General features: G+C 42.2%; 1 protein-coding gene across 1 annotated transcript; it reads right to left on the bottom strand.

Moving 5' to 3' along the window:
- Positions 1-17,323: 17,323 nt before the first annotated feature.
- Positions 17,324-41,057, bottom strand: LOC306932586 (uncharacterized protein). Its single transcript, XM_079514439.1, has 6 exons — positions 41,040-41,057; positions 22,396-22,547; positions 21,950-22,036; positions 20,612-20,758; positions 19,884-20,081; positions 17,324-17,714 (listed from the first exon to the last, which is right to left on the bottom strand). The coding sequence occupies exons 2-6, from the start codon at positions 22,396-22,398 to the stop codon at positions 17,604-17,606; spliced, it is 546 nt and encodes a 181-aa protein (XP_079370565.1). The 5' UTR covers positions 22,399-22,547; positions 41,040-41,057; the 3' UTR covers positions 17,324-17,603.
- Positions 41,058-72,089: the final 31,032 nt, after the last annotated feature.

The following is a 72,089-nucleotide window of genomic DNA, read 5'->3' as shown; positions in this document are numbered from 1 at the left end:
GGTCACAAAAATGTTGCTCTTTACTCCGTCCTGATGAAGGTCTAACGACCGAAACCCGGCCTTGAGTCGGTCTTACCCACAGTTGACCAGAACCGCCACAAAGACTCCACATTTGGGCAGAAAAGGGACGCAGACATAATGAGTGGGGCATCCATTTCCAACTTGCATCGTTCCAAGTAGGCCAGTGACCAACGGGCAGCGCCAGGCGAAGGGAACATTCGCCTACCAAGGGGGGGAAGGGGGAAAAAATGGAAGGGGAGAAGGGGGAAGAAGAAAAAAAGAGGAGAAAGAGAGAAAGAAGAAAAAAACGAATGTGGAAAGGATGAAAAACGCAAAAGGCCTTTGTTGTTGAGCATCTCCCCAGTGATTCATCCAAGTTCTTTATAGTATTTTTTGTTTTTATTATGTATTTACCCAGGGAAGTAGCTGAGCACAGGTGCTCATTTTCAGCAACGCCCTGCACATAGAAACACACAGACAGACACACACACACACACACACACACACACACACACACACACACACACACACACACGCACACACATTAAAACCTGGGAGCTGACCAGTACAACCACAGTCTTATACTGTTGGCCACTAAGCAGCTCTAGGGGGAGCAGTTGGGGGTTCAGTGCCTTGCTCAAGGGCACTTCAGCGGTGTTGGGTGAGTGATGACAATCACTTCCCCACCCAGATTTTTCCTGCCCGTCCGGGGAATTGTGTGTGTGTGTGTGCCTGCCTGCCTGCCTGCCTGCCTGCCTGCCTCCCTCTCTCTCTCTCTCTCTCTCTCTCTCTCTTTTGGGGGGGCTGGGTACCAAAATATTACACCAAATTGCGCACCGCGCGGCCGAGGGGGGCCCTGAAATACAAAGGAACGTGATTAAAATCTCATTTAGGCCTACACCACGCAGGCAGGCAGGCAGGCAGGCAGGCAGGCACGCACACACGCACCTTCCTAATTTTGTATAGCCTACATAATGTGCTGTCATTTTATCATATATCATGCAACACAACAAGCAGAGTTGCCAAAATATTAATATTACATTTTACAGTTTCAAATTGATTGATATTTGATATTTTCGCCTGGCCAACTTGTATAGTTCCTGCATACGCTACTGGCGTGTCACTACAATGTTTTAATAGCATGTTAGTAACAGCACGTCCCTAGCAGGACTTTTACATTCTTGTTGTGTTCATATAGTTTTAACCCATTTTGGGCGGGAACCCATTTTGGTGTTTTAAGCATTATGTTGTACTTTAGCTATTGAAAAATAGAGCTTGTAGGTCTGCTATTTTAGAAAATTCATGAAAATGTGGCCCAAATGTTTGAATATATTCTTTCAGAGTGAACGTTTTTAACTCAAATCTTTGCTTCTGGGGGTCCCTGGAACAACATATTTTCAGATGGGGGTCGGCGGCCAATTACATATATTTTTGGGGGTCCTTGACATTAAAAGCAAAGCTTTTGCACACCTACAGGCGACAGGTGCGTAGGAGAGGATACGGTGCCCGACACTGAAGGAAGGAACAAACACGCGCGCACTGTCTTAAAATGCAGTGAACCAATGTTTCGGCCTATGCGGCCTTCATCAGGCTATCTTTGAGGTATCAGTGAGAACCACTGATATAACATGGGTTTTTCAGAAAACTGTTAGGATTTAGAAGGCATTTGTAGAATCGATCTCAGGTCTAAATGGGTTAAGCAGACTTATGACATGTTTCAAGATGCTCCACTGTTTGTGTTCATACTGTCTCTATAGTAAAGTGTCACTACCTGCACTAACCGTGCAGCCAAACATCCAGATGAACATGAAGAGACCACATGCTGCTCGAGCTGTGAAGATCAGAACACAAGATAAGTCTTCCATTAGACTGGTAGAGCACGCACACGCACACGCACGCACACACACACACACACACACACGCACACGCACACGGACGGAGTGCAAAACATACTCTCTCCCCATGCCTTCGGCCTGGTGGAGACAATTATGCAGATCGATTCCCCGGATCCAATGGGAAACACCAAATAATGCATGCAGGGCAAAATTAGGACGATACCCACTCATAATCGAAATAAAAAAGAGAGCATTTAAAATGTTATAAGTACCTAAAAGAATGTGACCCAGATGCACATAACAAGGCAAGTCATTTTCCCCATCCGCACCATGCACCTAACGTCATTCTGACAGGAAGTCAAGGATCCAGCTAAAGGCTTTGGTTCAGAACGACTCTTATGGAGACAAAAAGAAAATGTGCTTTGTAATTTGTACTTTTGAATACCACTTTTGAAGGACCACTATATTAGTTGGGTCATATCTGATACATGACCACGGAGAACGAAGGTCCGTTTCTCAGTGGAAATTACCTCATCACATTTGGGCAAGTGGTTATAGCCATTTTTAGCCCAAGAGTGTTTTTTTTGGGTTCATTCAATATGAAAGGTTGCAGATGTTAAATGGACATGTAGTGGGAGGTCCTCGATGCACGTCCCACTGGAAGGAGACCCTGGGGCAGACCAAGGACCAGATGGAAGGATTACATCGCTGGGGGCTGGATAGGAGGTCAGCTGGGGGCTGACCTCCTATCCTACCCCCCCTCTACCAGGACCCTCAGGTCAGCAGACAGGGGTCTCTTAGGGGTTCCGCACACCAAAAAGAGGCTCAGGGGCGACCGCGCCTTTGCTTTCGCAGCCCCCACACTGTGGAACAACATTCCCCTCGCCGTTAGGTCTGCGCCCTCCGTTGAGTCTTTTAAATCACAACTTAAAACATTTTTATATTCACAAGCCTTTGCACCACCGACATGATCTTGCACCTTTCCTTTTTTACTTTGTCCTATTTGCCTGTTGTTTTACTATATTGACGTCTTCTGCACTGAATTGTACTGTATTGTATTGCATTTCTTTTTTGTATTGTATTGTATTCCACTATATTCTGCCTTGTGAAGCACTTTGGTACAATGAGAGTTGTTTTTAAATGTGCTATATAAATAAATTTGATTTGATTTGATTTGATTTGACATTGGCCTTGGAACGCCTCGGGATCCCTCAGGAGGAAGTCTGGAACTCTCTGGTGGTGCCCCCGCGACCCGACTACGGATAAGCGGTTGAAGATGGATGGATGGATGTACTTTCAGGGGTTGAGTATTTTGTCCAACAATGAATGTACAGTACAGAGCCCTCCTGTTTGAACTTAAACCACACCCACCCAATATAATGTGGGGCCCCGACACCCACTGAACTATTGCATCCAGACATTCCAAAGAGAGTGCAGCATAGCCTACTGTACATCCATAAACTACGTCCACTATGGCAGAAGAAAGCCAACAGACCCGTAACATGCAAACCTATCTGGGATGGTCCATCTTCAACACTCTGTGCTGCTGTCTGCCACTTGGGATCGCAGCGATAGTCTGCTCCACCATGGTAGGTTATTATTCTATGTATTTACAACATAATATAGGCTATAGAACTAGACTCTTCTACTTCTTATTAATCTGTGGCATTGGAATAATCCTAATTTAAATGATAGTATCTTTTCTGAAGATAATATGATTAACTTTTCCCCACATATATTTAACACACAAACAGAAGTCTTGGTGATTACATAAATTTCTCATGTAAAAAAAAAAAGTCTGAAAACGTAGTCTCCGGATAATTGCCAATCCCACATAACATCACACATTACAGCATTACTTATGTAGTGTCGATCCTTTGGAAAGATCTATTCATGTTGACAAGCCATGACTGATTATGCAGTGGGAAAGTTCACTTTCTACATTAGTTCAGTTCACAGTTTATCATTAATTTTTTTCCCAATACGTTGCTGCGACCTATAACCACAGACTTTATTCCTATTGGGAATAGAGCATCGAAGTCTGACGTCACATATCGGTAGAGGGCGCAAATCCACGGGTTCATGTACTTTTTATTTTAATTTTAATCCCCATAGGGGGATATTAGATCACCTCATATAATAAGTGTTTGAAAAATAAACAAATCATCCAGGCCGCTTCACTCATATGGATATGAAGAATCAACTGACTGAGAGAAAACGCTATTGTTACTGCTACTGAATTGAAATGAAATGAAAGATGAAATTAGTTACATTTTCGCTAGAAACAGACTGTATCATACATAGACACCTCCCTGACAATAACGCTGAGACAGCTTGTTTATTTTTGGACCACAACTTATATGAAACGGTTTTAAGATGAGCCCATGTTATTCTCCATAGAGAAATTACTTCCGTGAACCAGGGGAATCGAGGGGACGAGCGAGTGACGTCAGTACTTCAGCGCTAAACCTTAAAAAGTCACTTTGGGATTAATAAAGTGACATTTTCCATTTTGGAAAAAAGAGCCCCCAAAAATGTAAATGCCACTGAATCAGTAATCCTTTTCCACTTTGCTTCTCTCTGTCTTTATGCCATGTGAAAATTAACTTGAAATGTTATGCTTTTATTATGAAGGCAAAAGTTTCTGAACGTCTCAGCCTGCATTATTTCCGCCTGCTGAAAATAGCTGATCTACAAGGTCACAACGTGTCGCGTCCGCAACGTGTTGTAAGCTTGTAGATCGGCTATTTTCAGAGCGCAACACGTCGAACGACGAAGAATAAATCAGGTTTCACTGTAGGAGTGTTTTGTTGGCCGAGGCGATCATGTGCACACACCAACGGCGTCAACTATGGGAGTGCTTGAGGGCTTGGGCACCCCCTGAAAAATTAATAAGCCAAATAGCACCCACTGAGATATCCCCTCATTTTGTCACGTAATCAAGGGCTGAAGATCCCCTTCCCTGGTTTTTGGAGGTGGGTTGGCTTATTTCTCTCACACAATGTGGCAACACTGAAGTCAAAACAAAAACAAGACACGTAGGCACATTCCACACACCTTTAGGTGCTTGGGCCACTGTCTGGGCGAACAGGTATTCATTCATTCAAATGCTAATAAGGTGCCGACAAGATCACGATGCCCGCCGCCGCGGCCACCCCGGCCGACAAGATCACGATGCCCGCCGCCGACAACGTAGCTGCCGAGGCGGACAGCACTGTCAGCGCCAACACAACGGCTCTTTTAAGAGCTAATAATTCTAAAAAAGAAAGGTGTCGTCCGCAGCAGCCAGCAGTCCGGGGGCGCAAATATCAACCCATCTGGAAAGAGACATTTACCTGGATCACGTACAACTCTACGAAAGACTGTGTGTTGCTGTTTTGATGTCGTATTATATTGTATTATATTGTCGTATTATATTATTGCTGCTGCATTGTCTGAAGGAAGCCAAACAAAAATAAGTTTTACTCTTATGTACGTGTACCTGTACACAAGATGTAACAATAAAGCACAACCTTGAACCTTGAACCTTGAAACAATTTAATGTGTTTGTTGTGAACTGAAAGCGCACTGTGTTCAATAGCAAACTACCCCCCCCCCCCCCCCCCCCCCCCCGGGGAGGCGGGGCTGGGAGGCGGGGCTGGGGAGCACCCCCTGACGTTTTAAGAACCTTACGCCCCTGGCACACACAGTCACACAGCGCCCCTCGATGCAAAATAACAAGCTATTGCTATTGGAAGCTATTTTTCGGTGGCAACAACATGTTTACCTCAGTGTTTTGGGTCAGTACTGTGGCTGTCTGCGTGGATCAGGATCAGCGTGTCTGGTCTGCGAGCGCACAAGCCGCACATCATCATTATCGCGTTGCTACAACGATCGCAATGCGCACACGCCCCAGAGAACGTGCACCACGCAATTGGTGTCAGATTTGGCCTTATTATATTTTGCTTTAGCAGGAGCAGGACAGATTGGTAGTTTGTATTATTTCAAAGACCCCCATAACTCTCAGTTGTCGGGTTATGGACAATAACTGAATCAAATGAATTGCAACATAATTCTTTGAAATTGAAAGTATGTTAATGAGCACATGATATGAAGACATCAGACTGAATGCATGCTTTGTTTTGTTTTTTCCAAGGCACAAACGGCAATTAACAACGGTGATACAGCTGCTGCTAAGGAGGCATCAAACAAGGCCAAGACAATCAACATTGTTGCTCTTGTTTGTGGAATTATTATTCTTATCATCGTCATCGCCATCAAAGCCACCCAGGGATAACTGCTTCTGTTCAACTCAAGAGAGTTTCGGCTCACCAACATTTATAGGAATATCAAGTATTTTGTTACCAATGCGTTCTTGGAACCAGAACAAAATATGTGCTGTGTTTGATGCACACACACACACACACACACACACACACACACACACATCCATGCACGCGTGCACACATGCACAGGCACGCATACAAAGTCAACGTGTAAACACACTCCCGGCACTGGACAGTGTGTTATGATAGAACACACATGTAAACCATGGTCATCTCCAACTTCAGGAGGAATCGACTGGATATATGATTCTTTTCCCAATTTTGTTAAAAAATAAATTAGCGTTGTAGTTGTCAACACTAATATAAATAAATAAATACTATATTCATAAGTACTTCCGCAATAGATATGTCTTTTTTATTTTGTCTTCTCCTTTTTTGAGTGGTGCAACCACTCCAAGGAACAGCTTTGTCCCTATGTCCCAACCCCCCCCCCCCCCCCCACACACACACACACACACACACACAAATTGTTTTCTGTTATATCTGATGATTCAATGCAGTTTAAAATGACATTGACACCGTACTCATTGATCCTTTCTGTTATTTGTCTTAATTGTTGCCTTGTTGGTCCCGGCAATATTGCATGTCAATCTCTCTCTCTCTCTCTCTGTCTCTCTCTTGCACACAGCCTCGACTCATCCAAAAGAGAAGTTCCATTTCGGGTTTCCACCCGAAAGGTGGCCCTATTTCGTCAGTGCCACCTTATCCCTTTTTTATTTTTTTACTATTTTGAAAAACATTTGAAAATGATTCAACTAGCCGATCTACAATGACGTGAGCTTGTAGATCGGCTATTTGAACTATTCAGAATTCTTTTTCAAAATAGTAGCACATTCACCCACTAAATATTGTGTATCACCCAGCAGGGTTTGTGCAGTTAAATATGAAAGTATTTTGACTGAAGATAAAATAATTAGCTTATTTTTGCATTATATCTGTCCTTTTGGTGTCAGTTGATGAACATAAATTATTTTCTTCTGTCATGAACTAAGCCCGTAACACAACCTTTTAGCTTGTGACCCAATGTCTCCCCAGGACCCAAACAATTGAAAATAGCCTATCTACAAGCTCACCACGCATTAAGATACAAAAAGTTGTGAGCTTGTAGATCGGCTATTTTCAAAGGAAATATGTCATATTGAACTGAAATGCTCTCAAAGTAGAATGTCCTGTTATCAATAATGCAAATGCATTAATTAATAAGGTAATGAACCGGGGCCCATATGTGTCTCACAGACAGACACTATAATGTCTGCTACCCCCAAGCTGTGAAAGGAACTCATGTTTGCAAAGGAACATTTGAAACGGCTGTACAATACTAATTAGTTCATGGAGGCTTTTTTTCCCACGTACAAATGTAAGTCATCGACTTCCATAGAAGTCGATGGTCATAGGTCCATAGATTGTGTGTAGAACGTTTCACGCAAATCACTCAAAGTAAGGATTTAAGTGTTTTTCAAACTGTTCAAAATGGTTTTCTACACAGATATGTGTTCCTCATGAATCAATTAAGGGTTAAGGCACATGTGTATCTAAGTTTCATAGCTGTAGGCTAAATGAGGCATGACTTATACCTGTTCAAAGTTCACACTTTCAAACGATTAATTTTCATAAAAATGTGACTACCCATGTATGTAGTTAAGGGGCAATGCAATTGATTGAAAATGAACAATAAGGATGTTACCTTGTGGTTGGTTGGCCCTATTACAGACCCCCCCCCCCCCCCCCCCCCCCGTTTGAACACACCCACCCAGTACAATGTTGTAGAACCCCAGCACGCATTGCATCTAGACATGTCATTACCCTGATCTTATATTAGTGCTTTTCCTGGTTTTATTCTCGTAGCAGTTTTTGTATTTACCTGTACTTTCGTTGAAATGTACCCATTCTAACACACTGAATACAATTTTCAATCAATTCAATCAAAAGCACAATTCTGTCCATCTGAACTTGAGAGACAAAGAGCCACTATGGAAGGAGGCCACCAAAAAAATCACCCCCGTGTGAATTGAGGGGCGCTCTTATCATCGTACATCATCATACATCAACTCATTCCGGCCAATCAGAATTTGCGTCCTCACCTTCGTCTTCAATGTTGTTACGCAATGTTTGTGTTTACACAAACACTCAATTGTCCATTCATTGTCAATGGCATTTAATGTTTGTGTTACGACAAAGTTTGTGTTTACACACACACACACACACACACACACACTAAAAGCTGGACATAGGAGGGACATAGGAGCCCTCAAAAAGAAAAACACAAGGTTATAATAAAGAGATTCTTGTATACTTGGATGGCCTCCAGTGCTCTACTAGGTCCACTCCTTTTCTAAATTCACAGAGAATACATTCATTAATGAGATTGTTTTGCACTTACAACTGGAATAAGAGATGGATATACCAAACTAACTATTCAGAAGTACTTGAAGAAACGTGTCGGATTCATACGCCGCATCAAAGCTTTTATTGGGTAGGCCAATGATGATGCCCTTGATCATGGGGAATTATGGGTACTTCTGATTCCGGTTCGTGGTTTCCTGCCTGATGACTACAAACCACCACAACATGACGTAAGTCCCGACCGGATCATAAACCCGAAAATAGTATGCCCCCCAGGCTATTAACACTTATTTTGCCCAAAACGTCCCCAGATGTCTTTATAATTACACCCATATAGGAGGCCCAGGATGTCTGGAGATGTCTATTTTATGAGGGGCGCCAGCCCCTCCTATATATACAGGTTTAATGTTTGTCCTTAGTTCAATGTTTGTTTTTTAAACGCCATTGATAATGAAGAGAAAATGTACGTCATAATGTGCCTCATTACATCATCTCTTTATTGTTAATGGCGTTTATTGTTTGTGTTTGCACCGTTTGTTTTACCTCACCATTACATCACCTAATCAACATGAGTTAGACTTTAATATATTAGCGCCCCTCACTTCACACGGGTGTGATTTTTAATGGTATAAAAACATTTTTGACAGCTCCCGTTGCTAAGCAATGCCTTGCTTTGAGCTCCCTGACATGTTTTGTGCATGCGTGCTGTAAACGGGGATCTAGTCAGAGACCAGTTATGGAGCCGAGAGTTCGTCCTCTGTAGAAGTGAGGGGTGAAATACAAACTCTTGAAGAAGGAAGTTGATCGTATACGTTATCTTCTAGTTGTCTTCTTCTTTATAGTCTTGAGATGTCGCCTCTGACGTCACTGTGGTGACGTCGGAGTGACATCTCATATCCTTCGTAACACGTGCAGCCATTCACTTTCTTGTTTACGGGCCGACAAATCTTGCTATTATCTCTGAATCGTCGCTCTCCATGGTTATGCTATTATCTCTGAAATGCTTGAAATAAAACCACACCCACCCATGCAGTCAGAATGTTCTAGAACCCCAGCACCCGTTGAAGACATAACATTACAGAGAAACTGCAGGACATACATCATCCATCTGAACTGTGACACTAGGTTTCACTGATTATAATGAATTATGCATGTTAATGTGGTGTGGATGAAAAGTATATTTTAATCAAATGAGTTACAAACGGTTGCAGTGACGTCATGTATGTGTCATGTATGTGTGACGAATTTGTAACTCCTCTTGTGGGAGGGGGGGACGGACGACAATTATAAGAACTCTTCGTCTCTGATTTGTTGCAGCAATAGTGGAGCAAAGAGTGGAGCCTACCCCTTTTGGGGGCAATGTTTGGGGTTTCCCCCTCAGTGCCTCTCTCATACAAAGTCGTCCCCCTCCCCTGTTTGAACTTAAACCACACCCACCCAGTCAGAATGTTCTACAACTCCAGCACCCGTTGAAGACATACCATTACAGAGAAACTGCAGGACATCATACATCATCCATCTGAACTTGAGACAACGAGCCACTATGGAAGGAGGCCGCCAGCCCTGCACATTGGTGCAGACTTATCTGGGATGGTCCATCTTCAGCACGCTCTGCTGCTGTCTGCCACTTGGAGTAGCAGCTGTCATCTTCTCTCGCAGGGTAGGTGATTGTAATAATAATATTAACAATAATAACAATACAGTAAGATACTGTAACACATTTCCCCCTGTACAGTACATATAAGATACTGTAACACTTTTCCCCCTGTACAGTAAGATATTACTGTACAGGGGATACTAGGATACTAAGATTTCCTTTTTCCCCTACTCCAAATCCCTTCACTGAAAACAGCTGATCTACAAGCTCAGAGATTGTAGTTCTGCTATTTTTGCCGAATGATTGCACCAGGATAGTGACACTAGCTTTCATGTGGTTAAATATTAGTTTGAAAGGTAAAAACAATTAACTTTTTTTTTCTTTTCCTGGTGACGACAAAGAAATGAAGTTATAGGCACATTTTCCATGTACAAAAACCTTTACTCCGTAAGGCTTGACATTTTTGAATCCAGTTCATTGCCAATTCCTCATAGACATGAAATCACACATTCGAGCATACTGTAAATTGTTTCGTTGTTGATCATAACCCTGAAATATCAATGCATGCTGTCAAGCCATGACATGATTATAATGAATTATGCATGTTAATGTGGGATGGATGAATAGTTCATCTGAATAAAATTCATTACAATTGGTTGCAATTTGCACAAATATTAGTTGGTTTAAAAACAGGTGGCGAGCGCACATCCAGTCCCTTGCTGGTGCTGGACAAAAGGTTGATGGATACAGAGCAGAAAGAAGTCCACACACAGCCTCAGCTCCACAGTGTTTACTGTGGAGCTGAGGCTGTGCTTTCTTCTCTGTACGAATGTTAATTAGCACAATATTTTAACTCAATGCACTCAATTGTTGTTGTTGTTTTGTTTTTTTAAGGTGCAAAATGCAAATACGATGGGTGAAACAACTAAGGCTCAGGAGGCGTCAAGAAAAGCCAGGATCATCAACATCTCTGCACTTGTTGTCGGAATTATTATTATCATCATCCTTCTGATCAGCACTGTCGCTGGTGTTCTTGGCTTTTGATAGATTTTGTTGTAAAAAATAAATGCTACACAATCACAAGGGTGGTCATATATTTCTATTATTATTATTATTATTATTATTATTAAATACATCAAAAGAAGTAATTCTATTTTGTCTTGGAGATTCCCCATCCATCCTTCCTCTTCGATGTCTCCCTTTTGACTGATAACTGTCCATTCAAACTCTAGACGGGCCCGCTCCAAAGTTATTAGTGTAGCCGCGCCCGGCAGCCGGCGAAAACTAGAGTTCTCAACAGTCCTGGAAATGAAGGCCCGGCCCTACCTGGGCCCTCATCAAACCCTGTACACTCAAGACACTGCCCCCATTGCCACCCTTAGATCTCCATATGGAGCTGACTTGTTCTGACATTCCATATGTTGATCTGACCTCATCAAACCCTGTACACTCAAGACACTGCCCCCGCTGCCACCCTTAGATCTCCATATCTATATATGGCCAGTAGAGAATTAATTCCATCTGACCCCCCATGCCAAAGCGCCAGCGCTCGCCCAGCAGTCTGCCGTCACCCAGAGCCATCTAATAGAAGAGAAACCGAGCACTCGAGCGCTGTTCATGCATCCTGAACTGAGCCAAGCTGGACTTGGAAATACATTGTTTTCAACGAGGGCGGCGCAAACGAGAGCTATTTTAAGCATGTGTGCAACATGACAACTGTTTTAAAGTATTGTACAGTAACAACTAAAGTCTCTTTAATGTTTATGTTGTACTATTACTACAAAACAATTTAGAACAAAGGGATTTAAGATCATTAAAGCCTACTTCCGGTCCAGGACTTGTCCCAGTTGGTTGTCCGCACGCTCAATGCGTAGTCTATGTAGGAGAGCCGCCATTGGACTGGCCCCATGAAGTGAACACAGTTTGCGTAACTCTATATCTAAGGCTCTGCCGTCACCCAGGCGGATACGTGCACGCTTCTCGCCCTCAGGGTGTCTTACTGGTGATCATTAGACTCAATAGTCGCGATTACCGCATTAGGAGCAATAATAACCGCACATATCTCCCAGACTCCCTCCCATAGTCATGACTTCAGGGTTTGAATGAATGTAGAATTATGTGCAGGATGGGACTTAATTGAATTGACTACATGTAGGTCCACTGGCTTCTGGACCTCTCTATGACAAATGCACTGGGCTCAGGCTTAGCACTCCTTGTGGACACATTTCTGTGTAATTTCTGTTCATGTTTTATGCAAGGTTGTGTAAATAATAAGATGACAGACATTCTACAACAGCGGTCCCCAAACCTTTTTGGCCGTGCACCCCTGTTACCTCCTGACCTAGCTGACGCATAATCACGGAATGTCACTGCACTGAGAGACACACAGCTGCTGTATACTCCCGCAGCTGCTCATCTCCTTACAACGGTGTTTACCAGATTTGACCATTTGTGTTAAATAACACCATAAAAGCGCCATTACCCTTTTCAGAGAGCGTTTGCTAGAGGGCGTTTGCTCACCACAAGGGGTGCACCACAGTTTGGGAACCCCTGTTCTACACCATAGTCCTATTCTATGCTCTACTATGCTCTACTATATGCCAGTCTATGACGATTTTTTTTTTTTTTTCACACGAAATAAAAATGACTAAATAAAAACTAAGCTAAAGCTATGACTAAAACAGTAAAGCTAAGACTAAATGTATTGACAATTTCGTCAACAACTAAAAACTAGACTAAAATAAATCAAAATTTGCTGTCAAAATCAACTCTGTGTACTATGCTATATGAAGGCTATTACTGACAGTAACTGATGTCTGCAATGATTTTGCAGCATTTCTCTAGTGTGTTTGTGCGGTTTAATCTGATATTCAGTTTTATAAGTGATTGTCTGTGATTTCAAAGAAAGGGGGAAAAAAACATATTCGAAATAACCATGATATGACTAAAAACTAAATGGCCTCTGTATAGTGCACCGCATTTCGGACTGCAATAAAATTCCCTTGACATCTAGGACTACAATTCCCTTGATGTTGAGTATGGCCTCTGTAGTAGGCCTACTACATTTGGGACTACAATTCCCTTGATGTCTATGTTGTCACTGAGACGTTGGACACAGCTGTCTTGCATTGGCTATCAAGTGATGACACTGCTAGCCTGTTGTCCTTGTATGCCTGCCCTGAAGAATGTCACACGACTCAAAGCTTGCATTTATTTCAAATATCTTTACAGTGTTCTGAGTGTGCGGCTGCTGTTCATTATTCTGTTTCACACGACCAAATTAATGTATTTCCTGAAAATATATTAAAAAACAAACTAATCAGTTAATTTAAAGTGTCACTATGTAACCTTTTTAATGAATACAATTCAATTGTTGTCCAATCTGTATGGTAGAGTACCGGTACTGTATATACATTTTGTCTCCCTGCTTTTCTATTGAGACATTTAGATTGTGTCAAAGGTCATGTTGCACCTAGACACACGATCACAAATTTTGACCTGATGGTTAAGATTTAATTTATCCCCTGAGCAAGCAGGCATGCTCCATTAGCCCAAAGGTAAATATTTCTGGAATCCGGGTTCCAAACTGGGGTAGAAGAGGAAAGTTAAGGAGAATTCCATACTAGAAGGCTTTCTTACCTTAATTTGTAGTTGTTACGTCCCCACCAAAGAGGTCCAGGTGTTATTTTGTGCAAAAGTGCATTATTGGCTATTTCCCCTAGCATAAGCCCTCAATGGGGGTTGTTTTTTTTTGCTAATTTGCTTATTTCCATTGAAATAAGTAGTAAAGTGTGCCGCTTGGGATACTATTTCGATTTTTGAGCGATGGAAATAAGCGAATTAGCACAACACCCCATAGCCCCATTCAATTCAATTGACGGCTTATGGTAGGGGAAATATCCAATAATAACACCTGGACCTCTTTGGTGGGGACGTAACAACTACAAATAAAGGTAAGAAAGCCTTCTAGCATGGAATTCTCCTTTAAGAACTGAACTAAATAGACCTGGGTCTATTTTCTAACATGAACACTGAGGATGTTACTTGATCGGTTGTCCATCGAAAGTTCCACCTTATAGAGCAGGGGTTCTCAATTTGTTTTTTTCAATTGAATGGCTGTAAAATGGAAATTAAGAGTTTACATATTACACACAGTACATGCATAAACTTTCCTTAACCCATTTTGGGCGGGAACCCCTTTTGGTGTTAGCATCATGTCATGCTTTAGCTATCGTGAGACATGGCCAAAACATTTCCGGGGGTCTCCAGCCAAAAAACGTTGAGAACCCAGCTGTTATAGAGGACTCCCTGTTTGAACTTAAACCACACCCACCCAGCAAATAAAACGTTGTAGGACCCCAGCACCCAGCACCTATTGCCTCTGGACATTGCACAATTCCGGCCATCTGAACTTGAGCGACAAAGAGCCACTATGGAAGGAGGCCACCAGCCCCGTACGTTGGTTCAGACCTATATGGGATGGTCCATCTGCAACACTCTCTGCTGCTGTCTGCCACTTGGAATCGCAGCTATAATCTTCTCTCGCAGGGTAGGTGATTATCTTTTTTTTTATCATTTATTTTGAGGGTTTTCTGACATATAGGCACAAGGACAATACTAGACAGACTTACATACAAGACAGTGTACATTGATAATTTGATAACATAATATCAACAGATATGACAATGAAAACAACAAAACAATGATAATAAGGAAAAGAAAAGGGTATTTTCCAAGTGGTAAGAGCTTGTGAGATCTGTGTGTGCAAGTTAGGGTGGGCTGCCCTTAGATGTTAACAGGGTGACAGGGTAAAGATCATGAAGCGGTCAGAATCAACTGCTCTCTTCGATATAGTCCAAAAAAGGGGTCCTCTAAAGAATACATCTGCCTTATTCTGTGTTTCATATTTAAGCCTCTCCAGGGGTAACAGTGACATTATTTGGGCCGCCCACATATGTTCTGTTGGTATGTCATCTGTCTTCCATAAAATTAAAATACATTTCTTTGCCAAAAATCGAAATACCGGTAGATAAAATAATTTCCTGTGAGCAGATTATCAACTATTTATATGTAACATTTTGTTAGTGTAGATCACTTTTTGTGAATCTGTTGCCTGGCATTTTCATATCTCATACACAAAATAAACTTAGTAAAGACATAACATTTGTGTTAAACTGTAGGTTTTATGTGTCTAAAAGCTTTGAAAGGTTAAGTGCTCCAGTTCAATGCTAATCCCTCATAATAACACATGAATCAAAATTAATAGAGCATTGATTATTTAGTGTTGATCCCTTGGAAAGATCTATTCATGTCAACGAGCCATAATTATAATGAATAGTGTGGATATTATAACTGTTTAACTGAATCAAACTCATTACAATGTAATTGTTGCAAACTGAATATGTTTCGACAAGCACATTGTTGGAAGGCATCAAACTCAATACACTTGACTAAATGAAGACTTTTGTTTTTCTGTTTTGTTTTTTAGGTGCAAACTGCAAATTCGATGGGTGACAGAGCTAAGGCCGAGGGGGCGTCAAGAATGGCCAAGATCATCAACATCTCTGCATGTGTTGTTGGAATTACCTTTTTTATCCTTTTCCTCGCCCTCGTGGTGTGGGCTATCGTTGACGACGATTACGATGATTATTGATCGATGGCGATCGATTCCATTTCGTTGCAACGAATAAATGCTGCACAATCAACAATGATAGTGTTTTATTTCAATCCACAATGAGATGAAAGGCATAATGATAATAATAACAATAATAATTGTAATCATTGTTATACTGATCATTTATTTAGTGTGTTTTACTTCCTAGATCCTTTTGTTTGCTTTTACTTGCGCACTTTTCTCAATGTGTCCCGTTTCCATTAACAGCAGGACAACGGTTTCTGTGTCCATTGAAAATGAATTTATAGATGAGATTGTTTTGCACTTCACCAAAACACTTTGAGAAAGTAATGTTTGCAACATGCAATCCCATGCATCTGTTTAGCTAAATATACATTAGTATTGTACTGTACATGCCAAATGGCTGACTGAGTTGTCTCTGATGATGGTGTGCAACCTGCAAACCCTTGTAGGCCTACCAGATGTTCACTCTCAAAGGACTGTATCATGGAACCTTCTCTGTACGTTGCAGTCCCAGTGACACTATGTACATTTTGCTGACAACTTACTGTCTGTAAGAAGTTAAGAACCCCAAAAAAATAAATAAATACAAATATTGCTTAACCATTTAAACCCTATATGGTTGAGAGGCTAGTGTATTATTATTTTTTTGTTATTGTGGGGAAAGCTTTATCAGCTCAAAATATCCGATTGACGTGTCGCGCTGAGCTTGCCAATCTGCTATTTTCTGCTATATAAAGCTTTTTCCCCACAATACAATACGGAAAGCCTTTAAAAAAAGCATAAAAATGCCCCTTTTTAAATTTTTATATACAGTAAGTATTACATTTGTGGGCCCTGATCATCTTGACACATACCCAGGTGGGCCATGAGTTACTTTGAGAACTACTACTGACTAACACCACCCTCAAGGTTCTTCGGTCCACACCATGAGAATATACATGTGTAACCTCATACAGTGTATGTCCAAAACTCTTACGCCAGGGCTCCACCGGACGCGTTGCGTCTCCGTCGCGTCAAAAAACGTACCGGTTCAATTTTAATGCACGCGTCGCGTCTCCGTCAACGCGGGCTGTGTAGCCACCCTTCATTGATTAAAAAGGGAACATTCCCTGACGGTGACGGAGACGCGACGCTGACGCGCCCGGTGGAGCCCGGCCGTTACTCTTCAGGATTCAAATTCAAAAGCATCAAAAGTAGCAGATCAACAAGCTCGAAACTAATAATCCTAATAATCCAACAAGCCCAGGACTCAAGAGTGACTTCTCGCCCCATAGCAACCATGTACTGTACCTACAGTACTATGTGGTGAGAAGTCACTCTTGAGTCCTGGGCTTGTTGGATTATCTGGTCGGATTGCTGTCATCGGATAGCCCCTTCTGTGTTCTGCGCCAGATTATCTGAGGCGATGTTACGTCGTGCTATGACATCACGCTGATCAGATCAGTGGCCTTGTGTTTGAGTGTCCGCCCTGGGACTGGGAGGCTGGGGTTCAATCCCCAGTTGGGTCATACCAAAGACTGCTTGGCACTCAGCATCAAGGGTTGGATTGGGGGTAAATCCCTGCGACATACTAGCGTCATGTCCAGGGGGTGTACTTGTACATCAAGCTGCCTCGCGCTACAGAAACAGGAGATAGGCTCCTGCCCTATGGGCCACATGGCTCGGCAAGGCTACTACTTACTATGACATCACGCTGTCGTCAGTTGCTGTGGCAACAGTGCCGTTTCGTGTCACGTTTAAAGCTTGTGGATCTGGTACTTTAGATGCTTTTGTGTGACACTACAGTACGATAAAGTAGGCCGTTAATTTACAAAAAACAAAACACAAAAGGTCTAAATCTGGAGATAAGAGAGTTCTTCAATGGTTCACTCTGTGAGCTTTGTGTGTGTGACTCCAGAACTCTTCTCCCTCAGAAGTCCCTCCACACTGGAGAACAAGTACGTCTCACTGTGCTTCTTCTGGACGCCCTCCACATCCTGGACGGACACACACACACACACACACACACACACACACACACACACACACACACAGACACACACACACACACACACACACACACACACACACACACACACACACACACACACACACACACACACACACACACACACACACACACACACACACACACACACACACACACACACACACAGAATGCTCAGAACAGCTGTACGGCGATTGAGAAACGGCAAACGTTTCACACGCTCTGGAGTATTATGTAAAAGCCGGCACAGAGGAAGCACTCCCACTCAGCTGGGAGCGGTCCTTCAACTGAACGAACACCTGGCTCCTTCAACTCAGCACTTTCTCCTCTATCAGATCAAGATATCGACCTAAAATGCAAAGGAACATAACATCCAAGGTGTTCTATATAATCTAAACTTTTGCTCCGGTATATTTTCATTTACATGCGTGCGTGTATATATGCATGCATGCATGTGTGTTTGTGTGTTGAACCAACATATTCTCACTCTCAGGTCATTCTATGGAACAGTAGGCAACTAGGCATACAGTACTTGAATGACATGAAGTGACAATTTAAGGACTTTTAAGACTTTTTAAAACATTTAGACCTGTTGTAACCTAAATATGTTGTTATACCTTTCAATCCAGGAGCTACCTGTGTCTCATGTGTTGCTATACATTATTTTTATTTTCTTTACAATAATTTGACGTTTTTCAAAAAACGTTATTAGGTTTTAGAAGGCATTATCAGAATGTCAGTAAAAAAAACCGTTGAAAGAAAAGAAAAAGACCATTAGGCCTACTGCATCAAAAGTAATCAACAAACTACTATAAAAACGGATCAAACATTGGCCAAATTGTCAAATAATATAACAAAGAGGCACATTTGGGGAAACTAGCTAGCAAATCTACAAGCTCACAACACTAATATTTATCTGTGGAACTGAGTGAAACAAAATTGAATGCCTCAACTCCTACATTTCAAGTGCTTATAAGGGGCCCCTGCAGTTGAAAATTGTTTTGAGGGTTGACAAGGTTGAACCACTGTACTGCTATAGAGTAGAGTTTAGGGGAAAAAGCACCTGTTAAGATGTGACGGCACAAGCTTTTTTTTAGTACTGCCTACTGGAAGTGCTATTCTCACTTTAACACGTAGTAGGTTGACGCGACCGGGGAGGAAATAAAATATTAATTTAAAAAAGGTATGCTGTCAATGCTGTCAAAAGTGAACTTTAGCCCGCCGTGCCGTGGCTGAGGGACTACTAACACAACCAGAGGGCAATTGATTAATGGAGAGAGACGGCATACACAGTGTGCACTGTGTCTGTGTGTGAAATCTCAGACAAAGGTTATGTCAAAGTGCGCCGCAGGTTGGAAAAGCAGGGATCCATTTTTTAAAAGCACCCTTCCAGCACTGTATTCAGTGGAATCAGAACTCGCTTTAAAACACTGCTGTCCTTACAGAGCTTTTGTTTGTACTTTTTTGTGTCGGCACGTTGGAAAAAAAGCTTGACTTCGTTTGGAGTATCCTGCCAGAGTAGTTCATTGATAAACCTCCCAATCTTCCCAAGTCATAAATGAATTGCAATGTAAAGTAAATCATCACTTGTGAGTCGTAGCTAATCGCTTAATTAACTAATTAACATAACCGAGGTTATGTTTAACTAACAGCTGAGTTCCTTGTAATGGCCACTATACTAAGTTTTGAAAGTAAAAGCCCAGCTGGCCAATATACAGGCCCAAAACTGGATGACAACATTATTCTCAGTTTCTATTAACAGGACACCAACTTTTGGGTCCATCAATGTCTCTGGGTTAGGAAACCATGGGCAATAAGGTGACTTTCTTTTTAAATCACCTGCCAACAAGGCAGGGCAGTGAGGCCTTCAGGCCTGTGAAGTGCATTGTGAGCAAATACCTGAGCAACACGTGGCCTTGTCTGCGTGTGCTTTATTCTTTACAAAAATACAACACAAGCCGTGATGAGCGGAGCAGGATATGGCTCCCTTCTCACGGTTTTGATGAGCGGAGCAGGTTATCGCTCCCTCCTCACGGTTCTGAGGACAACTGGCTCGGGAGTTGGGAATCACTTACATGCGATTCAGAGCAGCAGAGAGAAGGACATGCCAAAAGAAAATGTGTTATCGTGTCTCCCCCCTTAATGTTAAAGCCCTTACTTCATGGGAAAGGAGAGCCTTGTTGGGTCTGAGAAGTCTGTCTAGCAGAGATGTATCGAGTGAGCCTGATTGTGTGCCGTCTGAGTCCAGTGAAGGTCCACTATGTCCTGGAAGCAGAACGCTGAGTTTGGCCTCCTGCCTAGGGGAGAGCGCAACCAGCCTGGCCTGAAATAACTCTCCCAAGCAAGCCTGCAAAATCTGACATACAAGATCCGTTATCAATGGCTGAATCACCTCACAAAAAAAATGCATTACGCCAACTCAAGATCAGTTAAGGAGGAATGAATGAAATTAAGGCTGCAATCTGGAAATCATTTTAATAAAGAAAATGTTATTTTAGCCAATCTGTACGGTACGGTAGAGTATGTCAGTGGTTCTAAAGTTTCAATTTAATTACTTTAAGATCTTTTTAATAGGCCTAACAATTGTGTAAATTGTGTAAATGGTGTAAATGGTGCATTTATAAAGCGCTTTTATCCAAAGCGCTTTACATAGATTGTGCATCACATTCACCCATTCACACACCGATGATGGCGGAAACCATGCAAGGCACCAACCTGCACATCGGGAGCAATTAGGGGTTCAGAGTCTTGCTCAAGGACACTTCGACAGTATACCCTGGGGGAGGCCGGGATCGAACTGAGGACCTTGCGGTTACCATCCAGCTGCTCTACCGGCCACTCTACCCCTGAGCCACTGCCGCCCCGGTGTTTGCTGCATGTATATACCTTGAAGAACACCCTCTGAAAGGCAGGGTTGGAGTCGGACCTCATGTCCCCCAGAGCGAGATGGGACAAGCAGTGGACGAGGACCAGAGAGAAGCCTCCCACTGACTGGAGCCTCTGACGACGCACAAACAACATCTCCTCCGCCTCCTGCCGATCATGCCAGCCATTAACCCACTTAGACCTGTTGTAACCTACTGTATACGTTGTTATACCTTTGACTCCGGGAGCTACCTGCGTGACTCATAGGTTGTTGCTATAGCCTGCCCTACATGTTGCAACATAATTATTTTTTAAAGTTTTTGAATACGAATTTGAAGGTTTTCAGAATCGGCCTCAGGTCTAAATGGGTAAAGGGGTAGTTCACCACAATTTTTGAGGGCCTATATACAGCTTTTGTCCCCACGCGTCTCAATATTTGCCATTGACAATGAAAGAGCGCCCTCACTTCACACGGGTGTGATTTTTTTATATTATTTTTTTCTATCGAGTAGGCCTACTCACCCCATGGAGACTTGAATTCATGGATATATCTTTTTTTGTCACATTCCTAAGCCAATAATGTGATGACCAGCATGACCATATGGAGACACAAAGGAGACTCTTTGTGTCTCCACTGCTGGTCATCAAATTCATAAGACTGTTGGCATCACCTATTTTGGGCACGTTGTTATTTTCAAAATTATTAAACATTGGAAATACCAGATCTAGAAGCTCACAACTTGCCACTCTGCTAGAGGCTATGGCTAATTGTGGGTCCTTGAGAACCACTGGTTTAAGGCAGTTGGTCGGGACCTCCAGGGTGTTCCAAACATGATTTTTGGGGGGGGATTTTTCATGCGTTTATGAGGTGACAGTACTTCATTAGAGGGGTGGTGTGGTTATGTGCAATGATGTCTTCCCTTTGTATTTGGGGTTTCTTCCTGGAGGCTGAAATCTTGACAGTCAAACGTGCCAATGAAAAAAAACAATGATATAGTGACATCACAATATCATCCCCTCCACTAACCCCTTCCCCTTTATCATACAACAACAGCTGTGAGTGCGGCTTCAGTTCAGCATGGAAACCAGGCATACTTAATGAACTGGTGGGCATGTCCACATAAAAACGACATTTTAACAAATACTGTAAACGTTTTTGAAAAAAATTCTTCCTCCTAATATAATAACAATAACCTACCTCATGATCATGTTTTAGTGTGGGGAAAAAATCACGGAACTCCATCTTTAAACAAGTGAAACTGGGATCCATCCAAAACCACTACATTCATATTTCTGGTGGTTACATTGTTGCTGAATGACGTGAAAATAAGCTATAGTTATCAGCTCATGAATATATACCTGATAAAAGAAGGAGTTTCGGAAGGCGTTGTTCAAGTAGTTGTTGGCCGGGAGGCCACCTGCGATGTGAAGTGATATAGCTGAAGTCTGTAGGGAACAGGAATCAACAATCTCACTGTTCTCACAGGAAATCATATATGATTACAGTGCCTTCGTATTGATTCAAACATGAATCACCTAAACAGATTGTTGTTTTTTTCCCACCTTTTTCAAAAGATTGTTTTTTAAATACCGGTATGCAAAATAATTTCTTAAAAACTTTCAATAAAAAAATACAAAGAGCTGATCTACAAAGCTTACAACATCTCACGATGCGACAAGTTAAAGGTTGTCTTTATTTGTCTCCCTAAGTGAGCATGTAGATTGGCTACATTTTCTAAGTTTGGGTCCCGGGAGACACCAAATTTCGTGCACGCACATGTGTGTGTGAGTGTGGTTTGACAGACCATTTGGAGGGAGTTCAGTGTGTTTATCAGGAAGAGTCCGTGCTGATAGACCAGGAATTCTCTGGGGTTTAAGACCGACGGATCCAGCGGGATCAATTCCCCCTCACACTCCCACTGAGCATCCAGCACATCGATGAAACCCTTCCCCCTGTCTAAACAAAACGCACGCACGCACGCACGCACGCACGCACGCGCACGCACGCGCACACACACACACACACGCACACGCACACGCACACGCACACGCACACGCACACGCACACGCAGGCAGATATAGTATAATACTTGAGCTTGCGACATAGCTATTTTGGACACAGAGGAGTTATAGGGTTTACTTCAAGTGTCCAAAATAGCTATGTCGCATAACGTATACAAAATCTTTTGAAAATAGCAGATCTGCAGTACAAGCTCACAATGCGATCGCGACGCATTGTGAGCTTGTAGATCTGCTATTTTCAAATTGACGAAATGTGTCTGAAGTGGTTAATGTATGTTTTGTGATAATCCAAATCTACAAAGTAACTAGTAACTAAACTTTTCAAATAAATGTAGTGGAGTAGAAGTAAAAGTACTGAACATTTTAAATACTCCAGTAAAGTACCTCAAAATTGTACTTGTAAATGTAGCCTAGTTATTTCCACCACCTAGTAATTAATTTTCAATGAGACCTGCTGGGGGATGTGCGGAGAAGTCGAGGGGGGACCACGCAAGCGTATTTACTTACTTATACGTGAGCGTGCGGTCCCGTGAAATTGTCGCACACGTGTTCGTTTCGTGCACCTGCCCGTGACTAACTAGCCCTGGATTATGTTGCGTTGTCACGCCCCTCATGAGCAGACCTGTCGTTGATCCAGGTGACAACATCTGCATAAATGAATGCCCGTCTGAAAGCATCAAAAAAGCAAAAGCACCAAAAGTTCGACAAGCTCAAAACGCTTTGCGACACATTTTGAGCTTGTAGATCTGCTACGTTTGCTGTTTTAGAATTTGAATCTTGAAAAGTAAGTTTTAGACGAAGGTTTCCACCTGACAGAGAAGATATGAGGGCCCTATACCCGAGACTGCTTACAGTCTTTAGTCTGGTCTCAAGATGACATTTTCATGGTCTCACCTGCAACTTTACTCAGTCTTGACTGCCTCAGACCAGTACATGCTGTACTGCGGGTATACATATCTTTGGTCCGACATCCTAACAGTCCGACACGCATCACGCAATAGTCCGACACCCTACCCCAAACCTAACCCTAATACCACACACGGAAACCACGGGTGAGTGTTAACCGGCCACGTATGTCAGACTATTGGTACTGTATGTACGTCGGACTAACGTATGCCCCCCAGCTACTGCATCTTTTGACAAAAACGATGTGATTATCAACATGAACACTGCATGTCATAATAGGAAAATGTCCGGCGGAAATAGCATACCAACAAGCAATATAATACAATATAGTGACTATTTGATGCATGCAGGCCTACCTCAAAGTATAGGGTGTAAGTGACAAAAGGTCAAACGGAATTATCTCGTCTCGGTCTCATTTTTGGTGGTCTGGAACACATTACATTACAACTGTACACCATTTCCCTAAATTCTTCACAGATATGACAAAGTGGTCTTCAGGTCGTATAAAGCTGGTTAAATGACATTGCTGAATTGAAAGCCTGCAGCTAAATGAACCAGCATATTGTCAATACGCACTCGGAAATGAAAGCCATCTGGACTACTTCATCAGGGATTTTGAAAACAGGAACACAGTCCAAACAAGTGCAGATGGAACCGCAGTCTTTAAGGAATGCCAAGAGCATGCAGGCTCCAAGGGGGGAAAAAGGTTTGCACAATACACTTGACAGTACGTCCCACATACACACACACACACACACGCATGCACGCACACACATACTCTCTCACACACACACACACACACACACACACACACACACACACACACTGTGGCAAACCAGGGGAAACAGCCAGGCCTATTCCCCACAGAAGGAGGCTGGGGGAGGTGATAGAGGGAGTATATTACCCTGTACAGGTATTGCAGCCAATGGGAGCCTGGACATGGACGCACCTGCAGCCAGTAAGGCAATCAACAGAAGCTTTTAAATAGCCGACGCCCAAGCTGCCTGGTGAGTCAGTTTGGAGTGACTAATGGAGGAGTGAGGAAGCAGGAATCACTCTGTTCATGAGGAGGCTGGTATGATGGATATCTCACAAGTGAGTACAAGATTTAACTCAAACCTTTGGACCCACTTGGATGTGCTGTGCGTGTATTGTGGCTCACTAGCCGCAATTTGCAACTCTAGATTTTTTTACAATGGGATGAATCTAGAGTTGCAATACCCTCCATTGACTCCCCACTCATCATTTTGCGTTTGCGATCTGCTGGTCTTAAACGACGTTAAACTCACCAACATTGCAGCTGTAGTCCAAGCTTGAATTTTGCTCTTTCAATCTGCAAAGCTTGTTTTTCATAAAAATCCCCCGTAGACATGTTATGAGCTACTTTCTGTCCAAAATATTCCACAAGTGATATTCCGATCCACCATTTTGTAATTCTGCGACGGGCCGTAAAACAAGACGTGAGGGGGAGAGCTTGTTTAATAGAAGGCCGTGTGTGACGGGGCGTCGCACTGCGTCGGCCTCTTCTTTGGGTGTCTTACCTGCGTGTGTACACCTGGTGCACACACAGTATCGCCATCTACTGTTTGCAAATAGAATAGGCCTACTAATAAAAAAAAGAGAACTAACGGTGGAACTGCCTGTATCAACCATGTGACATAATAATAAGTCATAACACCTGTGGTTGCGCCGATGTCAGACTATAATTGATGTCACGCACCCACCAACACACCCTCTTTCTATTCCTGACATATTTCGGAAGGGACAAGATGTCACATTCACAGTTAATTGATGATATTGTTTTCCCTTTCCCCCTGAAAGAGGAACAAAAAATAGTGCTGTTAGCCCTGTTAGACCAACAGAACGTATTTGCGATGTTATCAACAGGCTTTGGTAAATCAGCTTGTTTTGGTCTCTTTGGAGGACTGATGGACAAGGTAAATGTTGAATACATACTAAGACAGAGTAAAAAACAAACCAATAATGACATTAGCACACACTATACCATGCATCTGTATAATTATTAGAATAGACTTTTTTTGTGACAATTCATTTTATTCATTTTTTACATCTGAGCAACCCATTTAAATCAGCAATTTGGTTTACAGTGTTGGTCATAGATATTTATTTCCTGCATATCTGCAGAACACATGCATGTAGAATAGACATTGTACTCTGCTGAAATACATATTATATTATAACTCAGAAAGAACCAGATAAAAAGCACTATGTGCTTGTAATAAGCCCCCTAAAATCCCTAATGATGGACCAAGTCCATCAATGGGAACAACATGGAGTCACTGCTGGGGCCATCATCAAGGACACAGACAAGGACACTCTCAAGCGTGAGTATCACTTCTGACATACTGACAAAATGAATTAAATAAAAAACATTATTATATCAAAATATATATATGGCCAGGCCTATTCATTTGTTTTTATCCGGGAGCCTTATTTGTTTTTCACATTGGCCTATCTAATTGGCAACACTGTTACCAAAACAGGCAACCAAAAATGGTAGGCTACATTTACAGAATGGAATTCACATCTTTACTGTAATTGTATTTGTGCAAAACTGTGTACACTACAGCACTGTACATTGGATGTTTTCTACCTAAAGGCATCCAAAATGGAGAGTGTCAATTGATATTCACCTCTCCTGAAATGGTTTTGGAAGACCGTTGGATTGATTGGGTGGCATCTATTCAAAAATACATTTGTCTGCTTGTCTTTGATGAAGTCCACTGCCTCACAACATGGTAAGTTGATAACAGCCAATTATTTGGGTATAGTATTGTTCAGTTCAGTCTATAAAGCAAAATGTATACTAATTTATATTTCACATTTCAGGGGTAAATCTTTCCGAGAGGACTATTTAAAAGTCCCCAAACTAAGGAGTGTAGTAAATGCACCAGTCCTTATGTTGACTGCCACTGCCACCGTGGAGATGGTGAAAGAAATATTGGAAAGATTACGTTTAGATCCGCCAGTGACCGTGAAGATTGTTGCCGTTGTTCCAGATCGGTATGTTACATTCCCTTAAGTATCAATAACAGTACTTTAAACAATCTGCCGTTAGGCAATATAACACTGAGAACAATAATAATGACAGAGACTCAGTTCTTTCCATGCTCTCGTCAATGGGCCTTTGTCAAAGAGGCAGACTAAGGTGATACGGGGCAGGTGGTCATTATGGTAAGGTGGATTGTGATGGCTGCAGCGGCAGCAATAACCGCAATACTGCGGTTGTGTAAGGCAGGGGTTCTCAACGTTTTTGGCCGGGGACCCCCGGAAATGCTTTGGCAATGTCTCGGGACATTTTTCACCCTGGGCACTACTCTCCCTCTGTCAATCATAGGGAGAGGCCCGAACTGAGCTCATGCTTCCTTCAATGCATGAGTGAGCAGGCCGCTCGCCAGGCCGCTGCGCCACGTGCCCCTTAGTAGTAGTAGTAGTAGTAGTAGTAGAACGATTATTATTATTATATATTGTTTTTATATAACAACTCTTTTTGAGGTATCACTCAATACCACGATACCATTGGCAAATAGTGATTTCTTACCACAATAACAAAACATCCATACCATCTATGGCGGTGGTACAGCAGTGTCCATTTCTGGCATGGAACTTATGGAAGGTCCTTTTTATGCCATTTCCTGAGTCCCAGATGTAGCGATGGATGTGTGTCAGCCGTCTCCCACTCCTGCCTCTAGATGCCACCAGCCATGGGTTAATAGACAGAGGGTAGCAGCGTGTTTGCCTGCCAGATTGACGATTGTGTGGTGACATTAGTTTCACAAGAAGGTCTTGCACGAACTCTTGCTACTTGTGGGGAAGGCCGCGTAGAGGCTGCCACCTTCTTCCCCAGGGAGATTAGGCACTGTGCCAAGTGTCACTAACCCCCATAAATGGCATAAAGATGTGGCGTGGCAGTGGAGAGGTGGGTGGCATTGTTGGTAGGATGGGGGTGGCAACCCCAGTGGAGAAGAGGGTAGCATTGATGAGTCAAGCTAAAAGGAAAAGGGAAATATATATCATGTATTTATTATTATTCTTTTTTTGTTGGTGACAACTGTCAATACCAATTCCTGTACTTAAATTTTTCAGGCCAAACATCCACTTATCAGTGGAAAAATGCAAATCGAAATCCTTCACACGGGTGGTTGCCTGGCTTCTTGAAACTCTTAGGGAATCAAAAACAAGTGCAGTAAAAAACCATTGTGTACTGCAGGTTAGTGAATTAAGTTAATAATGCATCATTCATGTGCAACTATTCAACAAGTCTATCCTAGTGCTGAAACTTATTTATAACACATTTGAGGCTCCAGATAAATGATGGATTAATACAAATAAATAACCTGTAAGAAAATTCAATATATTGTTCACTTTTTCCTACAGGACAATAAAAGAGATCACAGAGGTATATGGCGACATGATGACAGAGCTCAATGCAGATGCTTGGTGTGAGACCGGATGCACTGTTGACCATGTACCATGGCCAGACTGACATCAATATTGGCAGATTTCACTGGGGCCAACAGCACAATCCGTTGTGTTATAGCAACAGTGGCATTTGGCTTAGGGGTCGAGGTGAATGATGTTCGGCATATAGTGCATTGGGGACCAGCATCAAACATCCTCATTTATTGGCAGGAGGTGGGCAGAGGTGCAAGGGATAGCAAGCCAGGAAAGGCTCTGATGTATGTATATCCCAGTTCACTGTCCAAAAAATACATCGACAGCAGCATGTTCGATTACATCGAAAAAAGGAAAACGTCATGTTTGAGAGTCTATCCTGGACTACTTCTTCCTGGACTCCATGGACAGGGAGACAGTCACTCAAGCATGCAATAGGAAAGGATGCTGTGTGGTCTGTGATGCTCACCATGTGTAAGTGCAATGTCATGGTCTTACCTCTTCTACGCCGCAGAATCATATCCCACTTGTCTATATCGACGCAGAAGTGCTTCATTTATTCCCCCACTTCAATTGGTTCCTCTATTTTGGAACTGTAGGTGAAGTCCTCAAAGCCGTGGTGGCTTCTTCCTGGCTGATGCTCAAAGAGCCCATCACCAGAGAACTCCTCAACAAATGTGGCCACATCCTTCACTACATGCGCCGACATGGCTGAATGTCTGGCGGTGGTGCTGTAGTGCCCTAGTTGGGAAGATGTCATGATCTTTGCCAATTCCTTTCCAAAGGCACCAGACATTTGTGCACATCTGTCTATTTGTTTGGGGGTGTATTGGCCCTTAGATCGTCGGAGCATGTCTTCAAGAAAGAATAAGTTGTTAATTAGAGAGAATGTTTTGCTTTACATTTCTGTGCTGATGTTTTTTATTTAATATTAATAAAATATGTTCCACATACCTTTGAATTCCCCATTCAAGAATTCATTCACAAGGTCCAAGGGAACATTCCCGCCAGGTTTTCCCTGGAGGTTTGCCACCCGGTTCCAAATGAGGTCATTCCTTTGTGCCTCGGGAAGATGGCCTGCTACCCCTGTCAATAGAAATATGGGTAAGTTTCTTGACTAGCATAAAGAGTAGCCTATATTAATGGTCATTTCGGGTATGGGTAACTTGGACAGCACAAACCAGTCAGCATCCTGTGTCCAAATTCGAAATATTTATTGTGTTTTTTGTTCCAGAAATGGACCAGGTCAATCTTCCATCAATCCATGATGGCAGCTCTCCCCCTTGGCACACTGTACCATTTCCCCACCTCCTTGATGATGGCAGATACAATAAATGTATCCGCCGTTATTTGTGCAAATGGTGCTGCAGAACCAGTCCCCCTTCGGCACGCTGGGCAGTCCCACACACGAAAGGTGGAACCAGGACCCTCTGCAGCGTGCGTTACAGCACTGCACCATGGCACCTCCTTTATCTAGTGGGATGACAGACTTCATGTTTACCATGTTGTTATAGTTTAGAGTGTAATTTCAAAACATTTTTCCAATTCCCAATCCAATATGTCATTATTTATACTTTCAAAGCAGAAGCAGTATGGAAAGGTTGAAAGGGAAGCCGCCTTCTTAACGTCATCCACATCGGTGGGCATCCAGCAAAAGTCGACCACCGCCATGGCAAGTCTGTGGACACGTTTGATGTTATCCTCCACTGGCACCAGATCAAGGTCACCTGCAGCTATTGTCTTGGCCAGAAGAGTAACATAGCCTCTTGTTGCGAACTTCATAGCACCAAAATAAAAATAATTATAATAATTATATGCATGTTATGAGTTGGAAAACCATAATTTTATTGAACATAATATTAATCATGTTGCTTGCCAAAAATAAGGTACCTCAATCATGTCCCATGCATGTTGAATGTTGTCCTTGACCTCCTTCTTAAGGCCTCTGTGGCAGAAGAAAGCCTTTAGATGGGCAAGGGTTCCTCTGGCAGCCTCGCTCTCTCCTTTAAACAGGAGGTTCATCGTGTCCTAGCATGAAGACAATGTGTCAGTTGAAGAAATACTTATAGCCTACAGTAGAAACCAAAGCATCAAATATATCATTTCATTTCACAAAGGGGGAAATGTATAGAGGTATGAACATGCAGCTGTAGATACAGTAGATGTGCTATAGAAATACATTCTATACATTATACATGCAAAAAAACATGTTATGTTTTAATATTTTGATGAAACCTGCATGAGATGGATCTCTTTGTGAAACTCCTGTGGAGACTCCACCAATCCTTCCATCCTTTCCAGAGGTCCCCTGGCGTTCACCCTGGCCCTCCGGCAGTGGAACATGCGCTCAATGCTCAGCCCATCCCCGCCACAGAGAACGGGGACAGGAATTCCCATCGATGCATGGGACAAAAGTGGACAGGTGATCCATAATTTGCATGACCCCGGCAGTGGATGTTGGATTTGCGCGGACAACTCCAAGATTAATCTGTGAAATCAAAATACTTGGTAGGAGCAGGAAATTGAAGCTCATTTATAACAAATACAACAACAAAAAGTATACACTAAAGAAAACATGCAGCTTTAAGCTCTTGTACTTTTCATGCTCAATTGAAATAACAAAACTTGTTTTATTGAATAACACAATAATGTAGACATGATAAATTAAACTTACAACAGTGCTCTTCTCTGCTAGGGCTCGACTGTGCTGGTGGGGAATGTGTGTGATCACTCTGTTCTTGATGTTGGTCAGAACGTCCAGGTGATCACACAGAATTCTCTCCACAATTATCACCATTCTCTCTTTAAAAGCAGAGTATGTCTGCAGGAATAAAAATATGAACAATATCAATGTGTGAGTAATCTTTAATTTCATAAACGATCACAAAGGTGTGGTATTATGTACTGTACCTCTGCATTGGGCAAAACTGCCCATGGTGACACATCCTGTGCTCTCTGTCCAGGGCCATTGGGACTTTGACAGTCGACTTTGTTGAGATGAGCAAAACACAATGCCCAGAGGTGAAACTGGTTCCCCTTGCTCTGGTAAAAGTGTTTAGCATGGACACTCATCTGTATGGAACATACAGCATTAAGGCAAAGACAGTACAATGTTTTCAGTTGAATTTTCCACCAACTCATCCTAAGCCATTTTTCCACATGTATAACAACTCTAATGGAGAGAGAGAAAATAATGTCACATGACTTCACACTTGTAAAATCATCAGGCATGTTTTTGTTTGTTCCAATTACCTGAACGTTGTCCCACGTCAATGAATAGGTCATGCAATCCAATCTCCTCCTTTTCCCATCTCTGGGGATAGGGGTATTCTACACAGAAAAGAACATTTGATAGTGAAAATATAAAGGCAGAGATAAGGCTTGTGCTATGTTACTCTTTTAGTACTATAGTGAAAAAAAATAATGTAATTAGAGCAAACTTTAACATCACATATAGTATGGTTGTCAAATAGAAAACTTCACATACCTCAATGGCAAGCTTCCATTTTTGGATCTGCCAGTCAAAGTCACTGCCAATTCTGTCCACATGGCCAGATGCAGCTTTCTTTGACTGACAGATGCCAAGAGCACACAGTGAAGATATGATCTTCTGGGCACAACCATACCGCCACAGTTCTATCCCTACACAGCTCTGAACAAAATTCATTTTGTTCAGCTTTGCTGTGTAGAGGATAGTGGACAGAACCACTCAGATCCTTTTGTTCAGGAACATTTTTGCCTCCTCCTCTGTCTGCACCCTTTAATTACATTAATGAAGGCATTATTTAATATTCAATTCATGATGATTTGATCTAGGCCTACTCAATAGACTTGACCGTCCTGTATGCATTTATAGTGTTACATGTAAAGATGTACCTTCTATGCTGTCTGGGGCCCACAGTCCTGTGTCTTCTGATTAGTTTATGGCTGGGAAACATAGCCTTTAAACATTGAAGAGTGACAGGGGCACGGCTCTCTCCCCAAGACACTGTCTCATCCCATGAGAATGAGGTTATGGTCTCCATTGTGACTGTCTTGGTCAATATACTACCTTGTCTGTCAACAATGGCTTTCTCTGGAAATGTGAAAGATGGGTCAGTGAAATGAGTAAAAAAAAAGAAAAATCAAACCTAAGAACACAAATAGCCATTTTCACCAATTCCATTATGATTTAGTTAATAACAGATCAGTTATGAACAATATTATCATGAAGACATTTTAGGGACCAGTCGAAATTTAGAAAAGGGGGCCCTGGAGGAAAATAGGGGAGGGCCATGTCTTTTTAATTTTAGTCAGAGGGAGGGTGAGCTAATTTTACTTCGAGTCCAAGGGAGGGTGATCCAATTTTGATAATAAAATAGTCCGGGTTTTATATATATATCTAATACTACAGCTTTTCTGAATTAAAGTACAACTTTGGTCAACGATACCCCTCTGTTGCTTTCACTTGGTTCTTCCCAACAGGACCGGTTTTCATTGTTCCCCCTGTCAATCATTGTGCTTGGCCTATCCAAGTGTGTAAGTACACACTACAACTCTCACTATACAACCCCCACTTTAAATATCTTGTATAGCTTGCTGTGTTAGGTGTTAGACTACGAGACCATTGTCCGCGTTGGCCGTGAGTTCAAGCCTCACAGCTGACAGTGATTTTTGCGGTCACTTTATTTTCTCACATATTAAAAACGCTAGCAGATTAAAGTTAGGAATAAATAATACTCAGGTAAATGTGATATTAATTAATAGGGGAGGGTGATTCCTTTTTGTTTAATCACCTGGGGAGGGGACTGGATTTTTATTTTCATTCACAGGGAGGGTGATGGTATTTTATATCAGGACATACATTTCCTCGAGGGGTACCCCTATTTAAATTTCGACCTGTCCCAATATCCAATTTAATAAGCAGCTGCACATACAATGCTGCTTCGCTTCCTAATCTGTGGATAATCAAAGACTGCCCTTGATTGGAAGATACAACCATATTTATATTTTGATATGTTTATACGGTCCACTGCTCCTTTAGCAAGGTCAAATAAATGGTACATTTTTAAAGTTGCAATCCATTCTTTTGATTAATTAAATGAAGGAATCAAACTAGATATCAGGTAGAGAATGCTAATACTACTCTTCAATCAACTGCACATAGTTTCCTCGAACTCTGTTTAGACCTGTATTGCCGCCGATTGACGTTTAAAGCAGTCCCATCGCTTATGAGATTTAAATTTGTTTGAATAATAGCTTATGTAATGTTAGTTAGAAAATATTGAGGCTATATGCAAAGGGATGAATCTTGCAAACCATTGTATGAACTTTTACATATTTCCATAATAGACTAGGCTACAACCAATTGCACTGTATTCAAATATGTTTGATTGCCATTTCACATGAGAACACAACTACCCATGTATAATGACAAAATATACAATACCTCATTCATGATGGTCTCACACACCACCTTAATCATTGCGGTCTTCAGGCACTTGGATACCTGCATCAGTGTCCTGAAAGCCTTATGGTATTTTTGATTCTCCAGATGTTGAATCCCTTCTTTGAGGGATCCAACTCGACGGCCATATCGCCGTTTGCTTGGTGGCGTCTCGAAGCAGGGCAAGGACAGGGCAAGGACCCCGTTTTTGCCTAAGGGCTTCTTTTTTTATTTAAATGACATTTGTCACAAACATAATCATTTCTTAACGCACCTGGGAACATCCGTTTCCCAGATGTTCGGCCAATGTTCAGGACACCAACCCTCCTTTTTAATCCCTTTTTAGCCTTTTCAAAGGGTAATCTGCAATTCCAACACTTGGTTTGCGCTGACATTTTAATACAAAAATAAATAAAATAATAATTGATCCCAAAAAAAGGAACAACAAAAATGGAGGCACTCAAAAGGGCAACAAGGACGAGTACTAGCTACTTGTTGGTCAAACCACAATATATTCTTCTTGCACAAACAAACAGCATGCCAGCATGATAGGAAGAGGAATATGTGTGGATGCATGAAGTCAATTATAGTCTGACATCGGCACAACCACAGGTGTTATGACTTATTATTATGTCACATGGTTGATACAGGCAGTTCCACCGTTAGTTTTCTAACAGTAGATGGCGATATTGTGTGTGCACCAGGTGTACACACGCAGGTAAGACACCCAAAGAAGAGGCCGACGCAGCGCGACGCCCCGTCACGCACGGCCTTCTATTAAACAAGCTCTCCCCCTCACGTCTTGTTTTACGGCCCGTCGCAGAATTACAAAATGGCGGATCGGAATATCACTTGTGGAATATTTTGGACAGAAAGTAGCTCATAACATGTCTACGGGGGATTTTTATGAAAAACAAGCTTTGCAGATTGAAAGAGCAAAATTCAAGCTTGGACTACAGCTGCAATGTTGGTGAGTTTAACGTCGTTTAAGACCAGCAGATCGCAAACGCAAAATGATGAGTGGGGAGTCAATGGAGGGTATTGCAACTCTAGATTCATCCCATTGTAAAAAAATCTAGAGTTGCAAATTGCGGCTAGTGGCTCACCTGGTCTCATTCTCTCTCCCTCCCTCCTAGGCCGACTGAACTCCACAAGGGAGAGCATACAGCACTCTCCCCCACCTGAATACATTAGTCACTAGCTCTCTCTCTGCTCTGCCCACATGACTGTGCCCCTTTTTCCCCTTTCCCTAACTAGTTAATAAAAGACAATTTAAGTTACATGTTGACTCTGACTCTGAGCCTCTTATTTTATTGTGAATCTTGCCTATTCTCCCCTGGGTTGCCACAACACACACACACACGCACAATAATACCCCCTCCCCCGTCCGATATAAAACATAAAGATTTCATATCGGTATAGTTTATTTTATTAATTCTATATTATATTAGATATTTAATTGATATTACAAATAATTTTTATTTCATTAGAATGTGATGTTACCTGTTTTAGGCCTGCATATCGGTATCGATATGATGAATTCTTTTTTGATGAATTCCTGTTCTGTCTATAGAAGTGTCTATTTGTACGTCTCTAAATGTTTTGATGATTTGAACATGGTGGACCCTGTTGGAAACAAGTGTAATGCTTAATTGGGTCGTCCACTCACAGTTAACAGCCTTTGTATTGAGTTTGTGCTTGAAATGTACTGTAATTCTGCAAACTGTTAATAAATTCTTCAATCAATCAATCAATCAATCGCTTTAGTTTGTTGTTTATTAAAGATTAGTCTTCACCATATGACCACATACTGTAAATATGTGAAGAAATGTATTTCCTGTCCTGGTATGAGTATTGAAAGAAAATTAAACATAATGGGGTGTTAAAACAAGGGAATATATTGGTTAAAATATGGTTGATTATTTAACCCCAAAATGTAGTGTATGGAAAAGATGTTTTGTGTAGTTAAACCACGGTCATTCATTTTCTGTTGACAGGGTTTGATCATAGGGGGAGCTGTAGAGGAAAAGCATAATAGTTCCAGGAAGTGAGGTACCAGGAACAAAAGGCAAAAGGATATCAAAAGGATTGTTTGTTGGTGATTTGTCAAAGAGGCTTAAGGCCAATACTAAACCATGATCAGAACTTAACTTGTTAAACCACAGAGTAGTTTGACTGAAGAACTTTGTACAGGAAGAAAGGAAGTTTGGTCGAACATTATTGACGGTTTAAGCTCTGAATCAATTAAGTTTTTGGACAAAGGAACCTGGCTGTGGCCTCCTGACTTGAAGGTTGGGTGAGGAATTTTTCCATTTTTATTTGATGACTTGATTTTTGGTTTGATTACTTTTGGATTACTTTTGGGATACTTGACTCATTGGAACGATTCGAAAGGAACTTTGCATTGCGGGACTGAAAAATCTGAGTTCAATTGAATTGGATTATTATTTGTTGGTTGATCAAGTTTAAGTCTGATAAAAAATATTGCAATTTAACTTAAAAGAAAATGAAAGTTTTGTTTTTCTTTTGGTCTGCAATACAGTTTGGTTGCAGTATAAATAAATACTGTAAGGTACAGGTTCTTTATTTATTTTAGTTCTTTAATATAACTCAGTCATACAATGTTTTATATGGTTCTGATTATTATAACCAATACCATAGTGGAGACAAATTCGTCCTGGGGTCCAGGCAAAAAAACATCAAAATACGAATCATAAAATGCAGAAAACCTTATCAATGTTAGTGAACAAAAACACAAACTTGGAGAACAAAATTGATGTTTAAACCTTACATTTTTGAGGGCTCCTGTGCACAGCTTTGTGTGCTTGTGTGTATGAGGCGCGTTTGTGTTTGTAGCACGGAATGTGATGATTTGATTGGTTGAGCACGGAATGTATGATGTGTGATGAATGATGATATATGATAAGGGTGCCCCTCACTTGACACACTAGTGTTTTTATACTTATTACTCTTACTTGAGTACATTGCCAAGACAAATATTTTACTTTGACTCTGAGTGAATTTCTAGGAAGGCAGTATAGAGTACTTAGTAGCCTACTTTTAGGTTGACTGTTTTCCAACGTCTGGCTTTCAGACATGATGCCATGTGGCAATCTATTATAGCACTTTTAATATTTGTCTCCACCAGGCCGAAGGCATGGGGAGAGAGTATGTTTTGCACTCCGTCCGTGTGTGTGTCCGTCCTTCCGTCCTTCCGTCCGTCTGTGAACAGCTAATCTCCGGCACCGTTAACCCGGTCGATGCCAAACTTTGCACACACACTCCCTGGATGCCAACGATGAACCTCTGCCCCACATTTTCCAGAACGGCCTGTTATAGTGCCACCATGAGGCAGCTTTTCACATTTTGTTTTACCTAAAACTGCACCGATCTGCGTGAAACGTTGCATGCACACTCCCTAGAGGCCAAGGACAAACCTTTTACCTGCATTTTCCTCATCTGCCTTTTATAGCGCCACCAGGAGGCCGACTTTTGTAAAACACATTTTTTGATTTTACTCCTCCAGATTCTGTCCAAAAATCTCTCAAATAGTTACACAGTATCTCTATGGTCATGTGCTCAAGTCGGATCTGTCTGATATTTCATATTCCATCCTAATTGCCTATAATTGGCTTTCACAGTTTGCAAGATTGCCCCGTTTTGAACAATAGCCTCAAATCATGAACGCAGCATGCAATTTACGTGAAATCTTTCACACATTTTCTTACTAGGCTGAGGAATATATCGCACCCTTTTCACATTGGCCTGTTATAGCGCCACCAACAGGTTGATTTTTGCAAAACACATTTTTGGAACAAAATGCCTCAAATCGGTACACATGATCTCTGTAGTCATGTGATCAAGACGAGTGTTGGATTTCTCAGATTGTACACTGATTGGCTAAGATTGCCTTCCAAAGTTTTCAGGAGTGGCCCGTTTTGAACAAAATGCTGCACATGTCCTGCTCATCCAGAATTCTATCCTCAGAGATGCTATGAGTGATCTGGCTCTGCATTTCCTCAACAAAATGAAGGAAAAAAAATCCTCCTAAACATTTTGCCAAACATCACACACACTCCTATCCTCCTGGTGGAGACCTGTGCCCGGAAGGGCACTTTTTCTAGTTGTCTTATTATTCAAGTGAAAAAAAAAGAAGAAAAAAAACGGTCCCCCGAAAATCACCAATGCCCCCCATGACACCATATGGCAGCCACACTGGGCGCCTTACTTCACACGAGTGTAATTTATTGTATTTTTTTTACAGGTTTGTCTGTCCGAAAATACCAAAAACCTAATCTCATTTCCTTTCTGATTATTACTTCTGTGAGTTTATTTTTGAAACCAAATGTATTTCTTGTTAGAGTCAACTATGGCATTATAGTGCTTTATTTAAGTGCATTGGATCTGGGCAGAGGTAAGGTAAAGTGGCTGTAAAAACAAACTGAAAGGTTTCTGTGAGGAATACTGTACACATTCTTTAAAAACAGAATAAGGCTGCATGCCAGTCTTTCATCCACCCTCATCCATGACAGCCATTTACAAAAATAGAATAGAGAAGGGGGCCAATAGCAGAATCTTTGAATCCATACGCCAGTGGTTTGAAACCAGGGGGGAAAACCACAGCCCTACAAAGTAGACACAGAGAATTGGTAGACACTCCGTGCAGGCTTCAAGCACGCTCTGACAAGCACCATCCTCCGGTAGCCAAACATAAATGTACTTGAAGTGCTGTGTGCATGGGTCCTATACATTTACAGAATAAATATAGGCCTACAGACACAATTTTGTTTGGGGTGTCACAGCACCAAATCCTTGTATGAAACTTCATTCCTAACTGTGTAAGTGTTAACACTTACAACCTGAATTGCACATCTAGATTTCTATCTCTCAATTTATTTCAAGGCATACACTTGTCTGGTGCAGTCGTTTACAGACGTTTATCCGACATACCAAAAGTCAGACATGCGCTGCGGGTTAAAATTCACATGTGCTGCGGGTTACAGATCACCCATGCTGCGGGTTACAAATCACCTGTGACTCCCGACATGTGTTGCCCGTTACAAATCACCCGTGGCGTCTGCGTGCGGTATAGGGTTAGGTTCGTGTTTGGGTAGGGTGTCTGACTAGTGACTGTCGGAACAAATGCCTGCACCCCCCTTGTCCTTGTCCATAGTCCCCACAGCTTCCTTCCTGAAATGTATTATTTATTCGATATAAAACTAACATTACGCATATACGTACACCTACGAATACTAGGCTGTGTTGTGACAGGATATAATATAGGCTATGTACTGTATCTATAGGCTGTATAAGTTTGTCTGCTGTAGTGAGTTGTGACAGGGTACAGTGTACGGTATGTGACTCTTGGTCAGCGATCACTTTCTTTCTACCTAACTTACTTCTACTCAAAGCTCATGGTGTCTCTCTCAACCTGCTCCACAGGTACACAAGCCAGGGTGATGACCCCAGACCTCCAAGCTCAGCTTCTTCAAGCCAGGGTGATGACCCCAGACCTCCAAGCTCAGCTTCTTCTCAGCCCTGAGTCCATTCTCATGTGGCATGACATGCTGTGGATGCTGGACACTAGAGCCTGCCCTAAGTCCCTGACCACTGCACTACACCAGAATGCTTTGTGCAGTACTAAACATCCGAGGCTGAGTGAGAAGATGGCAGCCAGGAGAATGAGGCTGGTCTGTGCCATTGATACTGGGAGGCAAGTACTAGCCAGCTAGCCAGATATATGGAGGATGGAGATGACTGGAGAGGAGATGCCACTGGAGGGCTCATCGTGAACTAGAGAGAGAGCCAGAGGTTCCACACTTTGACCCTGGCATCACTTACACAGCTGATGACGTCAAGTAGAAGACTGCTCAAGGTAGGAACTTTTTTATTTTTATTTGTATTTATTTTTTGCTTCTTTGCTGCTGCTGCTTGTGTTGTATATGCCACTGTATGTGGCTCTTAATCACTATCTATGAGTGAATTTGCTATTTCCTTGGGTTTGAGCTAGAGGTTTTGGGCTTCATAACAGCCATCAATTCCTTCCTCTCTCTCTCTCTCTCTCTCTCTCTCTCTCTCTCTCCAACAGTGAATATCAACTGTATAATTGTGACTTGTCATTGATCTTTGATTGGCCTTGTTTTTGTTGCCTTCCTGGTTGATTTATTTTCAACAGTTGTGTAACTGGCCTCATGTATGTATTTCAACAGACATATGTGTTGATATAAGCAGTGTGGCAGCACTGTTGTTCTGTTTACAAACTTAAAACACTCCAACTTGACATTCCAACTGACCCAGTAAGGCATGATGGAAATGCAGCTTATAGTTGAGAGGAGTGAAGTTCAGTTGAATAGAGTTACAAGCTTCGTGTGACTGCATGTGATGATGGCGCCCCACAAAAATACATTACAACAATTAAACAAAGCTGTGACGTGCCCATCTCAGCTTTAACCTGAGATGAAAATAAAAACGTAACTAGTCTAAATCAACTCATTTCAACAAACTATAATGAGTAAAATAATGAGTAAAACAATATTTAAATGCAATGCAGTTGTTCAACTTGGGTTGGAAGTTTTCTCCCCACCAGTTCTGGGTGCCTGCATGACGCAGTGACCTTCCAGCCTCATCCTTCTCTCTCTGACCTTGTCTGACCCGGGGTAGGTCCCCGTGGCGGAAAGCATGGGTTTTTATTTACTGCTGGTATTGCAGGTTGTACCAACCTGGCCATGCACCTTTGACGATTACGTCATATGGCAGCCAAGTCTATGGGATTCTTTATTTTATTTTACTTATTTATTTTTGTAATTCAAATGTTTATTTATTTTTCAAAGTGGTAATGTTTGAGCACTTATGACGTAAATCGTTGGCCAGCCAAATGACTGAGGATATTACAATGTTTGTTTAGAGCACTTTAGAGAACACTTTAGAGCCAGCCAATAGTAAGAGAAATCTATGAAAATCTGGGAACTAAATCATTACCAAGACATTTCTTCACCAATGTGTTTCTAAAGGTGTCTAATAACATGTACTAAAAGTTTGAAATTCAACTCCCGTGGGAAAAAAACACTCCTTGGGAGGAAAACGGCCTCACAAACGTGATGAGGTCAGCACATTTGGTCAAGTGGATATGGCCTAGTTTAGCCCAAGGAGTGTTTTTTGTGCAAAACTAATGCTTGTAATGGATTCAGAATCATGAAAAACCCCTAGTTTCATATGTCACATGCTACTTAAAGAATGATGAAATTTGGACTTTCTTGCCTTATATAGGATGTTAAGGGTATGGTCACATATTATGCTAATAACTCAATTTCCCACGGGAGTTGAATTTCAAACTTTTAGTACATGTTCTTAGACACCTTTAGAAACACATTGGTGAAGAAATTTCTTGGTAACGATTTAGTTTCCAGATTGGTCAAATACCTGATAAAATGCCCTTACTACAAGTCTATGTTATGTTTGTTATGTTTGTTTAGGGCACTAAATGATGACGTAATACGTCATGTGGCCGATATAAATACAGAGCAATCACTACAAAATATCAAAGAAATGCAGGTGATGAATTGCATGATTGTGTGCGTCATGTGTGCATGCGTATAGGTACATGTCACCACGTGTGACTGCTGCTCTTTTGTTCCTTGTAAATGTAACTTAATTTGCATGGAGCCTAGTGTACGTACGTACCAGACTGTTGGCCTCTCAGTAGCCCCGCCTCCCGGGCCCGCCCCTTCAGCTGTAGCTGAATTGCACATCTAGATTTCTATCTCTCAATTTATTTCAAGGCATACACTTGTCTGGTGCAGTCGTTTACAGACGTTTATCCGACATACCAAAAGTCAGACATGCGCTGCGGGTTAAAATTCACATGTGCTGCGGGTTACAGATCACCCATGCTGCGGGTTACAAATCACCTGTGACTCCCGACATGTGTTGCCCGTTACAAATCACCCGTGGCGTCTGCGTGCGGTATAGGGTTAGGTTCGTGTTTGGGTAGGGTGTCTGACTAGTGACTGTCGGAACAAATGCCTGCACCCCCCTTGTCCTTGTCCATAGTCCCCACAGCTTCCTTCCTGAAATGTATTATTTATTCGATATAAAACTAACATTACGCATATACGTACACCTACGAATACTAGGCTGTGTTGTGACAGGATATAATATAGGCTATGTACTGTATCTATAGGCTGTATAAGTTTGTCTGCTGTAGTGAGTTGTGACAGGGTACAGTGTACGGTATGTGACTCTTGGTCAGCGATCACTTTCTTTCTACCTAACTTACTTCTACTCAAAGCTCATGGTGTCTCTCTCAACCTGCTCCACAGGTACACAAGCCAGGGTGATGACCCCAGACCTCCAAGCTCAGCTTCTTCAAGCCAGGGTGATGACCCCAGACCTCCAAGCTCAGCTTCTTCTCAGCCCTGAGTCCATTCTCATGTGGCATGACATGCTGTGGATGCTGGACACTAGAGCCTGCCCTAAGTCCCTGACCACTGCACTACACCAGAATGCTTTGTGCAGTACTAAACATCCGAGGCTGAGTGAGAAGATGGCAGCCAGGAGAATGAGGCTGGTCTGTGCCATTGATACTGGGAGGCAAGTACTAGCCAGCTAGCCAGATATATGGAGGATGGAGATGACTGGAGAGGAGATGCCACTGGAGGGCTCATCGTGAACTAGAGAGAGAGCCAGAGGTTCCACACTTTGACCCTGGCATCACTTACACAGCTGATGACGTCAAGTAGAAGACTGCTCAAGGTAGGAACTTTTTTATTTTTATTTGTATTTATTTTTTGCTTCTTTGCTGCTGCTGCTTGTGTTGTATATGCCACTGTATGTGGCTCTTAATCACTATCTATGAGTGAATTTGCTATTTCCTTGGGTTTGAGCTAGAGGTTTTGGGCTTCATAACAGCCATCAATTCCTTCCTCTCTCTCTCTCTCTCTCTCTCTCTCTCTCTCTCCAACAGTGAATATCAACTGTATAATTGTGACTTGTCATTGATCTTTGATTGGCCTTGTTTTTGTTGCCTTCCTGGTTGATTTATTTTCAACAGTTGTGTAACTGGCCTCATGTATGTATTTCAACAGACATATGTGTTGATATAAGCAGTGTGGCAGCACTGTTGTTCTGTTTACAAACTTAAAACACTCCAACTTGACATTCCAACTGACCCAGTAAGGCATGATGGAAATGCAGCTTATAGTTGAGAGGAGTGAAGTTCAGTTGAATAGAGTTACAAGCTTCGTGTGACTGCATGTGATGATGGCGCCCCACAAAAATACATTACAACAATTAAACAAAGCTGTGACGTGCCCATCTCAGCTTTAACCTGAGATGAAAATAAAAACGTAACTAGTCTAAATCAACTCATTTCAACAAACTATAATGAGTAAAATAATGAGTAAAACAATATTTAAATGCAATGCAGTTGTTCAACTTGGGTTGGAAGTTTTCTCCCCACCAGTTCTGGGTGCCTGCATGACGCAGTGACCTTCCAGCCTCATCCTTCTCTCTCTGACCTTGTCTGACCCGGGGTAGGTCCCCGTGGCGGAAAGCATGGGTTTTTATTTACTGCTGGTATTGCAGGTTGTACCAACCTGGCCATGCACCTTTGACGATTACGTCATATGGCAGCCAAGTCTATGGGATTCTTTATTTTATTTTACTTATTTATTTTTGTAATTCAAATGTTTATTTATTTTTCAAAGTGGTAATGTTTGAGCACTTATGACGTAAATCGTTGGCCAGCCAAATGACTGAGGATATTACAATGTTTGTTTAGAGCACTTTAGAGAACACTTTAGAGCCAGCCAATAGTAAGAGAAATCTATGAAAATCTGGGAACTAAATCATTACCAAGACATTTCTTCACCAATGTGTTTCTAAAGGTGTCTAATAACATGTACTAAAAGTTTGAAATTCAACTCCCGTGGGAAAAAAACACTCCTTGGGAGGAAAACGGCCTCACAAACGTGATGAGGTCAGCACATTTGGTCAAGTGGATATGGCCTAATTTAGCCCAAGGAGTGTTTTTTGTGCAAAACTAATGCTTGTAATGGATTCAGAATCATGAAAAACCCCTAGTTTCATATGTCACATGCTACTTAAAGAATGATGAAATTTGGACTTTCTTGCCTTATATAGGATGTTAAGGGTATGGTCACATATTATGCTAATAACTCAATTTCCCACGGGAGTTGAATTTCAAACTTTTAGTACATGTTCTTAGACACCTTTAGAAACACATTGGTGAAGAAATTTCTTGGTAACGATTTAGTTTCCAGATTGGTCAAATACCTGATAAAATGCCCTTACTACAAGTCTATGTTATGTTTGTTATGTTTGTTTAGGGCACTAAATGATGACGTAATACGTCATGTGGCCGATATAAATACAGAGCAATCACTACAAAATATCAAAGAAATGCAGGTGATGAATTGCATGATTGTGTGCGTCATGTGTGCATGCGTATAGGTACATGTCACCACGTGTGACTGCTGCTCTTTTGTTCCTTGTAAATGTAACTTAATTTGCATGGAGCCTAGTGTACGTACGTACCAGACTGTTGGCCTCTCAGTAGCCCCGCCTCCCGGGCCCGCCCCTTCAGCTGTAGCTCCACCCCCTTCAACAGCTGGAACAAAGGTGACAGCTCCAGCAGTTTGTCCCATTCTTCCTCTGTGGTATAAGCAATGGCAAGGAGAAGACACGCATGCTTGTGACATTGGCACTTGTATGCTGGCTGTATGTATGGCTGCTTGCTTACTGTAAATCGCTCTGGATTAATAGCGTCTGCTAAATGCCTAAATTGTTGTATCATTAAGATTGTTTTATATGACAGGAAGGCTAAATTAAGTGTTATGGAATGGAAGTCATGAAGTGCACTTGTTCTGACTAGAAAAACCACAAAGAGGGGTGATAAAAGTTGTGAAAATAGTTGATCTACAAACTCAAAAGGTTGTGAGTTTATAGGTCTACAAATTAACTAATTGTGTGTATAGTTTCAATGTACAGCTTATTGATATTTTTGGACATTCTACTGTTAGGACTATTATAGGTTATTGGTTTACCAATGATCCTAGATTACTAATTTTACTATCTCTATGCATTTGATTTGATGTACCTCGTGATGACCTTGCTTACTTTACTGTAAATCGCTCTGGATTATTATTGGTATACCTGGTATGGTGGGCACGCGGATGTGTGTGGGCTGGATGCACTCTTTCATGCGACTGTCAGTCTCTATAGGAAGGAACACACAATTAGACAGAGTGACTCACCGTCGTCAAATGTCATTATGAGTTTGATTGTGTGTGTGTGTGTGTGTGCGTGCGTGGTTGTGTGCGTGCATGTGTGATTGTAGACACACCTCCAACACAGCTGTGTTGTGGGGTTATCTTTGACCAAAAGAAACGTTGATTTCTTTTTAATCAATTCAATGCAGGGTCAATCAGTATGTGCAGGAATTTGTGTGTGTCGGCGTCTGTGTGGGTGGGTAGGTACAGCGTGTTTCTGTGCTTGCTGTGCAGTGGCGTGCACAGACATTTAGAGGGGCAGGTGCTCAAGTGGAAAAAAGGGCCCTTTGTGCAGCACGTGGAACCAGCCGGTTGCCTTAATAGTGTGAGATTTATAGATTGTGGGGCCTAAATAATATATTAAAAGCTTTTTATCAAGAATTGATCAATGTTACCATGGTCCACATACTGTACAGTGTAACTGTACAAAAGAAAAAAAAAGGTTTTTTTTTTCTTTCTTTTTTTCAAAAGGGCACATTGCCAAAAGGGCAGGGGGTGCTCTAGCACCCCCTAGTGTCTATCTGTGCACGCCACTGTTGCTGTGAGAGAGACAGAGAGACAGAGAATCTTCCAGAAGTATGTTTTCAAAAACTGCAGGGTGTGCAGTCAGTTCTATACTGTCTCTGTCGGGTTCAAAACTGTTACTTTTCAGGATTAAATTTCAAAAATGGCAAAAGTAGCAGATCTATACTAACTCAAAACGCGTCACTTAATGCCACGTGTCGAGCTTGTGGATCTGCTACCTTTGATGCTTTTAATTAATTTACAAAGCAAAGTTTCTGCCCGACATCGACGATAAGCACAGTAGGGTGGTAGTGGATCAGAGGGTAAAGTGGGACACTTGGGGCTTCACGGTTCGATCCCTGGCTGTTGAAGTGCCCTAGAGCAAGACATTCTGAACCACAGACTGTGCCTAATTAGCAGGTTGGTGCCTTGCATGACTTCCTCTGCTGTTCCTCTGAATGAATAAAGTGCACATTGCAAAGCACTTTATTGTTGGTGGAAGAACTACTCTGATTTTGGACTTGAAGTGCTGCATTAAGAAACTTACTTAGTACAAAAATATTAACATCAAAATAGTTTTTAAAGTAGCAATGCTTATGTTATGTTATAAAGGACTATAATTGTTGATCATTAACCAATTAAGCCCTATTTTATACTTGAAATATCTGAAAATAGTATCTCTACAAACTCAACACAATTACTATTTTTATTCATAATTTGATTAATTATTAATCATCTAAATCTGCAAAGTAACTTGGAACTAAAGCTGTGAAATAAATGTAATCGAGTAAAAACATTTGTTTCTGGGATGTAGTATCAAGAAATTGAAATACTCAAGTAAGGTTAATAATGTGTCTCAAAATTGTACTTAAGTAGTACTTAAAGTTCCAGCACTGATAAATGTACCATTCACCATTCATTCCCTAATTCACAGTAAGTGCTGTCATGGAACAGTTCATCTCTGTTCAGTTCCGGCGAGCAGATGTAGAAAACAGTGCCGATCAACACAAAGATAGAGAACACAGTTGGGCTTGTTTCTCATGTTTAAAAAAGGGGCTGCTGAAGAATGCTGAGAGTTACTAAGACATGCGTTTTTGTTCTCACCCTGGGAGTGTATGCCAGAGGATGTGGTGGTGGTGGTGGTGTCTCTCTGAGAGTTGTGAGTGGGCGGTGAACTCTCCGGAAGAGCGCTGGTGTCCTGGGATGGAGCCTTGACTGTCTCCCGTAAGGACTGGCTGGAGATCCCTGCAGCAACACAAAACCCTTTGTAGCCAGACATGATCAAACTAGTAGAGACGTTATAGCCTACCCTACAGTATTTCAACTGAACTTTGTTATGCTCTGCATGGTCTCCAATGCCTTTCCCTAAGAATTAAGATGTAACAGCATTGCACATGGTTTCCCAGCGGTGCAGCCACTTGCAGGCCTGTCTGAAGCTGTATGGAGCTCCGTGTTTGGGCAGAAACTTCATATTTGGTGGGCATATGGCTGTCACAATTACAAATTTAAGTTGACGATTAATTGCCATAAAACTGCCCTTGAAAATGGGTTTCTTTTTGTGGCTTTCACCTTTATTTTATATTTTTTATGGAGGGACAGACAGTAGGCTGACAGGAAATGGGGAGAGAGATGGGGGGATGACATGCAGTGAAGGCCGTCGGGATCGGGAGTCGAACCCACGGCACACTGCCAGACTGGATTACCAGCCAAGGTGCCTGGACCGCTGAGCCACGGCCCAGGCCAATCATCTTATTTATTAAGCAAAAACATAGTTAAATTGGTGATCTCCAAGCTTACAACATGTTTTAAGACATGCTTGTAGATCTGCTATTTCTGTTGTTTTGGGAAAAAGTTGAACAATATTTTCAACATGGACACAATTACGACGATTATGCAAAATAATTGTGATGATCTGAAATTATTGCGATTAGGCAATTATGTAATAATTGTGACAGGCCTACCGCATATATATATGGGGTTGGGGGACATAAACGAATGTCTAAACTAAGTACTGCACCCGAATATAGCAGATCTAGAAGCTCACAGCTGAGCTTTTATAGAGCTGAGCTTCTGTCAAGTTTTCCCCATGACACATTATACAATATAAACAACCATTTAAAACATGAAAACAAGCATTTAGAAAATAAAAAAAATAAAACAAAACAATACAATATAAGCAGACTTTAGCAGGCAATATAAAGGCACAAACAAAGCAGACTATTGCACTAATGAGGGGGAACAGGGCTACCTCAGCTGACACTAAAGTCCAAGGAGAATAAGTGGGTCTTAATAAGCAAAGATTTAAAAGTTATGATGGACTGTGCAGCTCTGATGTGAAAGGGCAAATTATTCCAGAGCCTGGGGGCAGCCGCCGCGAAGGCTCGATCACCCTTATATCTTAAAGGGATTGTGACAGACTGTAAAAAAAAAAAGTTTTAGATTTTTTTTCTTTTGTTAGGTTTTCTGAGCTCAGTTGCAGCCTGAACTTTTAACATTCAGTAGATGTTCTGTTGTCTGGGGTTTTCTGGCTCAAACAAGTGCTCTGATTTCCATGTGGACTGTGAGGTAACAGTTCACAAATCACATTTTTGGAATTTTCCGCCTCCCCTTTATGTCCCAGGGTGCCATTGGTGCATTTGTACGACTTTTTTATTTTATTATTATTATTTTTTTTTAATCCATATTTTGAAAATTGCTCTAATCTGGTGTGCAGGTGATGACATGCACATGACATGCACAATATAATTACATTTTATTTCTTTTATTTATAATGGGCTTCGGTGGCAACGAGGGCCAAAACTGGTGTCCACCAGGTGGCACTGAATGTTAAAGGGGAATTACAAAAGTAAGTTGATAATTATGTATATATATGACCAAAACAATAAATATAAATAAATAAAGATATAGGGGAGCTGGGGCTGCAGCTGGAGATGAAGCTGGGGCTGGAGGGGTCTAACGCTAGAACTCCTATTCAATCGCGCAATTGTTTTTGTTTTTTTGTTTACATCTGTTCTAGATGATGTGACAGCAACACTCCATGCATTGTTGACACTGCACTCTTCCTGGTCTACGTGAGCTGACGTTAGACCCCTCCAGGAGCAGCTCCAGCCCCAGCCCCAGCTCCCCTATATCTTTATTTATTTTTGAATATTTGTTTTTTGTCAATATACATAATTATCAACTTACTTTTGTAAAAAAAAGGTTTAGGGAGAAATTCCCCTTTAATGTTACTTTTCATGAGCTTCTTTTAAAATAGTACGCAATTAAATAAATCTGAAAACACTGTCTGCCCCATGCACAGCCAGGACTCAGGAGAACACTTTATTACACAGTATTATGTCTCCTCATAGGGAACAAATCTACCACTGTGACCCGTGAGCTCCGCCTTATTGGCCCTCATGAATACCAAATGTGGGTGCTGGAGTGCTTGTAAAAAAGACTCAAATTCCTACTACTCACCCCTGTGATTATTGAGCAATCTGCACAAAACTTGGTACTATAGGGCTGTAGAAATCTGATTGAAATGTGAGTCACGATGTCTTTCCCGATAAATAATTGAGATCAGTATTCCCTTCCACATTTTAGATTTCAATAAAAAAATATATAATTTGCACTCTTAGCTGCAAGTCCCATCTGATATGCTTGCTGTCTAGACAGGGATTTGAACAAGACAATATAAGTGGGAGGTGGAAAACATCCCCCTCACCTGAGCTATCACTACTTGTCTCACCAAGGCGGAGTTATTATTATTTTTTTCCAATGTTTTATGGAGTGCAAACCTGAATATGCAAATGCAGCCACAGGGCATCACCTTACCGTCTCTGTCAGGCGGAAACCTTATGTGTCCAAAACAGATACTTTTCAGGATTCAAATTCAAGAACAGCAATAGTAGGTCTACAAGCTCAAAAACACGTTGTTCATTGCGATGCTTTGTGCCGCGTTTCGAGCTTGTAGATCTGTTACTTTTGATGCTCTTGTATGACATTGTATGATCAAGTAGGACATTAATTAAAAAAAAGATTAAAAGATTTTAAAACTACTTTGAAACTACTTCATTATACAAGAAGTGTCACACAAAATTAGTGAAAATGATTTACGCGACGTGTCGCGCTATGACATGTGAGCTTGTAGGTCATTTTTTATGGTAAGTGATTTTCTTTGGTTAAAATAAGTGTTAAAAAGTTCTCTATTGTGATAGTAGTCATTGCTATAGTGTTTGTTGTTCAGTAACAGGAGTCTTCCATGTCTCTCCAGCTTTTTATTAAACATAAAATGCATTTTCAGGTCGGGAATCGGCTATACGTACTTTGTTACACAGTGAAACTTATTTCAAGACATCCAGCGGTGACGCAACTCAGCAGAAAGTAGTTATTTCTGAGCCCAAAGTAGCCTATTAAATGCAATTTCTTAAACCGGGAAAGCAAAAAAAATGCTGATATAATTATTGCAAGGGGGCAGAGTGGAGCATTGGAATTATGTGCTGTATATTTCAGCACAGTTGAGTTAACAGGATTAATTAATCTACATGAAAACATTATAATCTACCATGGCAAAGGCTGTCTTGACATGGTCACGTACTGTCTGCCTTGATCTGCCTCTCCCATCCTACCTCTCCTACCCTCTGCCAACCCCCTCTCTCCCCATTGCCTGATTAGTTGGAGTCAGTTGACTCACCTGAGAGGTCCACCTGAGTCTCATCCACATGTTCACTGGACGGTATTCCCACCCCCTTCCTCAAAGAGGTGCTAGAGTGTGTACTTGGAGAAATCCTGCAAATTGTAAACAGCTCCTTACAATCAGGCATCTTTCCTGACTCACTGAAGACGGCTGTAGTTAAGCCACTACTTAAGAAAAATAACCTTGATCCCTCTGTGTTGGGAAATTATAGACCAATTTCCAATCTCCCTTTTCTGGGCAAGGTAATAGAAAAAATCATCTTTCTCCAACTAGACATTTTTCTGCAGAACAATAATATACATAATACATTTCAATCCGGTTTCAGAAAAGGGCACAGCACTGAAACAGCACTTGTAAAAGTAATCAATGATCTCAGGGTATCCGCCGACAAACATGTGTCCGTTCTACTACTCCTGGACTTAACGGCCGCTTTCGATACAATTGATCACTCAATTTTAATACAACGTCTCGAGCACTTGATAGGCCTCTCAGGCACGGCCTTATCCTGGTTCTCCTCATACTTATCAGGAAGAAGCTATTTTGTCAGCCTAGCCGACTTTGTATCGGACACGCACAATATTGATTCCGGTATTCCACAGGGCTCAATCCTTGGTCCTCTATTGTTCTCCCTCTATATATTGCCGCTGGGAGAACTCATTAGCGCCCTCGGAGTGAATTACCACTTCTATGCGGACGATACGCAGCTGTATCTTTCCGTAGCCCCTGATGACCCCTCTGCCCTTGACCCACTGCTATCCTGTCTGTCCAACATTAAATGCTGGATGAGTGAGAACTTTCTCCAACTGAACGAGGATAAGACAGAAGTTCTTATAATTGGCTCTAATGAGCAAAAAGAATTGATAAAAAATAAACTCGGTAACCTAAATGTAGGAAGTAAGTCGACAGTAAAGAACCTAGGGGTTATTATTGATTCAGATCTGAATTTTAATGCGCACATTAATCAAGCTACCAAGACAGCTTTCTTTCATCTTCGAAACATCGCACGTATAAGAGCATATTTATCTTTAGATGATGCTAAAACATTGGTCCATGCTTTTGTTTTTTCGCGTCTCGATTACTGTAATTCCCTCCTCGGGCCTGCCAAAGAAGTCAACAGACAGAATCCAACTTGTTCAAAATGCGGCTGCTAGGGTTTTAACCAAAACTAAGATGAGAGATCATATTACTCCAGTTTTACACTCACTACATTGGCTCCCGGTGGTTTTTAGGATTGATTTTAAAATTATTTTACTTGTTTATAAATCCCTAAACGGTCTTGCACCCTCATACCTCCGCGAATGCCTACCCAGATACGTTCCTAACCGCCCCCTCAGGTCCTCCACTGCTGGCCTGCTTGAAGTGCCTGAAAGAATGTCTACAAAAAAGTATGGTGAGGCAGCCTTCTGCTTCTATGGGCCTACAGCCTGGAATCGACTTCCATTTCAACTTAGACACGCACCCTCTGTATAAAGCTCAACTGAAGACTCACCTTTTTACTCTTGCTTTTAATTGAGTTTTAGTTTTAGTTTTAGTTGAGTTCTCTATTCTGACCTTTTGCGGTGTGCTTTGTTTCTCGTCCATCTATGTTTTTATGCTTTTTTTTGTTGTTTGCTCTTTACCATTGTTTTATCCGTCTAACTGCTTGCCTGTGTTTTATTGCTATTTTTATGTACTGCCCTGTGAAGCACTTTGAGTTGCATTTATGTATGAAAGGTGCTATACAAATAAAGTTTATTATTATTAACGAGTGCTAGTGAGACTATAATGTTTTAAAACTTTTTAAACTCAAGCCTAACCCATAACTCTGAGAATTACAGGGGGTCAATATGAAGCCCCTCAAGGCAACCTGAATCCCACTCTGAGAACTGCGCTAGGACATGTCACAGTTATAAAACATATCTGTGTTTCTTCATTTGGTGGTTTACAGTTTGGTGTTCTCAAGTTTGTCAGAAGTTTTAGGTATTTTTTTAGTGTAAGAGTGTGTCTTTGTTCTTGTATTTTGTGCTTCTAGTTTACGAATGTTGAGTAGGCTATTGTTTGTGTTTGTTAGGCAAAGTCTTCGTCAATTGTCCATTGTTGAGTTCTGCGTGTTGGGTCCTTACTTTCAGTTTGAGTCGTGACACTCCTCAATCTTCCAGTACAGACCATTGATCTACGTTAATTCATTACCACAGGGCCGGATCTACCATATGGGCACTTTGGGCACGTGCCCAGGGGCCCTTGGGCACCAGGGGCCCCTCAAAAAATAAAAAAAATAAAATCCCTGCTAATCCGAATGAAATAAATGGTGTCTAAAAAGATTAGTGTTTTATTGTTGGTGAGAAGGACAGCTGAAAAGTGCAATTGTGTGTAAAGCAGCAACAATGCACTAGATTGGCTGTCACTCTGGGGGGGTAGGCGACCGGAAATAGGCCAATATAACGGCATAAAACTGCCCCAAAACGGCTCCAAAACAGCACAAATGTTGCTCGCGTGTGAAGGGGGGCCCTTCGGGCTTCAGTGCCTAGGGGCCCTTAGAGGTGTTAATCCGGCCCTGCATTACCACATAAAGAGTGGGAACGAGGCTAGATTACCACCATCACACCAACATGCCTTACTTAGGGGGTGCATATGTTTGGTCCGATGTACTAACAGTCCGACAGGCATTAGTCCGACACCCTACCCAAAACCAAACCCTCAATCTAACAGGAAGCCAAGGTTTAGTTTTAACCTGCCACGGGTTAGTTTTAACCTGCCACACATGTCAGGAGCCACGGGTTAGTTTTAACCTGCCAAGGGTTAGTTTTAACCTGCAATGCAGGTCGGGAGCCACGGGTGAGTTTTAACCCGGCCACGGGATAATTGTAACCGACCGCGCATGTCGGGAGCCACGGTGTTGTTGGACTAATGCCTGTTTGACTGTTTAGTATATGTCTAACCAATGTATGCACCCCGACCTCAGGCTGTGTCCCATCTGTTTGTATCCTAGTTACTTGGTAGATAAATCTCAAATGAAATTGAGCTCGTTCGATAACCGGTGGAGTCTCAATTGAGACTCTTTGAGTATCCGCTGGTTATTGGCTTAGGAATGCGACAAAAACAAAACTATCTCCATCCATGAATTCAAGGCTCCATGTAATGGGGTGATGAGTGATCGATAGGAAAAGGGTATTTTTGGGAGTGAACGATGCCGTTAAAGGGTTGTACCTTTTACCACAGGAATGGATGCTGTCCACACTCTGGAGCATGTCTCTAAGCCATATATCTGTTTGGTTGACAAACCTGCAAGGGAACACATTGCAGAGATTAACCCCAACCATAGTAACAACAAAAATTACCAGCTCAGTGGCCTTGTGTTTACAGTGTCCGCCCTGAGACTGGGAGGTCGGGGTTCGATCCCCGGCCGGGTCATACCAAAGACTCTTAAAAATGGGACCCAGACACCCAGTGCCTCCCTGCTTGACACTTACCCCCAATCCAGGGTAGGATTGGGGGTAAATCCCTGCGACATACTAGCGTCATGTCCAGGGGGTGTACTTGTACATCAAGCTGCCTCACGCTACAGAAACAGGAGATAGACTCCTGCCCTATGGGCCTCATGGCTCGGCAAGGCTACTTTATAGTAACAATTGTGAGTAAAACATATCGTTGCTGTCGGGCAGAAAGCGCCTAACTTTTTAGTTTTTTGTAAATTAATGCCCTATTTGAGACCAAATACATATGAATTGTGGGCGTCTTTGACACATGAAAAAGGATGAGAACCACTTGCAGTTGAAGCTCAATTTACACTGTCGCTTGCTTTAATTAAATAACTGATCTTGTCACTAAGCAACACCGCCAACGGAGTACGAGCAGTTGTCGGGCAGAAACCTCTTATCTCCATATCTTACCTGATATGATCTTAAATGCTTAAACACCAGCGGCATAGCTAAATCTTTTTTGCATTTTTTTTATAAATAAACAAATGCATATTGTAAAACAAAACAAAAGCTCAGTGTGGCGTCGTGCGCGTGCATGCAGGCCCATATAAAAGCTCGATTTCGTGGTTTGAGCTTGGAGATCTGCTACTTGAATTTGAATCCTGAATTTGAATCCAATAGTAAAATGCATGACACAGCATCCCGATAGCGACAGTTTTTAGAATTGTTGCTCAGTATAGCTTAAAGTGTCTCAGGTGCAAAATGCACAACTGAGTGCTTGTATTATAGTATGCAGACCAACCATCAGTGTTAAGTGGTGCAGTGGTACCAGACAGATGCTGGTGGCAGGTACTGGGACTCACTCAGGCTGGCTGGGTGTCTGTCCTCCAGCAGCTGGCTCAGTCTCTCCAGCAGAGGCAGGGCCTTTTGTTGGACAAGGCCCACTGCGTTCACACCAGACCTGGGTCCCAGATGCAGACACAGGCCGTAGTCCCGGTACCAGAAGTTGCCAGACAGTACTGCCTATAAGACAGCAAGGAGACACACTGTATGTGATTCAGCGGGATCAACTGTACCCTAGTTGCACCCCCCCTCCATATGGAATGCCACAAAAAGGAGATCTAAACCTCTTAGACTGTCTATTTCCGGTGCGCAACAAAGGTTTTTTAACAGTGGCGTGGCGCATAAACAACATGGAAAAGTGGCTGAATATTTCCCCCATTTTTATTATTCATAACGGTGACTGATGTTTCGACTTCCTCCGAGTCAACAAACAAAGGTGTTGTTCTCTTTCATTACAGTGTAGTCTGGGGTCCCATCGGAGATAAAAATGTTTACTAAATGCAGGGGGTCTAGTCTCTGTTTGTAGCCTAATGCACATCAAAGGGGAGGTTCTTGAAAATACGAAAAGGTAGCATATTGGTTGATATCCGTTGATAACAAGCGGGCTAATCATCCCCGCTGCACTCATACACGGCAGGCAGCCACTTTGAGGAGGAAAACAAACAAGCTGAAAGGCTCATCGGTGCAGTACTGTAGTGTTTATTGTTTTTTGCTGACCTGAGCTGTGTCTGTACGGAGCTGAGACAGATGCCTGGTGAAGTGCAGGGCAGCCAGGGCCTTGTCCAGCTCTGCCTGGATGGAACAGCACAGCTTCCAGAGCTCCTGCTGTCTCAGCTCCCGGTCCTTGATGTCACAAACACAGTAACACACACATAAGAGCCTTAATTGGGCATGACTATAATGTTGTATCTCCATATTCTTCTAACTTTTGTTTAGGTACAGGGGTCTGCTTTTTTGCTACTTTTGTGTAACGCTGTATATGATCAATTAGGCAGTTAATGTAAGGGAGAAACACAAAAGTTTAGAATATGGACAATGGACATATTTGGTTTCTGCCCGACAGCGACGATATGCTATTTCTGTTATAACACACTCTACCACAGTGGTTCTCAAAGTGGGGTCCGGGGACCCCAGTGGTCCTTGAGTTTGTGCATAACTATTTTTTTTTTTTAACAACTTCTCTACTGGGGGTCCCTGACAAAACCTTTTTCAGATGGGGGGTCCATGGCCAAATACATAATACATTTAAGACCCTACATAATACAGATAGGACCCTTAAATGGTCCTATCTGGTCCTTGACTTGAAAAAGTCTGAGAACCACTGCTCTACCGCAGATACATGAACATGTTTTGAGACAACTGCGGTGTAGGATCATCTGACCACAGCGTGGAGCGTATCGGTCTGCTGTCCTCCCTGCAGACTCCATTTGTCCTGGTCTTGTTGCAGCTGATCCATGCACACATCCACCCTGTCCAGACCGGAGGCCAGCTCTGCATGCCATACGCACTGCTGCTCCCACTCCTCTTCATCACCTGGATGTGCACGCACACACACGCGCACACGCACGCACACACACGCACACGCAAACACGCACGCACGCACGCACACACACACACACACACACACACACACACACACACACACACACACACACACACACACACACACACACACACACACACACACACACACACCAGGCGGCAAGGGAGAGCTGTTGAGATCTAAGCTCACGTGGAAGACCAAGATTTCCTACAGTTCCCCATTCATGATCCAGCATGCAGGTGTCGGTTTTCCCCCCTCCTGCTGGCCGCAGAAGCATGTTGAATTCATAAATGAATCTATTCCTGATTGTAAGCCTAACAATTTCTCTTTTGGGGATCAGGGGGAAACAGCCACACACGCACACAGACTGAGAGGCTGAGCAGGATTATCAGCTGGGAAGCATGAAGATGCACAGAAAATCCCATAGCATTCCAGCCTATTTGTATTTTTTCTTTTGGAAACCATGGAGACAGGTCTGGTATGTAGGAATGAAATTTGCATAGGCAACAAAAAGAGAGAACTCCCTCACACTGTCCACATTGAAATTATTATTAAGCTATTTATTCATAACAAACTTAGAAATGTCCTTATCACCTTTGGTAATAAGGATATGGACCGAAAAGTACAGTAATGTTAGAAATATGAGTACACATGTTTGGGAAATAGGCCACCTCAGGCATATTTCCCAAAAATGTGTCCATGTGTTTAGCCACCAACCTCCAGAGAGGGCAGTCGGTGTATATATCACTGACTGCGTTTAGCGCCCAGCGCGCCCCAGATCATTCTGCCATACACACACAAAAAACACAAACCACCTTCAAAAAGGTCCAACAACATGAAAAGAACCAAAGCAATCACACACAATCACAAAAGATAGCTCTTGGCAGCAAAGGGAATGCAGTTGGACCCTAGTCCCTAGTTGCATGTAAACACAGCAATCCATCACAGGCTGAATTTCTCAAAACAGGCTAGCACAGGCATATGGGGAACACTTGTGTTTTGGAAATTATTTTCTTTCCTGATGATTATCTGCATATTAACTCCTGCTAGTTACAGTAAAAATTACATTGTATCTTTAAACCATGAAGTGTTTCCAAAGGTGTGCGGTAGGGCCCCCTAGTGGGGTGTAAGAAATATACTGCAAGGTGAGTTGAGGTTACCACCTACCTGTATATCTTTGCTGTCGGGAAGAAACCACTTAACTCCAAAATGTTCATTCAAAAATATGTATTTTTCAGGAAATGAAGAAAACCATATTTTGAAAACAACAATACTGCCACATCAACGTTGGTGTTGTGACTTTATATATTGTCAATTACTTCCATGAGAGGGGGAGAGGTGGTGGTGTTAGCTGTTTTAGCAGACAATTTGAGGGTCAAAAGAGGTTTTGTCCCAAGCGCTTTATACTACTTTTCATTGGTTAAATATTTTCTAAACAACACACAGACGTAAAGGGTGTTCAACAACACTGATGATTTATGCAAACAAATAGACAACCACAAAAATGGAGTTAGGTGGTTTTCTCTCGACAGCAACGCATTATGCAATTATTATGTTGATAGTCTTGTCTATCCTATTAAAAGTTGAATGGGAGTAGTTTGTGTGAGCGTCTCAATCTTGTTGGTTCCACTGCTTTGAATTACATGTTTATTTTAGTGCAGTTTGCAAAGATTACAGAGGTACAGTTATACAATGATGTTAAAAGCATAACACAAAAAGCCGTGAGGGCCTGTTACATTGTGGTCCTGTGAATTCAATTCATCAAGACATATATAGACATAGACAATACTATACAAGAAATCATCAATACTAGGAGCAGTAAAAGTCTATTTACAGAAATACTGTGGAGGGTAATTTATTTTAGCAAGCTAGAAGACTTGTCTACAGTAGGTCCAGTTGTACTGTAGGTTGCAGACAGCTGGGTTTTGAAGGAGGGTAGGGAGTGAAACTTGTTGGCTGGGGGTAGGGCATATCACATTTCACTTTTGGCGGCACAATATTAGAATGAATGTGTGTGTGTGTGTGTGTGTGTGTGTGTGCGTGCGTTGCGGTCAGTGGAGTTCCCTCTGGTGTTGTGCAAACTGACGTACTGCAGGTCACAATTTGTCATGTCCGTTGTTCATTGGTTCCTACCCTGTGAGAGTATGTGCAGGACATGCGGAGGCAGCAGCAGGGCCAGATGTGAGCGCTGAGCAGCTCTCCTCTGGGCCTCGCACTGGGCAGAGTACTGCTGCTCCTCCACAGACTCTCTCAGCTGCCTGGCTGCTTCCGACCACTGCACCTGTAAACACACACACACACACACACACACACACACACACACATACACGCACGCACGCACGCACGCACGCACGCACGCACGCACGCACGCGCGCGCGCGCACACACGTTACCCAGTGACCTATCTTGAATGATAGAGGACTATATACATGTACACACTTCTCAAGTGTCTGTTCTTTGTCTTATTGTGATACCTAGTAGGAGGGGAAGCGCTACATGTGCTGTTTATCTAATGTGCATCTATTGGTTTACTGTATCCAGAGCTTTGTGTGTATCGCAGACCAGGGGCTATCACGTTCACTACAATTAAAAGTAATTAAATGTAAAAGAAAAGAGAAAAGACTTTCATACACCAGTGACACCACGTGACCACGATACAATGTGTTTTTGTAAATTAGCACCCTACTTACTACAGAATCTCACAAAAGCATTACACACACACACACATGCACGCGTATGTGCTAAATCAGCACCTGTAAGGATTTATTTATGTATTTATTTACCCCTTTTTTCGTCCTTATGCCACTTAACCCATTAAGACCTGAGGCCGGTCGGGAGCGGATGATATCTTACGTCATTTTGTAGTCATTGTTTTGTAGGCCGGAACCCTGAAACCAGAACTTCTTTTCCCTCAAACCGGAAAAATAATACCTTCCCAATAAAACAACATCAAAACAAATAGTCTCTGGAAAGTACACTCACATTCATAATATTTTAGAAATCAGCGAAACTTAATTGGTAGAACGATACAGACATGACATCTGACCTCTTCACACTTCTCTTCACCTTTCCTGATCTTTCATTGAACAGGCAGGGCACGCAAGTATGATCACACCTCTCATCGAGAGTGGCGCAAATATCGGCAACTGTTAACAAGTATCCGAAAATAACCTGTGATACCGGTATGTCTTCTTTCATTTGTCTGCATCGATTATTTTTTACAAAGGTCACGTTCATTAAACAATGTTTGTTCATGCCTTGTCTACTCGACTCCCATAGATTCCAGTGCATTCCATCAAGTTCCGGTCCTTTGTCACACTTCAGCTCCCCATCTACTGTATGCTCCCCATAGCCGCCAGGGGCCGCCATTAGACTGGCCCCATGAAGTGAACGGAGATGTCGTAACTCTGTCATAATTCAATGGCTCTGACGGGCTCCATAGTCGATCCTAGCACTTCTGATAACTATAGTCCAAAACCCAACATAGCTATAACAGGTATTTAATAGTTATGCCAATAGCCATAACCACTCTAATATTGTAATCAGTCACACAGGTCACATCTGGCTCCCTGTCCGTTACAGGATTCAGATTAAGATGTTAATGTTTGTTAAAGATGGGGTGCAATCGCTTTTGGGGGGAAAGCTGTATGTTTTTGAACCAATTCGGAGCGTTGCATCCCTTCAGGCTATGGGACGCAGCTCCACTACATGCGGAGACAAGTGCACGCACGTGCAGTATACAAAAAAATACACAAATTGAAATTTTTGCCATTGTTTTGGCATAGATTACAGATTAGGTATGATATGATGACCACGGATATGCTCTAAAAGTGTGAAGTCTTTTAGATTTTACATTCCATCGCCAACTAAAAACGGCACACATTACATTTCTGGGAGGTGTCGAAATGTAATTCAAATGAGTGCCAGACCCCAGGCCTTCTGGAACGGGCTCACCCCACCAGCATGTTCATCATGTTGAGCCAGCACCGCCTCAGGCTTGGCTTGGCTATGTCCACAGCCTAGGATGGACCCCCACCAACTCCCCAGAGCTGTCCTGTACAGTGAGCTGTCAACAGGCTCCAATAAGCTCTCGGTCCGCCAACACTTGTGCTTCAAGGATGTTTGCAAACGTGATATGAAGCAGGGGTGCATATCTTTAATGCAGTTAGTCCGACGTACTAACAGTCCGACACTACTTTGGTCTGACATCCTACCCATAACTGCACGTGGAAGCCACGGGTGAGTGTTAACCGGCAATGCATGTGTCTTAACCGGCCACGCATGTCGGAGCCACATGTGAGTCTTAACCGGCCACGCATGTGTCTTAACCGGCCACACATGTGTCTTAACCGGCCACGTATGTGTCTTAACCCGGCCACGTATGCGTCTTAACCCGGCCACGCTTGTGTCTTAACCCGGCCACGCATGTGTCTTAACCCGGCCACGTATGTGTCTTAACCGGCCACGCATGTGTCTTAACCGGCCACGCATGTCGGAGCCACATGTGAGTCTTAACCGGCCACGCATGTGTCTTAACCGGCCACACATGTGTCTTAACCGGCCACGCATGTGTCTTAACCGGCCACGCATGTCGGAGCCATGGGTGAGTCTTAACCGGCCACGTATGTCGGACTGTTTGTACGTCGGACTAGCGTCTGCCCACCATCTGGCATTGACCTCAACAACTGGGAGGAAGCTGCAAAAGACTGTGGGGTTTTTGAGGCAGATCACTGCGGCTACAGGAACTCGCCGTGCCGAGGAGAGGCACATCTCCTTGCTGCAGGCAAAGAGACAGAAGAGGAAACTGCTTGAAGCAGCCACAACTCCAGCGCCAGATCCCTCTCCATTCGTCTGCACCAATTGCACTAGAGACTGCCACTCCAGAGTGGGTGCTTGTACCGCCACAGTCGCCGCTGCAAGAAAAACTGACCCCTCAGGTGCAATCCATTGTCATCACTGGCAGACGGATGCCTATGATGATTAGTTTACTAGGCGACACGTAATGGTATATCATAAATCGATTAAAGTCGATTCAAACTGGTGACAAACTTAAATCGCAATGCAAACAGCAAAGGGTGTAATAAACTCACATTGTGAGTTGAGTGAATCGCCTGCCGTCTGCTAAATGCCTAAATTGTAAATCATCATGACTTGTTTACTGAATGTACAACACTTTGATTCAACGCTGTTGTTTAAAATGTCACTGTGCTCGTCTTTCCTGATTTGCCTGGTGTGAAATTTGGCCAATTTTCAGCTGGCACCAATTTCACACTTTGTCCGTGACAATGCATGGACAATCCACTGAAGTGCCAATGGCAGGCTCTGTGAAACTAGTTCAGATTAGACACAACTTTTTGAACAGAACATTTTCAGCCACAGATGTGTTTAAGTAAATACTCAGTGAAGCTGTGGTTATTACTGGGATGTCCTTATGGAACAACCTGCCCCCTGCACATCAAACAAGGGGGACCACTAGGTTTATCTTGTAATTGCTTTCTTTCCTTCAGTTTGTTTATTTCCATGCATTGTGTGTTTCTCCTCTGGGCCTGGTCCTTCAATGCTCCTTGTTTCCATCCAGAACTACTTCGGAAATAAGTCTATAAGTTCTATCCTCTGGGAATTTGAGTCGTGACACTCTTTTGAGTTGTTTTGCTTTTAAATTCCTAATATAATATGGCATGCTGCAATCTGGAGGTTGTTTTAATGAATAACGTTATTTTAAACAATCTGTATGACTATGTACAGTATGATAATACAATATAGTATATCGTCTGTCAGGTGGAAACCTCATACAGTTTGTCCAAAACGGTTACTTGGCAGGATTCAAATTCAAGAGTAGCAAAAGCTTTTGTGTGACATTCTGTATGATGTGTGGTATGATCAAATAAGAGCGTTCATTTGCGAAGTAACACAAAAAGTTAGAATATGGAGATACAAGGTTGACAAGGTTGAGTGCCTGAAGCTCATAAATGTCTGGAAATGAGGACTGCCTCTTGGATAAGCGGTAGCAATTCCAATTAGGTCCTTAATGTGGGAGACAAATGTTCGGTTTGCGGCTGCGGGTAGAAAGGTTATGGATTACAGCTTTAATAAAACTCAAATCCGAGTGTAATTGCACATTACACACTGATTAAGTTCAGTGACGCTGACCTGATACGAGTTGGTATGATAATCACGATGCGACGAAGTTGTGAGCTTGTAGATGAGCTAATCAAGTGCATTGTCAACAGCCTGTGTTATAATGGTATATGAGCTGCAACAAAGTGTCCCTTATCAGTTCAATTGGGGACACGTCTTTTGAATTCCAAATAAGGGATGATTTCCTATTTCAAGGGACGGTTGGCAACCCTATTAACACATACGGTGCACAGCAGAACAGACTTGATGTACTGTAGGCTGAAAATAACAGTTTAACTCGGGTCCGTCTTACTAAGTATAGACTATAGAGGGTCTAAGACAAGTGATTAAACTGAAGTGATATTGGTGAATTCCAAACGGGGTTTGGAATTCCATTCCATTCCAACAGCTGACCATTTGTGTGCCCTATAGTACGCTTAATATATTTGTGGTCCGCCCGCAATGTGAGCTTGTAGATTGCCTATTTTCAAATGGCTGAAATGTACAGTATATACCCGTAGGACTGAAGTGATCAATGTCTGTTTTGTAATGGCAATGAAAATCTACAAAGCAACTAGTAACTAAAGTTGTGAAATAATTGTAGTGGAGTAAAAGTACAATATTTGCCTCTGAAATGTAGACTGAAAATAGGACATATACTAAAGTAAAGAAATGCCTCAAAATTGTACTCCAGTACTTAAATATACAGTACTTCAGTTACTTTCCATCACTGATATGGTCAGAGTTAGGCCTGACTCACACCTTCACATCTAGCATACAACATTGATGCATGCTAGATGTATGAAAGGGTTTGTTTACATCTTGCCCCAATGCATTTCCAATGGAAGTCACATGGTTTGACACATTTGTGTTGTACGGCTTTCGGCTGTGTTTCGACTGCCCCCCCACCCCCTCATACAACAAAAATGTTGTGTCAAACCATGTGACTCCCATTGGAAATGCATTGTGAGCTTGCATCAGTCAATAAGTCTCATGCATCAGCTATACATCAATCTGTTGCGAAGGTGTGAGTCAGGCCTTAGTGTGAGTGACTGTACAGTCAGAGTTAGTAGTGACTGAGCAGACACACACACAGTGATATTAACCTGGTCAGAGTTAGTGACTGAGCACACACACACACACACACACACACACACACACACACACACACACACACACACAGTGATATTGACCTGGTCAGAGTTAGTAGTGACTGAGCAGACACAGTGCATCAGAGAGGAGTCCAGATCACCAAGCATCTCTTCCTCTTTCTGTCTCTGCTGCTGCCAGCAGCTGTTCCTCCGACACACCTCTCTCTGCAGCGCCTCCGTCTGGCCAACAACAGCAACAACAACAATATAACAATATAACAACAATGAATATACGTGTTTATAGAGCAGTGGTTCTCGAACCTTTTTGTCTCAGGTCACCCGTGTAACATTTTCATCGACAGTACCCCTGAATTGCATTGTTTTTATAGAACCTTACATAATTCATATTATGGTACATAAATATGAAAATATTTTCCCCTAAGATACAGTATGCCTATGGTAAAATGTGAGAGAAATTCCATCAATTCACTTTATATACTTTATATAATTATTTAAAAAAAATACTATTCATCAAATCTCTTCACCACAAATTACAAGCTCACAAAGCTTGTAGATCTGCTATTCTTTAGCGAAAATATTTGGTGTAGATCGAAAAGGAACACACCGAGTACAGTGTAACTGTATATACGAAGTATTGAAGGTCTAACTGCTTAAACTGATCATTTCTCAATATTATCAAAGTATTCTGTGGCACCCCTGGACCTGCCATGGCACCCATGCACTTTGAGAAACCCTGAGTCTATAGTGGGCTTTAATTATTACAATTATTTGGGGGCCCCCACACTTGCAATATCCTCACAGCCCATACCAGTGTTGGCCTGTTGGGAGCCACTGATTTACATACGTCATAAGATTTAAAACGCAGACTCATACACAGTAAAGCCTTCAGTTCACACCCACCTGCACACTGTCAGTGTGCTCCGCCAGTGCCAGCCAGTAGGAGGCCGTAACGGCCACGACAGTCTTCGTGGAAACGTCCAACCTGGCACCGACCACGGGGGCCAACACACCTGTCACTGGGTCTACCGTCTGGGAGCCACAGCGGATTGCCACTAGGCCTGAGAAATTCAACACGCATGCTGTTAAAAAACACTTTAACCCCATTATGGGCGGGAACCCCTTTTGGTGTTTTAACCCTTAGACAGATTACTACTGGAAAACACGTGGAGTTTTGCATTAGTCTTTTCTGCCCTGTACGTGATTTTCCGTAGTTCTCTTTTTTTATTAATACCAATATATTAATTCGGTCCGCACCTCTGTATATAGTATTGAGCATAAATATCAACTACATTTCCCAGAATTCCCGTGTCACGTGACACACGTGTATGCTTTCCTATTGGAAACTGACGCCCAGCCCCCAGTGAACAGGGGGGTTGGTTGACTCCTCCGAGGTGGGCACTGGAGGAAGAGTTTTTCAGCCAGGTTTGCAGTCGCCGCAAAAAAAACAATCTGAAAAATGATCCATCCGTGTCCAGTGGCATTCTCCAGTCCCAGACCGTTGGCCGGGCTGCAACATCCACCCTCGCGGATTACACGTGTGCACTGTTTTTTCTTCTCCCCACCGGAGTTACCACCAAGGCTGATGCCTTCGCTAAAAGGTAATTTGATATTGTATTCGAAAATGCCCTAATATGACATGTCTAGTAAGACGATCCCTATATTTGGCCCGAGCCGACCTAGTGCTGATATCAGATAGATGTGGTAGAACCATATATGGATAGATCTAACTGGTTTAGTCATCGTGACATGCATAGTCGGAGAATATATAACAAGGGTCGGTACTATAGGTGATCGACGTAGCTAACAAAAACATCTGATCAAATGAATGTATTGTACTGTGTCTTTGTGGGCCGAATCGTGGCATCGTGGCATACAAATAGATGTTTGTATAATTAGTATCACGATAAAATAATATGGCGACGTTAGAATGACACCACCAATGAGTGATCGCGTGTAATGTAGCTGCCCAGCGTATATCCAGCACCATCACGTCACCACATTCCACTGGCTGTTGGCTAGTAGTAGTTGCTAACAAACACTGCACAAATGGTACTGGCTATTGGCCGGGCCACAAGCCCGGGCAATAGCCAGTACCAATGTTGCTGGATGATTGCGACGCAATGGTGCTGGATATACCCTGGGCAGCTAGCTACATTACCGCCGATCACTCATTGGTGTTTCATTCTAACGTTACCATATTATTTTATCGTGATACTACTTATACAAGCATCTATTTGTATTTGTCATGCCACGACTCGGCCCACAAAGACACTGCACAATAAAATCATTGATCGCCAGCAGCCGGGTAAAACGCCATGTAATAGTAGCGTGCACTGACTACAGCTAAAATGTTTATTTCTTTTTATATATTTAGAACTGGCATCAGATGAGGAGGAGGAGGAGGAGGATGAAGAGTCAAGACTGCGATGGCGTTCTCCGACACTGAACCGGATTCATTCATTCATTCATTTCAGGGGGGGCAGTTTTTGGGTGTTTTTTTTATTTAGCCTACTCACACATAACCTGACTCCGCCAGATGGGGCAGCAGAGAGTACACTGGGTTCCCCCCTCCTGCTCCCATCTGGGAACTCTCAGGCAGACTTGATGCGGCCACAAAACGGCCTGGCCAATCAGCAGCAGCTAGAAGCGAAGTTGCTCACAAAACGGCCTGGCCAATCAGCAGCAGCTAGTAGAAGCTAGAAGCTGCTGCTAGAAGTTGCTAGAAGCTGCTGCTGATTGGCCAGGCCGTTTTGTGGCCGGGCATCAAGTCTGCCTGAGAGTTCCCAGATGGGAGCAGGAGGGGGGAACACAGTGTACACTCTGCTGCCCCATATGGCGGAGTCAGGTTAACTCACACACACACACCGTCAAGGACTGGGTTTGGGGACATTTGGGAGGAGTAGCTCTGATCCATAGCTCTAAATGCGCATTTAGAGCTATGGATCAGAGCTAGGGGAGGAGTAACTGTTTTGTATGTAGGCCTATTTATTTTCTGTAATATTTATCATTTTATTATGTTAGTAGTCGTAAAAAATAAAAGACGCTTTTACAATGAGTTAGACCTGTCATGACTATTTTGTTCACTATTGTGAGGTTTATTGTATATGACTAAGCAAGTTTCAACTGTGATTTACTCTGTAACGGTAGATGGTAATAACTCAATTTCTTTTTTATAATACAGTATACATTCAAGTCTATATTTTGATACATATCATGGGCACCAAGTCATATCAAAACAATGTCCTTGGATGTGTTTTTTATCAAAACTGTGTTTCTTCATAACAGGTTTTTGAGATACATGCATGAATAGACAAGGTACTGGTAAGACTATGTAAACATGGTATATATCAAAATGTGCGTTAGAATGTCTAATTTTACCCCAAAAAAGATTGAGTTTATATGATGTTCCAATTTCAGAGCTATGGGGACTTTTAGCTGGATAGGTCAGATTGATCATGACTGACCATGCTATTTATAGATGGCAAAATATCTACAGTGGTACATGTGAGAAACTTTTTATTTTATTTTAATTGAACTAGACAACTCACCCTTTAAAATGAGATATTGCATGGCTATGTATGCCCAGCAGAAAAAAAGTTATTTAGAAAATAAAACTTCAACCGGGCATAACTTTTTTTGGTTGTCCTAGAAACAGAAACAGTGTAAATGCAGGCTCTTTTAAATGGCTTCCAACACAAGAACTAAACATTTTATCAACTCAGTTCATTTTTTTCCTGGAAGCAGACAAGTCAAGCTTTCTCTGAAGGTCTTTCGTTGTCACACATTCACAACAGAGAATTTTCAATAAATCATTCAAAAACGCCATTCTGGCCATAGAGAAGTCTACCTACTATATAGAAATCCTTGAAACGCTCAAAGAGTTAAGCATTGTTATACTTCAGCCATTGAAAAATAGCAGATCTACAAGCTCGTAGCGCGGCACTTGGTGCCGTGCTACGAGCTTGTAGGTCTGCTATTTTTGAAAAATCGTCAAAATGTGGTGCAAATCTTTGAATATATATTCTTTCACAGCCAAAGTTTTTAACTCAAATCTTTGCTTCTCGGGGTCCCTGGAACATACTTTCAGATGGCGGGTCGGTGGCCAATTACATATAATCTTGGGGGTCCTTGACATGAAAATGTTTGAGAACGACTTAGATAGAAACATAGGGTTTTTCAGAAAACTGTCAGGATTTAGAAGACATTTGTAGAATCGTTCCCTGCAGGGCAAAATGGGTTAACCCCATTATATTGAGATGAGTCCCTCATCATAGTATAGGACCTGGCTAAGACATGTATGCACTTCATTTAGCAGGTCCTATACTATGATGAGTCCCTCATCATAGTATAGGACCTGGCTAAGACATGTATGCACTTCATTTAGCAGAGAATATCTCAACTGTTCTTGGCTAACATGACCCCATGCCGCATACAGCGTGAGAACTGTGAGAAATGCTCTTATCGGGGGCGAAATACCCGGAAATTACCACGTCCTTTTCAAAATAACCGCTACTTCAAACATGGCTTTATATCTTCTAAACCGGTGGAGCTACAGATGTTCTGAGGTACTCAAAATGTTCAAAATATGCATGTTTGAATACTCAATAGATCATGCACACAGCGGTTATCTTGCCATTAATCAAAGAAGGAACTATTGATAGTTTTTTTTGCTCCCGATCCGATTCTGATCATTTTGATTCTGCCAATACTATTTTTTCCCGAGCCGATTAATTGGTGGGGTTTACAGCTTACACTTCAAGTAGTTGACTGTGCTTACCTCCCTGATGTCTTGAGATAATGTGTTCCACAGATTAGAGGCGTAATTAAAAATATGAAGTAGAATTTTCAACTCTAAATGAGACAGGGAGCCAGTGGAAAGTAGCCAAGACTGGGGTGATATGCTCCTGAGTCTCGTCTAGTTCTTGTTAGCAGTCTAGCTGCAGAGTTTAAAATTAATTGCAGTCTCTGTAGACTTCTTGGGGAGGACACTAAATTGAAGATATCTCACCAATATTTAGAGTTACACCATGGCAAGGTAACTACACAACACAGACACACCATAACCATGAAAGTGCGGTATTATCTGTATACATTTGCTTTCCCCCATTAAAACCGTTTTTATACTTTATACTTGTATGTCTTTTCAAAAATAGCAGATATACAAGCTCATAGCTTGTAGATCTGCTATTCTTTTTAAATTGTGAACATTTGGAAATCTTTGCTTCTGGGGGTGTCTGGAACAAAATATTTTGGATGGGCCACCACATGCATATCATTTTGGGGGTCCTTGACATGAAAACCTTTGAGAACCACCGATATAGCAACATACGTATGTCCGTTGACATATTTTAGAATCAGCCTCAGATCTTAATGCGTTAAGATATTTTGTGTGACAGACAGTTTCACAATCAACTAATCACAGCCCCTAGAGGGAGGGGGGTGGGGGTGGGGTGGGGGGCGTATCGTTACCCTTCCCGTCAGGGTCCTCCATGGTCCCTGCCAGCAGAACGGGGCTTCCAGAGATGGGGTCCATCTGGGTCCCCAGGATGGGCACGCTGAGCCCAGAGCCCATGGGGTCAGGGTAGTCCATCCCCAGGAGAGCCGGCATGCACGCGTCTGAGCCCGGGAGAGGCACCTCCCCTGGTGGAAGGAACAGAACAGATGAGGGACACTTTACCGCAAACCTCCAACTGCTCTCCCACGAGCACTCACCGTGACCATCTGAGCAGCCATCAGCTGGCAGAAGCTGACAATTCGAATTGCTTTGGAACATGGCCGGCAACTAATGTCAAATACATTGTCGCTGTCGGGGCGAAAACTACATCCTATCTCTATAATCTACGGAGCCCCTGAATGGCCATGCATTCAAAATATATTTTATCTCGTCCAGACAAGATAATAATTATCTTGTCCGGACGAGATAATATCTTGTCCGGACGAGATAATATCTTGTCCGGGCGAGATATTATCTTGTCCGGACAAGATAAAATATATTTTGAATGCATGGCCATTCAGGGGCTCCATAATAATCTAACTTTAGTTTTTTAGTTTAAATGAATGCCCCACAGTACTTGATCATACTACAGCGTCACAAAAGTATCAGATCCACAAGGTCGAAGCGTGATGCAAAGCTACGTGTTTTGAGCCTGTCGGACTCTACTTTTGCTATTTTAGTATCAGGTTTCCACAGAGATGACGATATGACGTTATGGTGATTCGTAGTCAATAAGCTAAGCTTTGGTTTTGGTTTATGAAAACAGACAAATAAGTTGAAATAACATTATTATTATACTGTAAAAATTAACTTGTTGGTCCTGTTGGAGATGATGGATGGATTAAACTCTTTCCTTGTGGGATAACGCAGTCCCCTGCTGTGGCACCTAAGGTTAGATTGACATTTTTGTCCCGTGATTTATGATGGAATAAACAAAGAGGATGGGGGAGCGTATCACATTTTAGACCTTTAAGCGCTCAGATGTTTGACTTTGGAGAGCTTGTAATAGGCCTATAAATCTTTCCCTGTCTTCAATGGAACAAAGGGGATTTAATTTGCCGTCTTCTTTGAAAGGAGAGGAGAAAGTTTATGACAAAGCTGTTTGGTTGTGACTCTAAAGTCTAAAGAGTATGGCTTTTATTCAGATATGTTCTACCCAGTGGGATAAAGTCATAGAGTCGAGACAGATGTTCAATGTGCATCGATTGCACCCCCAAAAGCAGTGTGAGCTTAGGTTACACCTCTCTGACTAAAAGGCCTGTAGAGGAATGCAACGACAATGACATGCCCAGGATCTGGTCCCAAACAATAATGAATTGACATATTCGGTATACTATTCATGCAGACATACAGTACAATGACATTGTCGTCTCTATCGGGTGAAAACTTTTACTTTTCAGGATTGAAATGAATTAATTAAAAATGGCAGATCTACATGTTCAAAACGAGCTTGCAGATCTGCTACTTTTGATTTTGTACGACGCTGTGGTACGATCAAAGAGGGCATTTGTAATATGCACAGGGGTACCATTATGTCAATATGCACACGGGTACCATTATGTAGGGATTATTAGGCAAGGTTATGATGTCAATTAGCCAGAAATCAAATGCAACCCCGACTCGCCAGCGAATCGAATACACATTTAATTCCTATCTACTTGCATCTCATTAACGTCCAATTGAAGACGTGAGTCACTTAGCCTGTCAATATACACATAGTTTCCACTCGGAATGAAGCGATTTGAAACTATGTACATACTGTGTATCTTATCATAAAAACGTCTATCTGAAGACGTGAGTTACGAATACCTGGTATGAATAAATACTGTGTTACAGTTCCCTCAATATAAAACAAATCAAATACACACAGACGGAATCAAAGAATAGTCCAGAGATTTGTTTAGATTGTACCAGCAAAATGAGATATTTATTATATCGAAATACTGTTACAAAATGCTTGCATCTGGTTGTGTGCAATCATTCATTCAAAAATAATACCACATAGCAAATGAACGAGCGCGTCAACAGGTATTTAGTGGAGACATGAGCTTCAGCTAAATAAACTGTTGTGCATTGAAAATATATATTTTGCCAGGCCGGTGTGAGTCCTACCTTTGATAACTTGCGCGGTGAAGCGGAGTTAGTCAATGGTAGTACACAATTAAATTCGATCTGGTCAAAATGATATTACAATTATAGCTTCGTTCTGTTTAAAAGCACAATGCAAAGATAGTTTCAGGAAGAAGAAAAGAGGAAAGAGGAAAGAGGTTCTCGCGAGGAGGGGCTCTATGGTTGGCGTCACTTTTAAGATTTAAATGACAAAACTACGTCAAAAGGGTAGCTAATCCTATCATTAGTTCTGAACACTATTTTGTATTAAAAGAATGTCGTTCTGGGAGCTCGACTGTCAAACACATCTTTGACCAACCTTTTCGATGATGGAACCTCAGCGGCGCTCGGAAACTGGATACCAGGGTTAAGTTGACAAAATTAGTTTCCAGCCTGCACGCGAGTGTAACTTTCCTCGTACTTGTTTAGTTAAAGTATATAGTATAAAAAGTCGGTCAAATCGTTTCATATGGAAACCCACAAGTGGTAAACGGGACTCGCTCTAAGTCCTGATGTGGTTTCCGTGGCGGTGCAGTTCTAAGAGCTCACCGGCTGAGGCAGCCGGCGTCTCGGGGAGAAGAAGCACCAAACTGAGCAACGTGTCTTGGGGTGACACACGTTATATTGAAAAGGGGGTCTCAAACTAAATTAGGCGTTTTCCTTTGTCTAACTTCAAATCCAGTTTTAACCAGTTTTAGTTGGAGTCAACAGAATTGTTTATACAGCTTTTACGGCCCACAGGAAGAGGGGAAAGACGCTGTCCTGTGCACCTATCACTCTCTCTCCTTATCGCTGGCCTAATCGCTAAGGAATCTTCTCTTTCAGATGTGTGCGCACACACACACACACCCACACACACACACACACACACACACACACGTGCGCACCAACGCACACACATTTCCTCTCATTTGACGGACATGTTCACTCTGGTCTCAACGCAGTGGTTAGAACATAGGTAGAACAAAGAGGAGAAACAGTAATAATAACATTTGAGGACAGGTGTCCTACACATTCATTTATAGCGTTGCGTGGGTGTTTAAGGCAGTGTGTATGCGTGTTGTAATCCAATTCCACGCAGGTCTGTTTGCGTGTTGATTTGTGAGTCTGTTTCTTGGTTGAACGGTTTCTTGCGTGCCAGCCGATCTGCTTAAGCACTTAAAAAGGCAAAAGGGGTCGCTGGGAGGTTGAGGCGTCCTGGTTGCTTAGTCAGTGTAAACATCAAACTGGTGTGTGTGTGGTGAACCAGTGATTTAGTGCCAAGAGGGATGTCACCCTCCCCCTGTTGGTTTTGGTCCTCTAAATTATACTCACTCAAGAGGAACCGGTTTGGGGGGGGGGTGTTGCATTGGTTCAACTTGCATAATTGTCAATTACAAACCCTCCCAATGTCAGGTTACATATCCCCTCTCTAGGATAAATGAAGAGACAACGTTCGTGGACCTTCGTTTGGCCTAGTTACATATCCTGACCTCCATTCGGGACAAGATGTCAAGTTGAGGCCAATGGGGTGTCTGTCTTGCCCATAGGGCCCCTTTTTCGACAGTGGGGTCGCGTTCCCCTGTAGTGGTGTCAATGTTCGTAGCACTCCCTTGGATGCCCAGGATAGCACCTGTGACACAGGGGAAAGGTAGGAAAGGCAGTG

This window comes from Electrona antarctica (assembly GCF_951216825.1).
Source record: "Electrona antarctica genome assembly, chromosome: 11".
Classification (NCBI taxonomy): Eukaryota; Metazoa; Chordata; class Actinopteri; order Myctophiformes; family Myctophidae; genus Electrona; species Electrona antarctica.
This window is presented reverse-complemented; position numbering and strand designations above follow the sequence as displayed.

Bases quoted from the DNA above. Each gene is read 5' to 3' on its own strand.
- LOC306932586 (XM_079514439.1), bottom strand. The intron at 20,759-21,949 runs GTATATATTCAT...CATGATCGGCAG, and splicing joins GAAACTCCTTCTTTTATCAG to GAGGCGGAGGAGATGTTGTT. The intron at 20,082-20,611 runs GTATATACATGC...CTTGTATGTCAG, and splicing joins TTCAGAGGGTGTTCTTCAAG to ATTTTGCAGGCTTGCTTGGG.